Source organism: Eretmochelys imbricata, chromosome 3 (assembly GCF_965152235.1).
Source record: "Eretmochelys imbricata isolate rEreImb1 chromosome 3, rEreImb1.hap1, whole genome shotgun sequence".
In the NCBI taxonomy this organism is placed as follows: Eukaryota; Metazoa; Chordata; order Testudines; family Cheloniidae; genus Eretmochelys; species Eretmochelys imbricata.
The window spans coordinates 11924376-11981910 of NC_135574.1; the positions used below are offsets into that span (position 1 = coordinate 11924376).

Consider the following 57535-nt stretch of genomic DNA (forward strand, 5'->3'; position numbering starts at 1 on the left):
GGGGCTCAGGTGTGGCCATGTCAGAGCTGATCAGGGAGGGACCATCGTCTGCCTGCTCCAGGATGTGATGCTTGCCAGCGCATAACCGCAAATCCAGGGATCTTTTACTGTATGGCACATCTAGTTCACTGCTATCCAACTATGGTACCTATGTGGGCCTCACTACAATAGTATCTGAGCACCTCACAGTCTCTAATGTAGAACACCTCTGAGAAATAGGGAACTGCTATTTTCCCCATTTAACAGATGTGGAACTGAGGTTCACGGAGACTAAGTGACTTGCCCAGGATCACACAGGAAGTCTGTGGCAGAGAAGAGACTTGAATACAGGTCACCCAAATCCTAGGCTAGTTCCCAGGACCACACCTCCTCACAATCTCCCTTAGTTTGGTCTCCCTCAACATCTGTGCTTCCCTAGTTTCTCCTTCCCACTGAGTCAAGGCTTATCACCCTTTTTTCTCCTGTCTGACCAGTGTTCCCGGAGCTCAGTCCTTTGTTACTAAGTTATATATCAGGGGTTAGCCCTTGATCCATTGACTTCAGTGGGCTTTGGATCCGACTCTTAGGATCAGGCTCTGAGCATTGTTTTAGCTATACTGCTGTGATGTAGACATGTACAGTGACAGAAGGGGTTTTTTCATCACAATCCACCCTCTCGAGAGACAGTAGCTAGGCTGACAGAAGAATTCTTCCGTCGACCTAGCTGAGTCTACACTAGGGGCTAGGTCGACCTAACAATGTTGTGTAGGACGTGACATTTACACTGAGCAGTGTAGCTACATTGACCTAAATTTTAGGTGTAGAACCGGCCTTAGTGAAAGAAGCCTTGAGTTTCTCAGTTGCTTATTCTAAACAACATTGTGTGGGTTTTATGGAGAGAAAAGCACAGTCATTTGCACCAGTTAATCAGGACCTATCTAATAGGGATCTCTGCTTCCGTAGAGCATGTAAGGCCAGGAATCTATTCCCTATGCTGTATTTGGCTGGAGGGGACACTCGGTGCTCTAAGTGTCCGGTTTGAAACAGCGCAGCCCCTTCAAACCAGCTGGAGCAGTCAGTCCTTCATGCTTCTTCTAACTCTCCCAGGACAGAATGGACCAGATCCTTAGCTGGTGTCAATCAGCATTGTTCCACTGAAGCCAAGGGAGCTATGCTGGCTTACACCAGCTGAGGAGCTGACCCAGCATATTTACTGTGTAGGTCTTTGAGATGACATCTTAAAAACAAAGTGTCTGTTTCCAGTTTTTCTAAGCTACTTGCCGTCACCTCTGTCTTCTGTGGCCCTCTCCCATGCATGGCATGACCCCCAGCTCATCTGCAAAACCCTACCTGGTCCACACTTCAGTCCCTCTTAACAACCCACTTTTGCCTTGCCAGGCTATAGTGAACTGAGTTGACTTGTATGTAAATTGGCTATTGTTGATCCCTCTCCCCTTACCTTTGCTTGTCAGTCTGTCCTTAGGCTGTCAGCCCTTTAGACAGAGCCCACCCCTACTCCAGTGTTTGGAAAGTGCCTTGGACTTTGGGGTGCAGCCATCAATAAATAAGAATGGATATTAATGAGTCCAGGATACTCTGCAAAGTGTTCTGCTCTGGAGACCTTGGCCAACTTCTTCTTGTCCTCCAGAGTATCCTCTTCCCGCCTGGCTGCTGCTCTCTACCCCAGAAGCAGCTGCATTCCAGTGCTGCTCTGTGTGTGTAACTTGTGAAGCACCTTGAATCCTGGAGTCTGAAAGGTGTTCAAAATGTGCTGCATTATTATTCAAGAGGTGTTCCTGTGGATGTTAAAAGGGGAGAAGCCTGGGGTCAGATGATCGGGATGTGAACAGGAAGTCCGAGGCACCTGTGTGGGTTTAATGCCTCTGAAAATAAAGTCAGAGGGGCCCAGTCCTTACTCAGAGGCTTTAGGCAGGCTGCTCCCATGAATAATGCTCAGCGGGTAAAGGCTGTATGTTTCTAAGACCTCTGGAGTCCGAATAAAGTGGGTTTAGGAGGCAGCATCGCCTAGGGGCTAGCGCGCTGGGCGGCAACTCTGGCGACCTTGCGTCTGTTCCCAGCGCTGCCCCTGGCCTGCTGGGGCGAGCCTGGGGAAGTCACCGTCCCGCTCCGTGCCTCAGTTTCCCCCTCTGACAATCGTGACACTGACCTAGTAGGTCAGTGAAGGGTGGGGGGTTGGGCAGGGTGGAGGAAGGGGTGGGTTGAATGCCGGAGGGCAGGGAGCCGGGGGGAGGAGCTGGGGGGCGGTGAGGAGCCGAGCCCGGCCGGCCGAGAGCCAGCCCCGCGGGCAGGGACGGGTTAAGCGGGCGGGGGCGGTCGGCGCAGGCGCGGGCCCGGCGCTGCCGAAGTTGTCCGGGCTCCGGGCCGGGCGAAGTTTGCGGCGCTGGGCGGAGGCAGCGGCGGGCGGCCGGGCTGCTCGCTCCGCTCCGCTCCGGCCATGGCCTTCCGCCGGCGGGCCAAGAGCTACCCGCTCTTCAGCCAGGAGTTCCTGATCCACAACCACGCGGACATCGGCTTCTGCCTGGTGCTCTGCGTGCTCATCGCGCTCATGTTCGAGGTGAGAGCGGGGGGCCCCCTGCACCCCCCCGCGGGACCCCCCTGCACCCCTGATCGCTGACCCTGGGGACCCCCCTGTACCCCTGATCGCTGACCCCGGGGACCCCCCCGATCACTGACCCCGGGGACCCCCCTGTACCCCTGATCGCTGACCCCGGGGACCCCCCTGCACCTCCCCCACGGGACACCCTGCCCACTGACCCCGGGGACCCCCCCCTGCACCCCTGATTGCTGACCCCGGGGACCCCCTGCACCTCTCCTGGGGGACCCTCCTGCACCACTGACCCCGAGCACTCCCCTGCGCCTCGGCCGGACCCCCCCGCACCCCTCTCCACTGACCCTGGGGACCCCCCCCTGCACCCACCTTGAGAGACTCCTTGTGACCCTTCCCCAGGACTTTGCCCTGTGCACCCTGGGGGTGCTGCCCACTCCACTCTGGGACCCTGCTGTGCCCCTTCCTGCAGATCTGCCCCTTACCCTCTCAGGATACTGCCTGCTGCACCCCCAAGGAACCCTACTGCACTCCTTCCTTGGGGGACCCCTCTGCAGCCCCCTACCATGGGACACTGCAGCCCTTCCTGGGGGTATTCTCTGTGCCTCTCCAAGGGATCCTGATGCAGTCCCTCCACCCAGGGCATCCTTCCTTGGGACCCCAATGCACTGCACACCCTGGGGGTGGATCCGAATGTAACTCCTTCCCAGGGGATCCTACTCCAGCAGATCCTCTCCTTGTCAGTAGAAGCAAATTCCAACCTCCCACGGTGCACCCCTGGAGAGTGCACCTTTGCAATGCACCCCTTTGACGTGTGGGGGAGAAGACGACCCCCCTGCACCCTGCCTGGGGAGGGAGCCCCAGTGAATCTGCCTTTCGGCACTACCCACATTGCGCCCATCAGGAGGAGCGCAGTGCACTAAGCCCCCCAGTCCCACTAACCTCCTTTTCCCAGCCCCTTTGTGGGTTAGTTTCCCTCCCCTACACTGCACTTCCTTCCCCCTTTCGTTCGCCAGGGATCCTTCCCACTCTTCCTGTCCTTTCCCATCCCCATACGCCACCATCCACCCCCGGATAACTTCATTTCCCCTCTTCCATACCCCCAGCTGCTTCTCCACTCTGTCCACACCCACAACTTCGACCTCCCCAGCTTCCAGTCCCCCCAGTACATCCTTCCCCCTCCCCAGTGCCTCCTTCTCCTGCTCCAGTTTGCAGTCTCCCCTTCCCCCCCAGCCCCTCTTAGGCCTGGACCAGTGCCCACCAGGAACAAGATTCCCCCCTGGCCTCTAGCTGCTGCCCTCCTTGAGTCTGGATGAGTGTAGGTGGGGGTACTGGGGACACTGACTAGCTACTGCCAGGGATGGCCATGCTTGTGTGACCCCTGTCCATGGGGTCCATGAGATAGGCCGGGTAGCATCCTTCAGTCTCTGTGTTTGGGCATGGTACAGGCGGCGTGTTGACCGTCTTGGGCTCCAACATTGTGGGGTGGAGGAAAAGGCTTTTGGGGTGAGGCTCTCCCTGTGCTAGAGCTCCGGGGATGGGGGATAGCTGGCTCTAGCCGGTGCTTTCCCCAGGGTTTGGGGATGAGCTGCCAGATGGCGTTGGTCTGTGCCCCAGAAGTTGGGGGAGTTGATGAGTGAGGGGAAGTTGGGTGTGGCCTGAGTTGAAGTGGAGCAGCTTTAAGGCAGGGGATGTGTTGTGATGGGGTCACAACCTTTTGAGGTTTGGCGGGAACCCCTGCAGTGTGCTGTCATGCTGTGGTTAGCAGGAGAGGTGGCAGGGCCCACAGCCGGGCCACCAGATGCTGCCATCCTGACAGCTCTCTCCCTAAGCAGGGCAGGCTAGGTGAGGTCATTCCTTGGCTGGGAGACCTCTGAGCAGCCCGGAGGTGCTGCTGGGAGTGGGGATGGCAATTCAGTGGAAGGCTAATGCTCAGCCTGATGCAATGCCCCTGTGCTGCTGGATAGCCCCATCTTTCAGGTGCACTGTGGCCGTGGGTTTGGATTGTTGGGCTTTGTCAAAGGGGCACTATCAGATTTTAAATCTTTTTTTTTTTTAATCCCTTGTCTAGGTTACTTACCACTGATACCTTTGATTACCAAAATCCGAAAGAACTTTAAAAATCCAGCCCACTTTTCACCATTTGTGTAGCTTGCTCTGAGTTTCCCGCAGCTGTCGTTACTTCTGTGTTTGTTTATAACCCCTCTCTCGCGCTGGATTCTTGTGTGCCAGCACCTGGTTGCAATGGTTGGGGTGCAAACTCTGCAGGGGAATATGCAAACCCAGATCAAACGGAAGATTTTTTTTTTAAAGAAATGGAAACATTTCTATAAATAGGGTTCATTTAAAGAAGAAAAATAGCTTTACCTGCGGAGGGGGAGAGGCAGTGTTGGTGGAGGACGTCTGCCCCTTCCCTTTCCCCGGGAGCAGCTGCCCCTTTCCTTTGCCCATAAGCTAGGGTTGCCATCTCTGAGCTACAAAAATCTGGGACATTCGGGATGATCCTGAGCGCGTTGCACACGACCAGCTGGCCAGTTTTTGGAGCACACTGACCGACGCCCAGGACAGCGATCTCAAACAGGGACAATCCTGGGAGAATCTGGCCAGGTGGCAACCCTACTATTGAGGTACTGGGGGTTAGGTGTCGGTGGGGGCAACTGGCCTACCATTTTCCACCACTTCCTTTTGTTCCCGCCTTCCCCAGCGTTGCCCCTTCCCTGGAGGGAGTCGTGATCCTGACCTTAGAGAAATGTCCTTCTGGAGGAGTGCAGTGCAGTGCCCCCTCCCAGGCCACACTGTCCCCAGTGCCCCTTTCCCCATGCTTGGGGCATCTTCCCCTCCACCAACCCCTGAGCTCACCAGGAGCCTTGTTCTCCCTCTTTCCAGAGACATCCCACAAGCTAGAGGTGCTCTCCTGCCTCCCTTCAGCCAGCCCCCACCAGAGAGAACCCAATGAAACCTTTCCCCCTCCCTAGACAGGAGTGTCCGCTCCTCCTGTGGGAGGGGGAGTTATTTATCTGCCCCTCCCCAGTACATTTGATAGAAATGGAGCCCCTGGTAGGGGGAGAGGAGCAGACCCTTGGCCTCTCCCAAGCCTGGCATCAGGGCTCTTCCTCCCTGTCAGTCCCTAGCCGGGAGAGCAGGCTCCTTGCAGCCCCAGTGCTTTGCACAGAAATGTCAGGAATGTGGAGCTTCCCCCCCCCACCCCCCCACCCCGCCCCTTCCCAGCTTTCTCCTCTCTTTCCTCTCCTCTTTCAGGGGAGGAGACAGGATAGGGAGGGGGCTGAGGATTCCTGCTGAACAACTCAGCCCTTCAGGCTTGCTCCATACGCGGAGTCTGGCCAGCCTGGCACCTCAGGGGCGTGCGTGCTTACATGGTTCAGATGCTGACCGCAGATGTCTGCTAGGACCGTGTCTCTCCCAGCCCCCCAGCCGAGTGCCACGTTTCAGGGCAAATGGAGACGAGATGGAAGGGGGGTGGGGGAGAACGCATCAGAGAAGGGGGAAACCCATTTCCTTAATTAAAAAAACAAAACAAAAAAAAAAAAGACAGTTTTTCCCTCCCTTTCATTGCAATGCACTGAATGAACAAGTAGTTTTCAGTACCTAGAAATCTTAATGTCTTTAAAGGAAACATCTAAATTAGAGCCAGAAAGGCCAGCTGGCTGGGGTATAAATTCCCAAACCGCATGCAAATGCCGCAGAGTAGGACACACCGGCTGCAAGTTTCATAGTTGTACTTTGAAAACAAAACAAAACAAGCAGCGACTTTGAGCTGGAGGGGGTTTTGTCTCCCACTAACTCAGCAGGCCGAGGGTTTCCCCTTGGTTGTTGCTGGTGGTCACTTTACCAAACTTTCCTTCTCTAAGGCTGTGTCTACGCTGGCACTTTTGTCAGTATAACTTTGCCAGTGTGGACATTGCTATGTCTGCGGGAGACCGTCTCCTGATGACATGGCTACTGCTGCTCGTTGGGGGTGGTTTAATTATGTCCACAGGAGAACTCTCCCCCGTCAGCATAGAGAGGCTACACAGGAGATCTTACAGCTGCATCGGTACATCTGTGCCGCTGTAAGCTCTCTAGTGTAGACGTGGCCTTAGCCTCAGGGCTGCGTGCGGAATAAGCTCGTCTGGGCTCTCTTTAGAAAAAGCTGATTGTGTTTTTGCACAGTTGGAAGATGTCGGCTTGACAGTCCTGGAGACAGGACTTGTCTGCATTGGTATTTTCATTAATCTCCCACCGTTGCAGCTGCACTAGTCAGAATCCTGGTGTAAACAGGGCATTGTTACCATCCAGACTTCAGAGGAAAATTGTTAGAAGAACCTAAATGATGCTTTTGAGAGAGAAGGGGGATGAGGTAATATCGGTCGTTGGACCAACTTCTGTTGGTGAGAGAGACAAGCTTTTGCGCTACACACAGCTCTTCTCCAGGTCTGGGAAAGGTTCTCTGAGCATCGCAGCTAAATACAAGACGGAGCAGATTGTTTAGCATCAGTGGTTAGTGCACGTTCTGAGGAATCACTGTAGGTGAAGTAGCCCATTAATACAGCTTCAGTCATAGGACAAAAAGCGGGGCTAGTGGGCTACAGAGTGTTATAATAAGCCCTAAATCCAGTGTCTCTGTCAGATCCATGATTTTCAGTGGCTAGCAGCGTTATGAATTTAAGCTCCCAGGCTTGTCTTTGGAAAGTGTTGTGCAGGTTTTGTTCAAGGATGCGGCCTGATAGGGCAGCTGTAGCGTGATCGCGCTGTGAAAAGTATTCACCACAGCTGCTGGTGTGTTTGTCTTTTCTCGTTTTCCTGTGTGAGTTCATTCAACGTAGGTGCCTTTTGTAATGTTACTCCCTCATCTGGACCTGCACTGAGACAACACAGTAATAAAAACACCCGTGTCCTCTCTACGGTAGAACTTCAACGGAGGAGAATGTTAGTGTAGGGACAGCCAAGGCAGAGTCAGTATTAGCCTAAATACTGTCCCTGCGAAGGGACAAAAATGTTTTTTGCTTTATTTTTTTTTCTTTTTGATGTACAGAGAGAATTTGAAGTATGGTTTGTGCTGGAAATGCTGGTCTTGTGTCCCCTGCTTTCTCCCCCACCCCCTAGAAGGCTCTGTGGATGTCTGGCAAACTCGTAAGATTAGGACATGTGCCGTACCGTGCAAATGAAACCTGCTTAAGTGGGAAGGGAAGAGAGGGTCACGACGCGCCTACTCTCCACCTTCGCCTGTCCCAGCGGCCTCACACCCTCCTGATCTCCTTTCACTTCTTCTCTTCAGCTTCTCCCCTCTTACTGCTGCCTTTCATAGTACAAATATACGGTGGTCCCCACGCCCTTGGGCTATGTCTACACATGGCAGCGTGTAGGATACAGGCACTACTTGCGTATCTACGTGTCACAATGAAAGGCTCCAGCAACAGGGAGCTGCTGGGGCCTTTTCCCACAGCGGGAAAAGGCTCTGGCAGTGGGGCACGATCCTGAAAAGTAGCCGTGTAGACATGGGAGGCACTGCTTGGGCGTGTAGGTAGATACGCTGGAAGTTCAAACGTATAGGGCATGCTGCTTGCGTAAGCCGTGTCTCGCCCGCTACGCTGCTATTTATAGCCCTTCTGGCTGGGGGTGCAGCATCTGTACTCCACACGCCCCCGGAAGTGTAGACGTACTTTTAGAAAGTCATTTCTTGGCCCCAGCTGCCTCTTACTCTCACGTCCTCACCTTTGTAGCCTTTGCGCCTGAACCCACTGAGTGCGCCATGTACGGGCAGCACCTCGACTTCCTGTCTTTCATTCTGGATCCCCTGGCTCGCCATGTCCCCCTGCAGCTGCTGTCACAGAGGTTTCTAACGGCCTCTTCCTGGCCAGGGGGTCCTCAGACTTGGTCCATCCTCCTAAACTGCTGCTTTTGGCTGTGTCAGTCATACTCCCCCCTCTTGATGTCTTTTCCTCCCTTGGCTTTTGTTGTGGCTCTGTCCTCTCTTGGTTCTCCTCCGACCGCTCTGATCGGAGTCTCTTTTCATGGGTGCTTCTCCCCCCTTTCCACTCTGGTGAGATGCCTCAGGGCTCTGCCCTGGCCTCCCGCTCACTTTACAGCCTCTCCTTGTGAGATCTGATCCATGATCTTTGCTGGAATGACCTCTCTCTCCACTCCTGCCCTGCCTCCCTCACTCCTGCCCTGTGTCTCTGCCTATCTCTGACAATTCCAGCATGTCTTACCATCACTGTGCACTTAGCGTGGCTAAAGCTGAGCTGCTGATCTCTTTCCAAAACCTTCTTCATCCCTCCTCTCCTCCCCCTAGTCTTGATCATCATTGCTTGGACCCACATCCCGGGTATCCCCTTTGACTCCTTGTTTCCTTCCTCACCCCGCGCAGGCATGCTGTTTCCATGTCCTGCCGCATGCTGTTTCCATGTCCTGCCACTTGTTGTTCCACGACACTTCTAAGATCCGCCCTGCGTCTGCTAGAGTTGGAGACTTTGCATGGTGGAGTCTCTTCACCAGGGATGGGTGAATGCAGTCCACAGGGGCTTTGAGCCGCCCGTTAGGCCTTCCTCAGGCTGGTGTGGCCTGTGGTGGAGATCAGGGAGCATCATCTGCAGAGCCCTTCTAGAGTGTAGTGGCCAGAGCTCAGATCAAAGCGGAGAGTCTCAAGCTCTCTCCTAGGCTGCAGCTCCCTCCTAACGTGGATAGCCGCGAGACGCTGCCCTCAGCTGGTGAAAGGTTTGGCGCTCCTGCTGACTGGCCATACAGACGTGGAGAGACTGAAGGAAATGGCAGAACCTGTCTCACAATAGACCATTTCCTGTAGGGAAGGATTTCTCTGGGCTCCCAGGCACTCTCCCGCAGGCTGTGAATGTGTGACTGTGACTTAACCATTTCCTTCCAAATCTGCAGCTGGCACGCTTCTGACCTAGACAGTCGCCATCGTGTGTTTGCGAGGGCCTGTGGCGTTGTCTGCTCACAGGTGGTGAGCTACTATCCAGCCACAGTCCTTGCTGCCCTAAAGCTTGCTGTGTAGCTCTGTGCTGCTTAGGCCTTAGCTGGAGTATTGTGTCCAGTCGTGGGCACCACATTCCAGGAAAGATGTGGACAAATTGAAGAAATGCCAGAGAACAGCAGCAAAAATTATTAAAGGTCTAGAAACTATGACCTATGATGGAAGATTGAAAACATTTAGTATGTTTAGCATGGAGAAGAGAAGACTGGGGGTGGGGGGGTACATAACAGGTTTCAAGTATGTAAAATGTGGTTACAAGGAGGAGGGAGAAAAATTGTTCTCCTTAACCTCTGAGAATAGGACAAGAAGCAATGGGCTTAAATTGAAGCAAGGGAGGTTTAGGTTGGACATTAGGGAAAAACTGCCTAACCGTCCGGGTGACTAAGCACTGGAACAAATTGCCAACGGAGGTTGTGGAATCTCCATCATTGGCAGTTTTTAAGAGCAGGTTAGACCAGTGGTTCTCAACCCATTTACCATTGTGGGCCGCATATGCAGCTCTCTGTGTTACGTGGGCCACATCCACACAATATATATATACTACCTGTGTGGCCCTGAGGATATCACATGGGCCACTGCTGCGTACTGATTGGGCCACAAGCGGCCCACGCCTCAGCTTGAGAACCACTGGGTTAGACAAACATCTGTCAGGAATGGCCGAGTTAAAACGTCGTCCTGCCTTGAGTGCAGGGGACTGGACTAGATGGCCTCTAGTCTAGCCTTCCAGTCCTACACTACTATGATTCTGTGAACATGGTGGCTAGTACAAGTCTGAACAGCTGTACAGCATTTCACACCCAAAGTACTGTGAGTATCAACTTCTTAGGGCCTGACCCTGCAACCCCTCTTCATACACACAGCTTCTATTGACTTCAGTGGGAAATCCCTGTGCAGAGAGCGCTTTGTAACCAAGGCCTTGCCTTGGCCAGTCAGACTTGTGCCCTTTGTAGCCTGGTATCCTGTCATGGGCAGTGGGCAGTTGCCAAATGGCGAAGAAGGACAGTGCAGCAGTTAGAGCACTAGCCCTAGGAGTCGGGAGACCTGAGTTCAAGTCTCTGCTCCACAACGAGGTTTGTGTAACTCACTTAGCCTCTCTGTGCCTCTCATCCCCATTTTAGATGGGAAACATAGCACTTTCCCACCTCAAAGCGGTGTCGTGAGGATAAATACATTAAAGATTGAGGCACTCTGTGACAGGAGCCTTGTAAGTCCATCTACTAGGTACTAGGTAGATGCCTTTGAAAGTGGCCTGGACACAGTGCTATACAATGTACTATGGGTAGAGCCTTCCCAAATTCGCAGTCCACTTTGGTAAATTTCATGTCATAGCATTTTAAAAATCTTGAATTTCATGGTTTCAGATATTTAAATCTTAAATTTCAGTGTTGTCACAAAGCATGAATATGTATTTAAAAATATAACCGTGTCAAGCCCTTAAGTCAGCATTTCTAAAACTGGGGGTCCCGACCCAAAAGGGGGCTCCGAGGCCATTGTGGCAGGGCTGCGGTATGGCCACCTTTACTTCTGCGGTACCTTCCGAGCTGGGCGGGCAGAGAGCAGCGGCTGCTGGCCGGGTGCCCAGCTCGGAAGGCAGAGCTGACCCAGCGGCGGTATAGAAGTAAGAATGCCATGGTGTGGGATTGCCACCCTTACTTCTGCGCTGTAGCCTGCAGCGATGCGGCCTTCTGAGGTGGGCGCCTGGCTAGCAGCTGCCACTTTCTGGCCGCCCAGTTGTGAAGGCGGTGCAGAAGTATGGGTTGGCAAGTATGGGTTGCCATGTGGGCGGCGCAGAAGTATGGGTTGCCTGCCCCGCCCCCTCCCAAAATCCGGATTACGTGGGAGAGACCAGTTTCATGGTCTGTGTCATGTTTTTCATGGCTGTGAATTCAGTAGGACCCTAACTATAGGGAACAGTCTTGTGTTGGCAGTGAGATGGCGCGTGTGATCTACTATAGGCTTCTCCATCTGTAGCTTCTAGGATGAAGGCTGATGTGATGAAAATATTTTTTTTGGATTGAACCCAGTTTCAGTCCCCTCTTAATTCAAGTTGGATCTGGTTCCTCTCCAGATCGATTGTGTGAAAGGTGTAGTTGGTGTGAGAGGGAGAAAGCAGTGCTGGATTTTCTACAGCTCCTGGCCTCTTTGGCAAGCAGTCTAAATAAGTTTCTACTCCTGACCTGTCCAGGGTCAGTGCAGGAAGCTACAGGATGGACCACGCTTTGAAAAGACATGCTTGCTCATTCTAAAAGTAAATCTAAGTGATGGCAAAGAATCACTTCCACTATTTTACTGATTAAAATTACCCCATATTTAAATTAAAATAAGTTCTTTTCACCCAAGCCCCAAATTGCTTTTACTTCACTGGCATATTTTAAACCATGTTCTAGCAACAAATGAAACTTGAAAAGGATTTGTAATGCCAGCGCTATGACATGGATGATGGCACCACCAGTTGCCCTTACCTAGCTGGTCAAGCTTTGACTAGGTTAACCTTAATACAAAATGCTTACGCAGCGTTTTTCATCCCTCAATCAACAAAGCACTTTACTAAGGAGGTCAGTATCATTATCCACATTTTACAGAAGGGGAAACTGAGGCACCGGAGATGATGTGACTTGCCCAAGGTCACCCAGCAGGCCAGTGGCAGAGCTGGGAATCAAACCCCAATCTCCCAAGTCCCAGTCCAGGGCCCTCTCTTCTGGCTTGCAGAGCTGTAGACATTTATGGTAATAAAATCTTGCTGACTCGTATTAAATTCCTATTTGTCTCAAACAGTTCAGATAAGCTTGTTGCTAAAGCACACTTGTGACATGCAGCAATGCTCCTTTGTATAACGTGAACTCACTAAACTTGGAAACTTCCCCCCCTCCCCGTGCCTTGAAAGTAGGTGGTTTTAGTTAGTCAAAACCAAAAGCACATCTGGATTCTAGAGTCACCACACAGCTTGGTGGGAGGAGAAATTAATCTATTTTAGCCAGAGCCAATGAAGCTCAAGTTGCGATGCTTTCTCCTGTATTCTTGTTCCAAACAAGGATGGGAACATTCACTGCCATCATAGTCCTGAATCATGGTCTTCCAAATATGACCCTGCCAAAGGGAGGAGGCTCTCAAATGAGCTCCTGTTTCCAGACTAATACTAAATATACTCTGTCCTATTATAGCACCCTTCACGAAAAGCTCTTAAAACACAGTACAAGCAGTAACGAACGAAGCCTCACAATAGCCCTTTGTGGTAAGGTAATGTCATCTGTGTCTGATGGACAGGGAAACCGGAGAACCCAGAGGTGAAGTGACCTGGCCAAGATTGCAGAGTTTGTGGCGGAGCTGGGATTAGAACCTAGATCTCCTAGTGCGGTGGGAATAAATAAAAGGGAAATGCATGGTAGACGAACTGTTGTATGTTAAAATAGACAGGTATATTTGGACAGTGTGTTGTGAATCAGATGCTAAAAAAAACCCCTCCTTTTTATCCTTGAGCCTCAGAGTCAAATTTGGGAGTCCAATTTACGTGCAGGTCCTATTCTGACGCATCTGGAATGTACTTTGGATTAACAGGTTTTTATTTGTGTTTCAATGGACACTCGAGCCCTCAGAGCACAACATTAGGAAGCAACGTATCTTTTTTTAATTGTTTGACAAACCTGTAATATGAACAGAAATATTTTAAGGAGGCTGTGGAATCTCTGTCATTGGAGGTGTTTAAGAGCTGGTTAGACAAACACCGGTCACAGACGGTCTAGACCAGTGGTCTCCAAAGTGGGGTGCACGCACTGCAGGGGGTGCGCCAGAGGATCCCAGGGGGTGCTCTGCAGGAGGAGCACTCCGCCGGTTATTTTTATTCGGCGGCAGCTCGGCACGCCTGTGGCAGGTCTTCCCGTCTTCTTTCTTCTGCGGCACCGTGCAGGTTCGCGATCCAAAAACTTTGGAGACCACTGGTCTAGACAATACTTAGTCCTGTTTCAGTGCAGGGGACTGGACTAGATGACATCTGAAGGTTCCCTTACAGTCTTACATTTCCATGATTTATTTCTAATGACACTTCCCGGGCAGGGCGGGGCCAGGTTTATGCATTTAAAGGTGCTGTAAACCAAACCCAATAGCCTCCTTGTAGCTGCGGACAAGCCCTGGGCACACCTGAAAGTGAAACTAACCAGGATTTGACTAGAAACGTTTGTCAGTTTCACTTTTGATTTTGCTGCATGACCTGCAAAATGCCAACAGCTTGAACAATGAAGTAAATGGGGTCAGGATGTTAAGATGTCCATTTAAGACCTATTAGAGGGACCTGGTTTTCTGAGGGGGAGGGGATGCCCTTTAATAGGTCTGTTTGGGATGCCCAGAATCTCTAGTCACATCTAAAAATCTTGACATTTTAAAATTCCAGCTTCAATAATCCAAGGTACATCAGTAACGGGGCCATGAATTATTGGTACATGGTGATGCATGTGCTCTAGGTTCTCTTCTAAAGGGGGGAAAGGGCACCCCAGCATTTATATGGGATAAGCAGCTCCCACACTAAGAATTATTTTGACTTCATTCACTCTCCAGTTATAAGTAAATAGGTGGGCTGTGGAGTGTGATTATGCGTCTTCAAATACTTCTCATAATAATTGAGTTGTGTTCCTTTGATTTTTGGTCCCCGCTATCCCATTCACTTTCCTGTGGCATGCTGAGTGGCTCCCAATGTCATGCTACAGGGCTAAAAGTAGCAGTGTAGACGTTCCCACTCAGGCTCTTAGATCCACCCACTCGCCAGGTTTCCATGCCTCAGCTCCAGTCCGAGCGGGAACATTATACTGCTATTTTTAGCCCCGTAGCACAAGCCCCATGAGTCTGAGTGTGTAGACCTAGGTTCTGAGGCTTACTGCTGCAGGCCTTTTTTGCAGTGTAGACATACTGAGTGGCTGTTGGATGTCAGCCTAGTGCCAGGATTGGGGTTTTAATGTCACCAGTTTAGGCTGTTACTGGATCAGGTGTCAGTATCGTATTCAGTGGAGCAGATTCCCGTCTGAGTGATGGGGAGATTAAAACCCATCTGGCTGGTAGCTGGAGTAGGGCAGGAGGGCTGTAATTTGCACAGCATTCGGGAAGCTTAGTTTTGGCTAATGCCGTCCCTGACCCTTGCAAACAGTTCTGTGCAAACAGTAGCTCCTCTCCCACCCGCTTGCTCATTACTCATTCCCCTAATCTGACTGTTCTCCACGTCACCAGCTGGCATTGCACTCGATGGATTCCAAACTCCAGCTGGTGCCAGCGTGTTTACTTACGCAGGCAGCAGGAGAGCCTGGCAAACGGCCCGTGGCCAAGTTGCTGCACAGCTTTGCAAAGAGAGCGCAAGGTAAAGGGATCTTGGAGATGAGACACCGGTTTACGTTCTCGCCCATAGTGCCTGTGAGGGAGGTGGGGCTGAGCTGCTGTTCCTGTACTAAAGGGAAGGTGGCTTGGCGTCTCTTTCTCAAGAAGAACGGGAGTACTTGTGGCACCTCTAAGATGCCAGAAGTACTCCTGTTCTTTTTGCGGATACAGACTAACACGGCTGCTACTCTGAAACCTATTTCTCAAGATGGTCCCAGGCTGAGGGTGGTGGTAACGGTTTAAGATCTGTGTGATGGTAGCACCTGGAGGCCAGCCAGCTATGGTGGTCGGTGCTGCACGGACATACAGCACGTGACAGACGCTGTCCTAAAGAGCTGACCACCAACGGGGGAGGTTTCCAAAGGAGTGTAAGCGACTTGGGGTACGTCCACATGGCAGCCAGGAGTGTCCTTTCCAGCTCAGGTAGATATACTTCTGCTAGCTTTCGTCAGGCTAGTGCACTCCAAATAGTAGTGTGGCCAATGGCTCCATGGGCAGTGACACGGGGTAGCTGCCTGAGTACGCACCCTGTCGGGGAGGGGGGTGCAGCTCGCTTGTCCCATCACCCATGTAGCTGCAGCACCACTGCTATTTTTGGCTCATTTTATCTGGATCAAAGCTAGTGTGTGTACGTCTACCCAGGCCAGAAGGGACAGCCCCCCTGACTGCAGTGTCAGTGTACCCTTAGGAGCACAAGTTCCTGGGAGGGCTGTAACTTCCCCAAGTCCCTGGGGCTGAGGCTCCTAAATGACTTAGGGTGGTTTGATGAGCCCATTCCAAACCCCGTTGATATTCAGTGAGATGTACGTATCTCACTCCCTTAGTCTCTGAAAGTCTCAGTCTACAAGATGAGACATAACCGGTAAATGAGACAAGCAGGCTGAGGTGAGGGACTCTGGGTATAACACAAATCCTGGGATGTGCTTAGTTCTTGGCCAGCTGTGAGCTGTGGTTGCAACTTGCCACCTGCAGTCTGAACTTTCCCGCTCTGGTGCAGTCTTCCTCTTTGGATCCACCGGTACCTCCCAAGTGACTTACAAAGGGTTCTGGTTCTTTCTTTAATACTTCAAGAACTTAGAAAAAGTTGTCACCGGGGTCTCCAGGTTTTGCGTGCCCGTCTTTGGACCAAATAGTTTTACAGTTGCTGTTTCTATTTTATAGATAGATCTTTTATTGGACACTAAATGCAGTTCATCCTAATGCTTTGCAAACACCAGTGCTTGCCATGCCCCTGTGAGTTTGGGAAGTCTTATCGCCATTTTACTGATGGGGGAAACTGGGGCACGGAGCAGTTATGTGACTTGCCCAGAGGCACAAAGCCAGGGCTAGAGCTCCTGAGTTCTTGTTTCACTGTCCTGTGTGTGAGCCAATAGATCATGCCGCTCTGTCTGCACAATACCCTGGATTATGTTAAACAGCATATGGCCGTACGTTGGGTGTTGTAAATACTTGTTGCCAGTCCTGCTCCAAATGAAGTTATCCAGCCGCATCAGATCATACACAGTGGGTCTCCTGCTTTGAGCAGGGGGTTGGACTAGATGACCTCCTGAGGTCCCTTCCAACCCTGATATTCTGTGATTCTATAAAATACTGGGATGACCTCACTGTGATGGGTAAACACTGGTATGACTGAGCAGAATTTGACACTCTAATTTACATGTGGCCAGCAAGGACATTACAGGTGTCCTGTTAAATGCCCCTCTTACCTGCCAATGATGCATGTAGCCTGTCCACACAGCCATGTATTCATCTCGCTGGAGTCCTGATGGTCCCTTCTCTGTTCCCTCTGCTCGTTCGTTACGTGCATCTTGTTTCAGTTTAAATTGCAAGCACTTTGGGATCTGAGTGTGTTTGCACAACCCCCAAAATGATGGGGCTCTAATCTCAGGGCTTCTCTACGCTTAAGATGCTACAATGAGGCAGCTTCTCTAGTGTTTCAGTGTAGACACTAGCTATGCTGACAGGAGGGGTTCTTCCATCGACGCTGGTAATCCACCTCCCTGAGAGGTGGTAGCTAGGTCAATGGAGGAATCTTTCTGCCGACCTAGCGCTGTCTACCTAGGACATAGGTTGGCTTAACGCTGCTGCTCAGGGGTGTGGATTATTCACACCACTGACCAACATAGTTAAACCGAGCTAACTTTGTGGTGTAGACTAGATCTCAGTCTTTAGATCAAGACTGGATTCTAGAGAGAAATGCCCTAGTTCAGCCACACCATTTGGAGCTCTGGGCAGGAATCGGTGGGTGAAATTATGATGGCCTGTGTTCTGCAGGATGTCAGTCAAGATCAGGGATCGGCAACCTTTGGCATGTGGCTCACCAGGGAAAGCCGCTGGCAGGCAGGGACAGTTTGTTTACCTGCAGCGTCTTCAGGTTCGGCCAATCACAGCTCCCACTGGCCATGGTTCGTCGTCCCAGGCCAATGGGGGCTGCAGGAAGGGCGGCCAGCACATCCCTTGGCCCGTGCCGCTTCCCGCAGCCCCCACTGGCCTGGAACGGCGAACCGTGCCCAGTGGGAGCTGCGATTGGCCAAACCTGCAGATGCTGCAGATAAACAAACGGGCCCGGCCCACAAGCAGATTTCCCTGGCGGGCCATGTGCCAAAGGTTGCCAATCCCTTGTCTAGATGATCAGAGTGGGTTCTTCTGGCCTTAAAATTTTATCTGCCCTGAGAGGGCAAAGCTAATCTTGCCAATTAGGTTAAACGGTGGTTCCAATTGTCTTATTCCAGTGACTTCATTGTTATTAATCTGGGCGCTTCCGGGTGAGTGAGAGCAGAGTTTAGTTTTCATTTGTAACCACATCTGGAATGGTTTGAAGCCTTCGTGTGAAGTTAGTGCCAGTGGTGGTATTGGAATGAAAGCCCCAGAGGCTTCGGTCCTCTGTGCATAGAGCAAGTACAAAAGCAGCAGCAACGCAAGCTTCCTCCCCACTTGGGAGCAAGAAGCAGTACTCAGGGTAGGAACTTTGACCCTGCTAGTGTCCTCAAGGCAACACACTAAAGAAAACCTGAGTAACCCGGTGAATTGCTGTAGAAACACTGTGTGCCTCGACTTGGAATCTCCAGGCAGTCCGCTTTGCTGGACTTGCATAGCGGATACAGTCACCAGCGGGTGAAACACACTAGGCCTACGAATCTCTGATCACGTGGTGCTCCTGGGTTTTTCCTTAGAGGGACAAGGAAGACACAGGTGTTATCGGTTGTAGCTGACACGGTATGGAATAATTTCACACTTATAGAAATTCTGATTTAGTGTGAAGGAAAATTTCACAGTCCCCCTCATATCAGCCTCTTTAAAAGCTGCCCTTGTGCTTTGGTTCCACCTCACATGCAGACAGGAATGGGGGCAGGAGGCGGGATTGGGAAGAGAATCAGCTTCCAGATGCAGAGAATGAAAATAATTTGGTCCAAGTTCCATGACTAGACCTGCCGCAGTGTTAGAAGGACCAGCAACAACACTTCTGTCACAAATCTCATGAGCCCTCAGGCCTGCAAAGCTGTTGCTGTATAGCCCAGGGAGGCTGGGATTATCAGTTCCCCACTGGCCAACCACATCTGTTTCCAAACCTGGCTGGTCATGAGACTGCAGATATTTAAAACTGAATCATGCTAATGACTAATTTGCTTTTGATTCCTTTCTGCTTCAGTTCAGACATAGATTTGAGTAGTTGCTATCTTGATTTGCCAAAGCTAGTAGAAAACAGTGTTTTGTGCCATCTGAAAGCTTGGAACCCCGCTTTGAAATAGCAGATATCATTAACTTTAGCCATTCATGAGATTGTCTACTAAAATCACATTGGAATTGACCAGAGCTTTGGGAGTAGAATGCTAAGGATGTTGTGGTATTAAGGTATGAAATCTTGCAACCAGCATGCCTGGAAGTCCTTTGGTGGGCAGTACAAGTGCTTTAGGACCAGAAAACTTTACAAAGCCCTGGTCCAGCGAATGGAAAGAAATACTTTTGTTCTTTGCTGTGTGTCCCTATTATGTAGCACAAGGTCTCTGAGCTATTCACTAAGGATTTGGATCACAGGTGGGCTGGAATGCAGGAAACCTGAATTCTGTTCCCCACTCTGCCACTGACTCATTGTCTGACCATGGGCAAGTACCTCAGTTCCCCATCTGTAAAACGGAAACGGTACAGGGCTCCTCTTTATAAATCTGAGACATACAGATTATAGTTCTGTGTATGGCATAAGATCACTAGCTATCATTGCCTAGTTATCATGTAGGGCTTTTTAGAATACAACTAAAATGCAGCTACCTCTGGGGTGGAGGGTGGTTGCTGGGTAAACAATTGTCATGTTCAGTAGTTGTGTGGGAGAGAAGGGAATGTTTGGCCAAGACCGTGGGCACATCACTTTCTTGTGTTCAGTGCTATGAGACCTTTAATATCCCCACAGAGTCTTTGTTTTTTAAGGCCTTATCTGAAAGACACTGAGACAGATAGTTGCAGTGTTTCATAGATTGTGGTCTTCTAAATGGCAGTTGCTAACCTTTACTAAATGCAGCTTCTGTCTATTTGTGTTGAAGCTCACAGTGCACTAAGTCTGTCTTTTCTAAAGATCTGCACTTCCCTGCGTGGTATGGAATCTAGACGGCTCATGGGGGTGGGTGAAGAGAAATCCTGTGTTGCCACTTGCTTGGAAACATTAACGTGCCCAATGTTGCAGGTTTTAATTCTCTGATTTCAATACAGATGATTCAGCTTGTTATTACCAAGTCAAGTGTTGGCTGCTAACATTGCACTCTGTGATGAAGGGGGTCTTTGCAAACAGTGAATTCCACCTCCCCAGCAAGGTAGGGTAAATACTCCAATTTGGTAGCTGAGGAAACCGATACACAGATTAAGTGACTTGCCCAAATTTACTTTGTCAGTAGCAAAGTTTTGACAATAGAAACCAGGAGTCCTCATTCTTCATGTCCTACTTTTACTAGTCATAATAATAGCTAATAATACCTAGCTCTTATACGGTGCTCTTCATTAATAGATCACAACTCGACGTACAAAGCAGGTCAGTATGATTATCCCCATTTTACAGATGGGGAAACTGAGGCACGGGCATGTTACTAGGCCAAAGTCACCCAGCAAGCCAGTAGCAGAGCTCCTTGGTATCCTGAGTCCCAGTTCTTTGCTCCATCAACTAGACAATACTGCTTTTACATTAAATGGCATCAGTGCTAGCTGATATTTATCATCTGAATTCTCTAATCACCTTTGTGTGTGTGTCTGTAATAACAATATATTTTACATTGTAAAAATTACTCTAAATATTTAATTACCTTCGTTGAGAAGGTTCCTGGCCTAGTGGATAGAGGAGAAGCTGTAGATATGATATATCTTGATTATAGTAACCCCTTTGACACATGACATTCTCATAAGCAAACTAGGGAAATGTAGTCTAGATGAAATTACCATAAATTGAGTATAAGTTTGGTTGAAAAACTACTCAAAGAGTAGTTATCAATGGTTCCCTGTCAAACTGGGAGGGCATATCTAGTGGGGTCCTTCCAGGGTCTGTCGTGGGTCTGCTACTATTCAGTATTAATGGCTTGGCGAATAGAGTGGAGAATAAGCTCACAAAATTTATGGATGACACCAAACTCGGAGGGGTTGCAAACACTTTGGAGGACAGGGTTAGAATGCAAAACATTGGATTCTTGATTCAGTCTTGATACATTGGAGAATTGGTCTGAAATCAGCAAGATGACATTCGGTCAAGATGAGTGCAATGTACTTCCCTTACGAAGGAAAAATCAAATGCATAGCCACAAAACAGGAAATAACTGGCTAGGTGGTAGTACTACTGAAAACGACCTGGGGGTTGTAATTAGGCTTGGCAGAGAACAATTTTTATTTATTTTTAAAATAAATTTGGTGGATAGTATTGATGCTTATTTTTAAGCATTTTTTCTATTATTGATTTAAATTTTCACAGTTGCAGGGAATTATTGGGGGGTGTCAGATAATCATTTTAATGACAATAGACATTAAGATTCAAAAAAGTAAAAACCTTATAACCACTAAAACACAAACTGTCAGCATCATGTGTCAAAATACGGAAAGTAGATATCCTTAAATCAAGCTCTAATACAGTCTCAAGCAGCATTTTTCTTACTCTGCCTTTATGTAAATTTCTGTTTTCATTGAAAGAAGTATTTTCCCATCTGTTTATGTAGTAAAATCAACATTTACTGAAACTTACTGGTAAAAATCCAACCCTTCCAAGCACCCGTATAGTGGATCACGAATTGAATGAATCAACAATGTGATGCAGTTGAGAAAAAGACTGATATTAACAGGAGTTTCATATGTAAGACATGGGACGTAATTGTCCCTTTCCACTTGGTACTGTGTCAAGTTCTGGGCACCACACTTTAGGGAATATGTAGACAAATTAGAGAGAGTCTAGAGGAGATCAACAAAAATTATAAAAAGGTTTAGAAAACCTCACCTATGAGGAAAGGTTAAACAAACTGGGCATGTTTAGTCTTGAGAAAAAAAAGTCCTGGGTAGGACCTGATAACAATCTTCAAATCTGTTAAGGGCTGCTCTCAAGAGGACAGTGTTCAGTTGTTCTCCATGTCCCCCAAGGGTTGGACAAGAAGTAATGGGCTTAATCTGCAACAAGAGAGATTTAGGTTAGATATTAGGGAAAACTTTCTAACTCTAAGGATACTGAAGTATGGAATAGGCTTCCAAGAGAGGTTGTGGAATCGCCGTCTTTGGAGGTTTTTAAGGACAGGTTAAACTTGTCCGGGATGGTCTAGGTCAGTGGTTCTAAAACTTTTCTTTTTGTGGATCACTTGAAAATTGCTGAGGGTTTCGACACGATCTTTCCAAATGTTGTTTGTACCGTTAGCTAACAATTGTAAAGCTTTGGATAAAAGCGCTATAAAAAAAATTAACTCTTTTTTGTCCTACAATTAAAAGCACATAACTGCTATTTTAATATCAGTAGTCTTACCTTTCTATTGTGATGGATGTGCCCTCTCTCCCCTGCCGTGGCAACCCCCAAGCTGGGACTGGGAAGGAGGGGGTCTCTCTCCTGCCACAGCAGTCATGGAGCAGAGGCTGGGAAGAAGGGCCGTCTCTCCCTGGCAGCCGCAGCCCTGGAGCTGGGGAAAGTCGCCTCTTTCTCTGGCCGCCGCAGCTCTGCGTGTCCCAAATTCCCCCCACCCTCTCTTCTCACCCCACTGCCCCTCCCACCTACCCCCATTCCTCCCAAGGCCACCACCTCACCTTACATGTGCGTCTTCTCCAGAGTCCAGGCACTTAATTAGTGGAGCCGTGCCTGGGCGGACTCCACTAATTAGGTGGGTGGCCCTTCATTCTCTCTCATGTGGCTGCCCAGGCGCGCACCTTAGAGCAGGGGCAGGCAAACTTTTTGGCTTGAGGGCCACATCGGGTTTCTGAAATTGTACAGAGGGCCAGTTAGGGGAGGCTGGGCCTCCCCAAACAGCCAGGCTGCTGGGCAGGGGGAACAGCAGGGGAGGGGCCAGGGGCTAGCCTCCCAGTCCAGGAGCTCAGGGGCTGGGCAGGAGGGTCCTGCGGGCCGGATGTGGCCCGTAGACTGTAGTTTGCCCACCTCTGCCTTAGAGGGAACTATCCGCAGACCACAATTTGAGAACCTCTGGTCTAGGTATACTTTGTCCTGCCTCAGTGCAAGGGACAGGTACAGTCCAGTATGGCCTCTTGAGGTCCTTTCCAGCCCTACATTTCTATGATTCTATATATAAAGTAGCCTCCCCAGAGACCACACAATGCTCCCACACACTTGTATTTCCCTTCTTCTAAGCAACTTTGCGCTGTCGTTTTCTCTTGTTTGTTCTTAATTTAGGAATGCCTATATTGGATCAGACCCAGTCTGTCTAGGTCTGTATTCTGTCTCAGACAGTGTCCAGTACTAGGTGATTCAAAGAAAGGTAAAATAAACTGTGATTATGAGCTAGCCTGCCTCCCAAGGAAAATTTCTTCCTGACCTCTGTTAGTCATAGCTCAAAGTGTGAGGTTTTATATCCCTTTATATCCTCTTGGAAGAAAATGTAAAATCATCACTAGTAAAGTTTGCAGATGCTGCAGAAATTGAGGCTGTGGTATAGGATGAGGCTAGATCACTTGGTAACCTCGGTGCAAGCAAATAATGTCCATTGTAATACAGCAAAATATACCCCTACGAGCAAAGAATGTAGGCCATGCTTACGGGATGGGGACTCTGTCCTGGGAGGCAGTGACTCTGAGAAAGACTTGAGAGTCATGGTGGATAATCGGCTGAACATGAGCTCCCAGTGCAACACAGTGGCCCAAAGGGCTAATGTGATCAGGAGATGCGTAAACAGGTGAATCTTCAATAGGAGAGGAGAAGTTATTTTACTCTGTATTTGGCACTGGTGGAACAGCTGCTGGAATATTGTGTCCAGTTCTGGTAGCCACAAGTCAAGAAGACCACAGAATAAGGATGTTGATAAAATGGAGAGGGTTCAGAGAAGAGCCATGAGAATGATTAAAGGTTTAGAAAACATGTCTTATAATGACAGACTCAAGGATCTCAATCTATTTAGTTTAACAAAGAGAAGGTTTAGGCGTGACTTGATCACAGTCTATAAATACCTACATGGAGAACAAATATTTGACAATGGGCTCTTCAGCCTAGCAGAGAAAGGTACAACTCAGTCCAGTGGCTGGGTGTTGAAGCTAGATAAATTGAGACTGGAAAGATGTAAATTTTTGACAGTGAAAGGAATTAACCATTGGAACATCTTACCGAGGGTCATGGTGGATTCTCCATCACTGGCGATTTTTAAAAGGTTGTAAGCTCTTTGGAGTATGGTATTTATTTATCTGTATGGTATTTATGGTCATGCAGGGACTGGACTAGATGACCTCTCAAGGTCCCTTCCAGTTCCATGATTCTATGCCTATCTATGGTATTATAATCGTGTGTGGTTTGCAGTAACACTTTGTTACTCTTACCCTTTTATGTGCAGTGCATCCGATGAAGTGAGCTGTAGCTCATGAAAGCTTATGCTCAAATAAATTTGTTGGGCTCTAAGGTGCCACAAGTCCTCCTTTTCTTTTTGCTGATACAGACTAACACGGCTGCTACTCTGAAACCTGTCATTCTTCTCATTAGTAGCTCAGTCACCCAAGACTGAAATTCCTGCCTTAACCGCTCAGTGCCTCAGTTTCCCTACCTCCACAGAGGTGATGTGCAGCTTGAGTCTCTGAAGTAGTTAGAGGCTCGCAGATGGAACCTGGTAAATCAAGTGTATACTTCTAATCAAATCCACCTTCGAATGAGGCCTGTTGAATTGCCATGATCGCTGCCCAGGCAGCCTGCTTCCACCCCATTGCGGGCTTTACTGTCATCCATGCAATGCATGGAAGGCACAAAGCTCTTGAAGTGCTCAGTGTTACTGTTAATTGGCTGGCCCTGGAGTCACGATAGAGCCTGGGGTGTCGGCTCTGTCTCTGTCTTAGGTGCTGTTATTCTAGAGCTCGGGAATCGTTTGATTTAATGCTGCCTGCTCCCAGGCATGCCCACCTTTGGGGCTCAGTTGAGCGTTGGTGGCCCATGCTTGGCTGTGGGAGCGTGCACTTCAGGACCTGCTCCCTTCCAACTCACTCAGCATCAGGTTTCTGGTATTGTTTCTGGCTCTGTTTCCTGGGGCACGACACAGGGAGTCCTGTCTCGCTCCGCGTCGCAGCTGCACCTCCCGCTTGGTCTGTCGTCCACTTGGACCCTGCTAGCCAGGGGGCAGATGTATCCATTTTGTGACCAAACGCCAATGAAAACGCAGCCTTGGCTTTTGGTTCCAGATGGCTTGGTTGCCTTGTTCCCGACCTTTCCCCAGCCCAGCAGCTGTCCTTCTGCATCTGCCTCAGCAGTGTGGGCTGGAGTCCCAGAGAGCATGTCAGTGATCAGATCTCCTGCTCCTGCAATGAGGAACTGGAAACTAATACTTACCTACTTCTCCTTCCTTCCCCCCCCCCCCCCCCCAATGGACTTCACACTCACCTCTACTGCCATGCTAACCCCTCCCCACCTGAGCTCCCAGTGCAAACCTCCTCTCTTCTGGTTCTGGGCCCAAGGATCAGATTGAGACCCAGCAGCAGCGTGAAGTTCAGACCCAGGGATGTGGCTTCCCAATCCCAGCCTTCCAAAGTTCTGGCCTTTCTCCCCGTACGGGGCAGCCTTTGCTCATCCCCAGCCTCAGCAGCCTCCTGAACCCCAGAAGGCTCTTAGAGTAGCCAGCTCGCCAAGGACTGAACACACACTGGATTTCGAGGAGTAAAGAGACCATGCACAGATGCTGGATGGACACTTGGGCTTACCATGCACAATACAGACACGTGATTTTTGAAATTTTGAAAAATCGTAGCCCTGGTATCCTTGAGGTTTTGCGAGCAGGATAGAATTAACCCTGAGATGCTTTCCAGGCCCTCAGCCCAAACCACGGATTTTACAGGATGTATCTATAGATGTGTGCCATCTGCAACGGCTTCAATTTGATTCCCAAAGCTGCTTTTCCTCCCCACCCAAGGAGTCTTAACAAGCATCTGCCACTCTCCTCCATGGTTCTGACATGGCTAATCCCTGTGTCTGTCACCAGTGGGAGGGATTACTGTAAAGAACTGCTGGCTAAATGTGTTTACAATCTACAGCGCTTTGCACCCATCACAGGGCTGAGGTTATTCTGGGGAGCCGGGGCATTCGTTTGTGAGCCAAAGCCAGTTAATGTACTATGCTGATGTCCCTGCCTGGGATGCTAGGAGCTGCTTAGAACCAAATAGTTTTCAAAGTCAAACACTATAATGCTTTAGCTCTCTGTGGTTCCTCTCCTTTTTAAGAGCAAGAGGCTGGGTGAGTGAGGGCCTGTCCCTCAGCCTAATGTATTGCTCAGTCCTTTGGGGGATTTGTCACACTATGACTAGAAATCCTGGCTCTGCCTTACAAGGCTGTATGTAAAGCATCCTTAGATTGAACTGATCTTGCGTGATCACAACGTGCAAGGATGGATGGAGCATGCCTCATCCTGAGGGACTTGGGAGCACTTCACAAACAGACAGACTGGGCACATCCGGGCTCAGGGCGTCATTCCGTCCTGATCACTAGTCATCACAACCTGTCTGTAAGTCTGTCCCCTCCCTGCGCTTTCCTATGGAGTGCTTTGTTTCTTGGTCAGGCTGTTGGCATGGCTGCTCCGTGGTTAAGTTTAAATCCAGTCTAACTTCCCTCCATGATATGACATCATGACTAGAACGTGGTCCTCTCTACCCCTTTGCTGTTTCCCTTTTAAGCTTCGTCTTTTGCAGCAAGGTGAAGGCCCCAAAGAAACAGCTGATGCTGCCTGTTTACCCCCAGAAGTGGTGCAGCGGGGCAGTGTAATCTCCTCTCCCCAGGCTGCCCTGCTGGTCTGCTTCAACCCTGATTTTAAGGGATCTGCTCTAGGCGGTGAGCTGCGATGATTAACAGGGGAGCTAATAGTGGTAACGGACTTCACCTGCAAACTGGATTGGACTGAAAGTATCAGCCTTACCCAAGACACCAGCAAATTGTAGTCTCGACCCACCTAGTCTCATAAATCAGTTTAGACTGTTGGCTGAACAGTGAGCAGAGGATCTGGACTTAACCAGCATGCACTGCAGTGCGATTGGGGATGGGACATGTGACCCAGGGGGAAAGAGGTTGCGGACAAGACTGGACTTTGTGTCCTGCACAGAGTTCCTTGTGATTGGTTGCTGAGCAGTCGGCTTTGTGGAGCAAAGGCAGCTGGCTTGGAAGAGGCAGAGGGATACAAACAGACGTAGCTGGCTCTAAACAGGGAACCCTTTGCCATGAGCCATGCAGAGCTGGGATTTCAGTGGGGGACGGTTCCTGCAGGGTGGATTGTTCTGGCTGGGATATGGGTGGTGGTGGGAATCTGTAGCTGGTTCATTGAAAATACTATGATTCACTTTAACCAGGTGTGTGGGTTTTTTTTTGTCTTTAACAGGCGACAGCCAAGACTGCCTTCCTGTTCATCTTACCTCAGTATAACATTAGCGTGCCTACAGCAGGTAAGAGCATCCACACCAAAGCAGCAGCCCTGCATACAAATCCTCCACAGGATCTCAGCAGACTGTGCCACTCACCCTCATTGCTAAGCATCCCCAGCTGAATGGGTCTCACATTCCACAGCGTACATGACACGGGGGATTTTCTCATAGTAGAAAGCTGCTTTAAAAAAACTATGCTAGCAGTCAGGGAATAGCTCAGTTACTGTTTATCTGGGCTGTTAATCCTCATGCGTCAGGGCATAAACTTCCCACTAGCTGGGGTCAGGAAGAAAATTTCCTTAATGACACATAGTTATTGTAATGCTTCTTCCATCCCTCTCCCACAAAACCACTTGGCCAAACCAATCGGGGCACTTCACAGCGTAATCCTCCCAAACTGTCTTAACGTTCAGACAAAAAATAATATGCACAGGGTGTGTTTTTTTTTTGTCTGCTAAGGAGCATTTGGTTGAGACACCGTGTTGGACTGCATGGGCTATTGGCAATTCCTCCAGCTTTAAATTCTTGATGTAGTTAGTTGGTGGGAGGAAAGAAAAAGAAAGGGAACAAGATCACTGAAAACCAGGATTGTGTAAATGAAGTCAGATGTGGGTGCCCCACTAAAATCAATGCAGCACACTCGACCATGCTCTGTTCAGACATACAGTAAATGCCAGTCCTTTTCGCCAAAGAGCTTGCAGTTTGTATTCATCCTAGCCGCTGGAGATGGAAAAGATCTGTTAGGCTGTCTTGCTTGTCTCTTACACAGAGCTGTCCTACAGTATCTCTTCCAGTGTTCTGTCCAGTCTCGCTTTCATTGTCCTAAGTAATGACCCATCTGCTATGTTCTCTGGGAGACTAGGTTTAAGCGTTCGCTATATGTAGCTTGGTTAAGTGATGCCTGAGGGGATGATTGTGTGGTGCGTGGCAATCTGCAGATATTTAAAGTGTGTAATGCCAAGGAAGGAAAGGAGTCATTGGACTTAAGGGCTGGTCTGCACTGGAATGTTACATCTGCATAGCTATCACTCTGGGGGCGGGGAGAATTTGAAAAACTCACACCTCTAAGAGATGAAGTTAATTTAATCTAACACCCATGTAGACAGCACTAGATCAGAGGAAGAATTCTTCTACCAGTCTAGCTACCACCTCTCCAGGAGGTGGATTAACTAGAGCGATGGGCAAATCCCTCCCTGTCACTGTAGTTGGTGTCTACACTGAAGTGTTACAGCTGTGTTGCTGTAGCATTTGGAGTGAAGACATAGCCTAATAGTGTGGGGTACAGCTAGGGCTAATGAGATGAAAGGGGAACGTTTCTGATCATAACATTAATGTTTAGGCTAGAAGGGACCACTCTGATCATCCAGTTTGACCCGTATAGCACAGGCCAGAGAATTCCACCCAGTGAATACTGCAGTGGAGTGAATTCTATGAACCTATGAAATAATCTCCCAAGGGAAGTGGTGGAAGCCCCGACATTTGGAACATGTTAAAACAGGACAAACCATTGGGTATAATAGGGAACAGCCCAGCACTGGCAACAGGAAGATGGAGTAGCTAGCCTAACAGGGACCCTTCCATTTCTGACCCAATTGTTCTGTAGTGCAGTAGAATGCACTTGTAGGAAACTTCTGTTGCTAGCTTCAATTTTTCTTGGCTCAGCTTCACCTCCATCTCGAGGTGAAGACACTGTCACACTAGCTGCTCATAAATCCAACATACCCTAATTAATTTACTCAGAGGTACCTTCTCCTGCAGTTAGCAAAAGAACAATTACAGGTAGAAAGGTCTGTGAAATACTTTAAAGAAAGGAGTGGGATGGTCCAACTATAGTGTCAAGTAATGAAACTGCTAAAAACCTCACGAACCCTGCAACATTTATTATAGGGACATAGGAATTGCCAGACTGGTTCAGACCCAAGCTCCATGGAGCCCAGTATCCTGTCTCTGGCAGTGGCCAGCACCAGATTCCTCAGAGGAAGGTGTAAGAACCATGCAATGGGTAGATGTGGATTATTCCAGTTCACACACAGGTTTTGTCCCTATCTCTGTGGGCTAATATCCTTTACAAAATGTTCGTTGTCTTTAATTAGAACTCTGGATATTCTTGTTATAAAGATAAATGTCAAGCACTTTGAATCTTGCGAAGTTCTTGGCCTCAACGGTTTCCTGTGGCAATGAGTTCCCCAGCTTAAGTTTTACATGAACTAGTATTTCCTGTTGTTTTTGAAATTGTCACCTTTCAGTTTCATTGCATGTCCCCTGATTCTTGTGTTATGAGGCAGGGAGAGTAGATGCTCCCAATCTACCTTCTTTAGACCAGTAATTATTTTATCTTTTTTATCACCTTACAGATGAATAAGTGATCAATCCCTTCCTAGGAGAGTTTTTCAAGGCTCTTGATCATTCTCATAACTCTTCTCTCAGCCCCCTTCAGTTCTTTGGTACTTATTTTAATAACTTTAAATGAGATCAGATACCATAAGTAGCTGGGATTATACATACTCCATATTTCAAATGTGACTCACACTGTCTGGAGTTTGAGTAACAGCCATGTTAGTCTCTATTCGCAAAAAGAAAAGGAGTACTTGTGGCACCTTAGAGACTAACCAATTTATTTGAGCATAAGCTTTCGTGAGCTACAGCTCACTTCATCGGATGCATACTGTGGAAAGTGTAGAAGATCTTTTTATATACACACAAAGCATGAAAAAATACCTTCTCCCACCCCACTCTCCTGCTGGTAATAGCTTATCTAAAGTAATCACTCTCCTTACAATGTGTATGATAATCAAGGTGGGCCATTTCCAGCACAAATCCAGGGTTTAACAAGAACGTCTCGGGGGGGAGGGGGCGGAGGTAGGAAAAAACAAGGGGAAATAGGTTACCTTGCATAATGACTTAGCCACTCCCAGTCTCTATTCAAGCCTAAGTTAATTGTATCCAGTTTGCAAATGAATTCCAATTCAACAGTTTCTCGCTGGAGTCTGGATTTGAAGTTTTTTTTGTTGTAATATAGCAACTTTCATGTCTGTAATCGCGTGACCAGAGAGATTGAAGTGTTCTCCGATTGGTTTATGAATGTTATAATTCTTGACATCTGATTTGTGTCCATTTATTCTTTTACATAGAGACTGTCCAGTTTGACCAATGTACATGGCAGAGGGGCATTGCTGGCACATAATGGCATATATCACACTGGTGAATGTGCAGGTGAACGAGCCTCTGATAGTGTGGCTGATGTTATTAGGCCCTGTGATGGTGTTCCCTGAATAGATATGTGGGCACAGTTGGCAACGGGCTTTGTTGCAAGGATAGGTTCCTGGGTTAGTGGTTCTGTTGTGTGGTATGTGGTTGCTGGTGAGTATTTGCTTCAGGTTGGGGGGCTGTCTGTAGGCAAGGACTGGCCTGTCTCCCAAGATTTGTGAGAGTGTTGGATCATCCTTCAGGATAGGTTGTAGATCCTTAATAATGCGTTGGAGGGGTTTTAGTTGGGGGCTGAAGGTGACGGCTAGGGGCGTTCTGTTATTTTCTTTGTTAGGCCTGTCTTGTAGTAGGTGACTTCTGGGAACTCTTCTGGCTCTATCAATCCATTTCTTCACTTCCGCAGGTGGGTATTGTAGTTGTAAGAATGCTTGATAGAGATCTTGTAGGTGTTTGTCTCTGTCTGAGGGGTTGGAGCAAATGCGGTTGTATCGCAGAGCTTGGCTGTAGACTGTAGAGTCTGGAGTAGCTCACAACTGTGAGTGCCAATCTGTGAGTGCCAGACAGGTCAGACTGTCAGAAAACAGGGTAGACACCCCAAACTGGTGGTATATTCTATAATTAGATTTTTACCAAGCCAGTAACAATTGTGAACTTCTGGATCACTATATTAGCCTTACCATGGCATCTCAAGCAGTTCCCTTAGGGTCTCCAGCCAATTTTGCCACTCAGACAAACTGGACTTTGTGATAATGGTCCCTTATACCAAATATCACTTGACATTATGTTACTCCCAACCTCAAAGGGTCAGTCACTTACCCCAGTCTGTATCTCACACCAAAGATCACTCTGGTAGCCAATTTTTCTAGTAAAGTAACTAAAGGTTTTTTTTAGCTAAGAAAGGCAATGAGAGTTACTTAGAGGTTAAAACAGGTAAAATACATTAACAGGTGAGTCAAAGTTTGTAAGTCCAAATGATAGCGGAGATGTAGTGATCTGCGCGTTTTCCATACCTCTCTCAGGATTACCCAAAATAACTTTGGGGATCTCTGTCTTGCTTCTGGAGTGCTCCCCTGTGAGTGTCCAAACAACCCAGAGCTACAGGCTCGATCCCTAGATCCATCTTTACAGCTGCTTTCTGTGGAAAGCAATCTGGCAAGTGTTTTCATCACAGCATGGGCTCTCTCTTTGTGGACTAAATACAAACTGAGCTTGTGACTTTCCATCATCAAACACAACGAACCAGTGCTTTGACATTAGCAGTCTTTTACATTTCCAAGGCTTCAATCTTGTGTGATGGTTAAACCTAACGTAAACACAATGTGATAGCCAGAAACAATCCTTCATTAGTTTTCATGAAGTTTACACATCCAGTACATTCATATTTTAACTAGCGCACACTTTTATCTAGGATTACCTAATTACCAGGTATACATAGTGTAAAGTGATAGTAGACGACAGGTTATAGGTAAGTGAAGACAATAATATTAACAGTTCTTTGATATTCACCCACAAGTGAACTGGTCCATGGCTTTGATCTGAGCTGGCCTGTCAGTGTCAAAGTGACCTTGTCCACTTTTATTAGGCCTCAAACACCAAATATGGCTTATTTAAAATGAGTCCTGCCTGTTTAAAAGATTAGGCCCCACTGTTTAAAAGTACTTAAGCGTTGCAGTTCTCAGCATCACAATGCCTATCTGGTTTAGGAGCCTAAATCTTATTTTCAGAAGGGATTTAGGCACTTGAGTCTAATCACATCAACTGCTTTCAAAATACCCATAGTTGCATATCTGCATCTTTAGGCACCTAAATCCCTTTGGAAAATTTCCCCTAAATGTTCATTAAAGATACACAGATTAAAGCTGACAGTTCAAACTATTTTAGAACATAAAAACCTAAGAATGCCCATAATGGGTCAGACCAATGGTCCATCTAGCCCAGTATCCTGTCTTCCGACAGTGGCCAGTGCCAGGTGCTTCAAAAGGAAAGAAAAAAACAGGACAATTATCAACTGATCCAGTCCCTGTCATCCAGTCCCAGTATCTGGCAGTCAGAGGCTTAGGGACGCCCAGAGCCATGGGGTTCCATCCAGTGATGGGCTGCCAAAATCTTAACAACCGGTTCACTATAAAAAGTTCTGATTTAAGGGATGTGCCCCAGTATGTATTTTTTGTACCAACAGGGTTGCCGTACGTCCGTATTTTCCCAGGAGGAATTTTTAAAATTTAAAAATTCCTCCCGGACGGTGATTTAAGAACCAAAAAGTCTGACCTGTCCGGGAAAATACGGATGTGTGTTAACCCTGCCTAAAGTTCTTTTTTACAAAGATGATCCTGAACTAGAAATGAGCTCTGTTTCACATGTGTGGGTCCTCGCCACTCCCTGGGGGTGTGCTAGGGTGACCAGATGTCCCGATTTTATAGGGACAGTCCCGGTTTTGGGGTCTTTTTCTTATATAGGCTCCTATTACCCCCCCACCCCCATCCTGATTTTTCACACTTGCTGTCTGGTCACCCTAGGGTGTGCACATGTGTGGGTCCCAGCTGCTCCCTGCCCCCCTCATTGAAGCAGGCGTGCCCTGGGAACTGCAGGGTACCAGTGGCCGTGGGGCCAGCTGCAGACAGGGCTAGCTGGAGGCAGGGGGTGCAGGGCTGGCTGCGGGTAGGGTAGGGGGTGCGGAGCTGTCTGGAGACAGGAGGGTGTGGGGTTGGCTGGAAGCAAGGGGGTGTGCGGCTGACTGGAGATGGGGCTGGCTGCAAGCAGGGCAGGGGGTGCGTGCGGCAGGGGCTGGCTGCAGGCAGGGGGTGCAGGGGTGGCTGGAGACAGGGTAGGGGCTGACTGGAGGTAGGGGCTGGCTGCAGGCAGGGCAGAGGGGTGCAGGGCTGGCTGGAGACGGGCTGGCTGCGGGCAGGGCAGGGGTATGGCAGGGGCTGGCTGCGGGCAGGGCAGGGGGTATGGCAGGGGCTGGCTGCGGGCAAGGGGGGCAGGGGGTATGGCAGGGGCTGGCTGCGGGCAAGGGGGGCAGGGGGTATGGCAGGGGCTGGCTGCGGGCAAGGGGGGCAGGGGGTATGGCAGGGGCTGGCTGCGGGCAAGGTGGTGGGTGCTCCCGAGGAGAGCAGCAGGACGCAGCCCAGGCCCAGCAGAGCAGCCGGGGACTCACCAGGCAGCAGCAGGAGCCCCAGGGAGCAGCAGCAGCCCAGAGCCAGACGGCAGCCCACATGGCTTCCGCAGTGCAGTGCCCCCGGCGGCCGGAGCCCATCAAAGCCCCAGCGCCCCCTGCAGGGAAGCGGGTTAACAACCGGTTCTAAAACTGCTTCAAAATTGAACAACTGGTTCACGCGAACCGGTGCGAACCAGCTTCAGCTCACCACTGGTTCCATCCCTGATCAATTTGGGTAGTAACCTTTGATTGACCTATCTTCCATAAACTTCTCTAATTCTTTTGGCCTTCACAACATCCCCCAGCAATGAGTTCCACAGGTGGATCGTGCATTGCCTGAAGAAGTACTTCCTTTTGTTTGTTTTAAACCTTCCGGCTATTAATTTCATTGGGTGACCCCTCCGTCTTGTATTATGTGAAGGGATAAATAACACTGCTTTACTCACATTCTCCACGCAATTCATGATTTCATAGAGCTCAATCATATCGCTTCTTAGTCGTCTCTTTTCCAAGCTGAATGATCTAAGTCTTTTTAGTCTCTCCTCAAACGGAAGCTGTTCCACATTCTTTATCATTTTTGTTGCCCTTCTCTGTATCTTTTCAATTTCTAATATATCTTTTTTGAGATGAGACCAGAACTGCACACAGTATTCAAGGTGTGGGTGTACCATGGATTTATGTAGTGGCATGATATTTACTGTCTTCTTATCTATCCCTTGCCTAATAGTGCGTAACATTGTTAGCTTTTTTGACTGCCGCTGCACATTAAGTGGATTTTTGCAGAGAACTAGTCACAATGACTACCATGGAGGTCCTGGACTTTAATCTCTTACCTAGCAGCTTAAATTTGGGCACCAGGACTTCTCTCCTATCCCTCCCTATGTCATTGGTACCTACATGTACCATGACCACCGGCTTTTCCTGAGCACTGCACATAAGCCTGTCTAGATGGCTTGAGAAATCTGCAGCCTTTGAACCCAGCAGGCATGTCACCATGCAGTTCTCCCAGTCATCACAAACCCAACTATCTATATTTCTCATGATTGAATTACCCATTATTATTACATGTCTCTTCCTCAGAACTGGGGTCCCTTCCTCAGGAGGGGTATCCTCAGCGGGAGAGGACACCATTACATCATTTGGAGGGTGGGTTACCACTATGGGATCATTTTCTTCCACTCCAGCTTGATGTTCTCCTTCCCCGTGACTTTCATCCTCCTCAACAGCACAGAGGCTGTCATACTGGATGCGTGACCACTCTGACTGTGTCCCAGAAAGTGTCCCCTGTGTACCTCTCTGTCTCGCTTAGCTCCTCTAGTACATCCACTCTGGTCTCCAGAGCCCGTACTTGGTCTCTGAATGCCAGGAGCTCCTTGTCCTGAATGCACAAATACGCCACCTGCCCTCAAGTCAGGTAATCATGCATTCAGTGCAATCAACTGGATAGTCTCCGCTTTGCTGCTGGACTTCTGCCTGCTTTCTTTTTACTCCTGCAGCTTTTTTGGGGTGGGGGGTTGTTTATTAGCCTCAGGTTAGAGAATGTTAGGTGTGTCTCTGGCTCTCATGCTGCCTTTCTCAACTCCCTCGCAAAAATTCCATTAGCTGCTTCTGTTTGCTAGCTCCTCTGCTCACTTAGGAGCTGGCTTTTTAAACCTCCTGCTCTTCCTGAGTAGCCCTGCCTCCTGGTTAAAGGATCCTTGCACAGATATTAAGAGGGGGTGGAAACACTCAACACAAGCTACTACCGTAGAGTTAAGGCAGTTTAGCGTAGGGCTCATCTACCTGGAGGAGCTATTGTGGGAGAAGCTGGGGTGTGAATTTAAAGTGCAATGGCTATTGTGCACTAACCCACATGTGGACATTTTTATTCCACATCAAGGGTGTGTGTCTGCCGTGAAGCTGGAGGCATAATTTCCAGCTCGGGTAGACATACACACACTAATTTTGACCAAGCTAGTGCACGCTCAGAAGAGTGGGCAGAAAGGTGGGGGAAGACGCCAAAAGGGAGTGGGGCTTTGGGGGAAGGGGTGGAGTGGGGGCAGGAAGAGGTGGGGTGGGGGCTTGGGGAAAGGGGTGGGGTGGAGCGGGGCTGGGGCCTGGGGCTGAACGGTTGAGCACCCCCGGGGAAAATTAGAAGCCAGCGCCTGTGCCAAAGGTTGCATCCAATAGGGACCTGTCTCTCCCTAACTCTAACACTTTGGCTCTCCAGCATGTCAGATCCCCCAGAAAGCTCCCTGCTGAGGAGTTCTGGTTTGGCCGTGGGTCGCATCTCTCTGGGTCGCATCTCTCCAGCTGCGCTGCTAGGCCCATCTGGCTCTAAATGATGTGTTTGCAGTGTTGGTCCAAGGACGTTAGAGAGACCAGGCTTGGAAGGTAGTATCTTTTACTGGACCAACTCCTGTTGGTGGAAGGGACAAGCTTTCGAAAGGTGGGGGGTTACCCTCCCCCCACCTTGTCTCTCTAAAATATGGGGCCTGCGCTCCCTGGAGTGTTGAAATTCGCACTCTGATTATCCTGGTTGCAACACCCAGCCCCCTTGACTGTGCTGTCCCTGTCTCTGGGGTCTGTTGGGATCCTGATGCTTTTGCCATATATATTTTTATTGTAAAGGCTTGACTCGTTCAGCAGCTGGACTCTTGTTCCCCAAGTGACTTTAGTGCTGCTGAAGGGTTGGATTACAGCCAGAGGGACTGGAGTCTTGTTGTGACGTTGCACTCCATATGCGATATAAAAATATGTTTATAAGTGTGAATATAATGGAACTGGAATATGCTTTATGCAAACGGTCTCTTGTAAGGTATCATTACAAAGCTTATAATCTACTGAGTGTGTTCATCCTATTTGTATGAATGTAGCATTATTGTATCTGAAACTAGAATATGAAGTGTAACTCTGAGGTCCTATTGTAATTATGCAAAGTGTGGGCCATTAATGGTGGTTTAGAATCTTGATGGCTCCCATTGACTAGGACAGTTGACTGTAAATGGTTCTGTTTACCTGCAAGCCCTGCCTGTGTACATGTAGGCCAGCCCCTGGGTAAGGAAAAATGAGGTCTTACAGTGACATATGACTATGTCACCTGATACTGGAATCCATCTTAAACCTGGTGCTTTTCCATTTAGAACGAGGGGTTGGGATCCAGAGAGACAAAGGATTCCCGCCTTGTGCCAAAGCTATAAAAGGGGGTGGAGCAGGACAAAGGGGGTCCCAGTCATGGGAGAGTCTCTGCTTTTCACCTAAGATGTTAGTTCCAGCAGGCAAGGACTGTACCGGGGAAAGGATTGGGCCCAGACTAAGAAGGAGGATAGTCTGTGAAAGAAGCTTATTGGAATATCTCTGAGGGTAAGATATTATCTGTAATCAGTTTCTTAATGTATTAGGCTTAGACTTGCGTGTTTTGTTTTATTTTGCTTGGTAACTTACTTTGTTCTGTCTGTTATTACTTCGAACCACTTAAATCCTACTTTTTATACTTAATAAAATCACTTTTGATTATTAATAAACCCAGAGTAAGAGATTAATGCCTGTTGGAGCAAACCGCTGTGTATATCTCTCTATCAGTGTTATAGAGGGCGGACAATTTATGAGTTTACCCTGTATAAGCTTTATACAGAGTAACCTGGCTGCTACTCTGAAACCAAATAAATCCATTTTAGTCTGTATTCGCAAAAAGAAAAGGAGTACTAGTGGCACCTTAGAGACTAACCAATTTATTTGAGCATAAGCTTTCGTGAGCTACAGCTCACTTCATCGGCTCAAAATCGATGAAGTGAGCTGTAGCTCACAAAGCTTATGCTCAAATAAATTGGTTAGTCTCTAAGGTGCCACTAGTACTCCTTTTCTTTTTGGATTTATTTGGGGTTTGGATCCCATTGGGAGCTGGGTGTCTGGGTGCTGAAGACAGGTAACCTGCTGAGCAGCTTTTAGTTAAAGTCTGCAGCTTTGTGGGCATGAACCAGACCTGGGTCTGTGTTGCAGCAGGCTAGCGTGCCTGGCTCAACAAGGCAGGATTCTGGAGTTCCAAGCTGACAGTGAAAACGGGCTCAGAGGTAAATTAAGCACATCAGGTGGCAGTCCCAAGGGGGTCTCTGTGACCAAACCCATCACAGTGACATAGTCGAGCAGGGTCTGTGCCCAGCTGATTGCTTTGATACACTGGTAGTGATTTTAAGTGAGTTTTAAGTGTGGTGGCTGGAGAACATACAAAGTGGTTACGGGTTTGTTATTTTCTGTTTGCTTATTTCGGGGAAAGGGAAGTAGGAACAGGAAAACAGGAAAATGAGTGAAAGCAGTGAAGCGATGGCGAAGTTGGAGCTTTTTAGGCTGCAAGTTGTAGAAAAGGAGAGGGAGCACCAGAGATTATTGCAACTGAAAGAACGGGAGATAAAAGAAAAAGAAGAGTCAGCCAGAGAGGAGGCTGCACACAGAAGGGCTATGGAGGCAGAGGCAGCCAGGGAGAAAGCTGCACACCAGCAAGTCCTGGAACTCAGGCAGCTGGAGGCTGACAAAAAAAGGCAGGATAAGAAGTGAGAGAGGCAGCAAGCCCTGGAGTTAAGACAAAGAAATTGAGGCCCAGATTGCAACTCAGAAGCATGAACTGGCTGTAATGGAGTGGAAGAGACAAAATCCTTCAGAAACTGGCTCCATTTCCCCAAAAATCCACAAATGGGAACAGTTATACCCACAGTATAATGAATCCAATGATATTGCTGAATATTTCATCACCTTTGAGAAACTGTGCACTCTCCTTGTGATTCCTGAAGATCAAAAAATGACCACTTTGGCTGCAAAATTGACTTGGGAGGGCTCTGGACATATTCAGTAAGATGCCTATTGATGATGCTTCAAACTGTGATAAATTTAAGGAATTGGTTTTGAAACAGTTCCAGACTACACCTGAAACCTCTGCCAAGATCCTGGCTCCTCAGCTGCACAACAGGCCAACCATGGTCCCCATGCGGTGCTAACTAGGTTAGGCTTTTTGGATGCTCATGAGAAATGGCTTTGGGCCTGTCCGTCTGCTCCCCCCTCCATCTTGGCTATCATGACTAAGTGACTCTCTTGTGGGGTGGGTGTAGCTTTAGTGGGGGAAGCCTGTGGCTCCCGGTCAGCAGTGAACTCTACCCTTTAGCCCTGGATCTGGGCTGCGTCACCAGCAGGGGTTGGGCAAGGGACACCTTCACTTGGAATCTGAATAGTGAGAAGTCACTGGTCTCTCTCTCTTTGACTGCTGTGAGCTGTGGAATTAAACCCCTCTCTTATCAGAGTCCCTTGTCGGGTAGTTCTGTCTGTTGTGTGGGTGGTATTCCAGAAAACCCGCCGCAGGACCCGGGCTTCTGGGAGGGCCGTCCTGCGAGTGGTGGTTGGGTCACTCAGCGGCGCTCTTTTGTGACTGTGTTGCACGCTGTTTTATAAGACTGGGTGTGGTTCCCCCTCTTTGGGTGTTGCTTAAAATGTCTGAGGGACGACTCTGAAGCTGGCTGTTTTATGGCCCTCGATACCATAGTATCTGAGCACTGTGCATTTATCCACCAACTCCTGTGAGGCAGGGCACTTCCCCCCAGGCCACCCAACAGCCCAGGAAGGCCGCAGCCATCTAGTGCTGCCGTGTGTTTCTAGTCCCATGGGAACGAGGGTGCCACTGACAGGGCCTCAGTTTGACTTCTGTCAAAAGGAAGGATGGCCCAATGGTTAGGCTGCTAGTCTGGGACTCGGGAGACCTGGGCTCACGTGCTGGCTCTGCAACAGACTTTCTGTGTGTCCTTAGTCACTTGGTCTCTCTGTGCCTCAGTTCCCCATGTGTACAATGGGGTAATAGCACTCCCAGGGGTTTATAAATCCATTGAAGACCTCAAGGCACTAGGGAGCTGTAAACTAGCTCAGCTACGTGTCAGTGTGAAAGGAGCATTCCCTGCCGCTGCCCATGCTGGGCCAAGATGAACAGAGTCCTCCAGGCTTGGCATCCACCTTATTTAAAAAAAAAAAACACTTCATCTCTGGGTGCCTTTAAAACCCAACCCCGGCCCCCCGCTTCGGTGTCGGAAAACAATGCCCTTTTGGCCTAGCCCCAACAGCTGCAGTGATGATATTCGTCTCTCTCTCCCCAGACGGCGAGCTAGTTCACTACCGTTACGGGCTAAAGGACTTGATCACCATCCTCTTCTATGTCTTCATAGCAATCATCCTGCATATGGTGTTGCAGGACTACGTCCTGGATGTAAGTTCTGCTTCTGTTCTGAGGTAAAATTCCTGGAGGGCCTCTTGTTAAAGAGCCCACAGGCCTCTATGTTGACTCTTAGTGGCCACAGCTGGCCTCTGCATGCTGGCTGGCCTTTCTGAGCTGGTTGGTTTGATCGGGCCGGGGGGTCTCTCTAGCCTGACATGGTGGCAGGTGAGCTCTCACTTCAGGGGCAGGCGGGAGTGACTGGTGTTTGGGAGTGAGGAAGGTGAATTGCCGGCATTGTGGCTTATGCCCTCTTATTATTTTTCCTCTAGAAAATCAACAGGCGGCTCCATCTCTCCAAGGTCAAACACAGCAAGTTCAACGAATCGGGGCAGCTGGTGGCTTTCCATCTCACCTCCATGATCTGGTGCTTGTATGTAGTGGTCACGGTAAGCTATGGCAGAGGGCCCAGCCGAGACTCGGCATGGTCCATTTCAGGTTTCCCTTTACAGAGATTGGGCCTAGACTGAGGGAGTCTGCAGCAGATACCTGCTCACATGGGTCCTTTAGCATTCCCTCTGCTGGGTGTTTTCTGTGCGTGTTGGTTTGAGGCAGTTCTTGCCCATGCTCTCATCGGTAGGAATCCCTCCAAAGTTACTTACTGTGAGGGGTGAGGGAGTCTCGAGAGAGCAGACGACTGGACTCCAGAGCAGCATGTACAGTGGGGCTCCGTGTAATGCTTGGCGAGCTGGACTGAGTCTCTGTCAGAGTTAGGGGATTGCACGGCAGACAGAAAATTCGGTGTCCCTTTCACTGAGCTAAAAACGGGTTTGAATGAGCTCCGTTTGAGAGTGAACCATGCAGTCAGCATGGCAGCCACTGTGCTGTTCGTTTTAATATTACATTTAATTGATTTGAAGCTATCTCCAGACTTCAAGTTGTCAGTGTGACACCGACTCTGTATTGACAAGGCGTAATAATGATAATAAATACCTGTCTTTTATAGAGCACTTTTTATGACTAGCTCACAAAGCGCACAATGAAGCCGCATTGTAGAAGTTGTCATAGGGAGCACGGGAGGATCTTGGCACCTCGGGGAGGGGTAGAAGACAGTTTGGAACCAGCCCATGGAATGAGCACATTAGCTGGGTGTTTCTGCAAAAACTGTCAGCAGTGAGACAGCAGTGCAGCAATTTAAACGGTCATTTCAGGATTCAGACTCTCCACACACACAGACAGACACACACACACACAACAATTAACCCCTCTAAGCTGTTGTTTCAGGCTGCTGGCAGACTCAGGCAGACGTCACCATGTCAGTTTACACTTGGTTCGTGTTTTCAGGGTTTTCTTTGCAAGCGTGAAGGATACAAACAGAGGGTAAAATTCTGGTCCCACTAAATCTGGGGGAAGTTTTGCCGCTGACTAGAATGGCACCAGGGTTTCATCTGTCCTATGTTGTGGGGAAAGATTCTGGAGCACATTTCTCTGACAAGGGGAGGATTCTCAGGCAAAACTCCTGACCATGGAATTGCATTGTATCCTGGGCTTTGCTTTACAATCCCTTGGCAGCCTGCTCTCTCCCTCTCTCTGGGAAGCCTGTTGTTCTGGCTTTCTGCTATGTGAGGCCCCTTTATTCAAGACGAGAAAGCTGGAAATGTTCAACCAATGGTGCCATCTGATCGACTGGAGTCAACACACAGTACTATATAGTCCACAAAGCTGCTGCAAGGAGGAGCTGCGGGTGGGGCTGGCTGTGTGCATTTTAGCAAGAGCAGATCTCTTAACCCAGGTTACCAAAGCCCTTGGAATGAGCAGAGAGAAGGGGATAAACTCTGCTAAACACAGTTAAGGTCTCTGAACTCCAAGTGTCTTACTGCCAATTGCTCTTCTGCTCACATTCTGATTCCAAGCTGGGGGAGCAGCGTAGCATAAAAGCCTAGAGATGCCAGAAGACTTTAATATGCATGAAAATGTAAACTGACTTTCCATTGGATTTGGGGGCAGGGGGGCTAGATAGGGCAGAGGCATTATGCAAACATTCTGTAAAATGTGGGTTTAAAGCATGAGCCAGTGTCCCCCATTCCCCCCAAAATCCCAACCGAAACCTACGTAATTTCAGCTTTAATGTCACAGAACATAAATGCAGTAGACAAAAGTCAGGCAATGCAAAAGTTAAGGATCCTCCTGGCAAGGCTAACTCAGCCATTTGTGTGTGGAGGGGAGGTGTTTTTGGATTGCTCTTAAATACGTGGATTAATACATGTTCCATACAAAAGGCTTCATCCAAAGAACAGAAAGGGTGCTAGCAGTTACTAAAGAGTTACCACTTAACCAGCTGTATTAAGCCTCTCATATGCCCCAGTGTCAGGAATGCCCCAGTATGTGGTATCCAGCCAGTGCTGGATAGTAACTGACTATCACTGTCGCAAATTACATGTGATTCCAGTAAATAACCCTAAACTCCATCTACAGCATCTGCCCTAGCACCCATGTCCTTCCCAGCAGGCTGGCAGCTGCATGCTGCCTCAGGCCCCAACTCCTCCTCCAGCACAGCTGGCTACACCCTAGTTTTACCCCTCCAGATGTACCTCACCTCCACAGTGGTGGGCGCCAGCCTGAGGGAGGTGGGTATCAGAAGCCTGCAGGCAGGGAGTCGGGGGGAGGGAGAGAGATTTATTTAAAAAAAAAAAATGGATCAAGACTGCTTGTAAGACTGGCCTCCTGCCAGTACTCAGTTCTCCTTAGCTGTGACCAAGGAACTGGCTGGTCTCCACTGTGTTAAGAATTAGCCAGGGTGTTAAGGGTTAATGTTCTTGTTGCTCACTATCTCTGGGGAGGGACGGGGACACGTTAAATAAAAAAAAACAAAACGGGTTCACTCTCATTTTGTTTCTGGCCCAGCCTGGTGTAATGGGCTCCTGGCCAGGCCCAGGGCTCCCTGTGACTCTTTAGTTTCCAGTTAATTAAAACCACCGAGTAAATGTTCCTTTGGAAGCTTCACCTGGCCCTGCCAACCCCTCCCGACCTGCACTGCCTCGCAAGCCAGTCACGGAGCATCCCTCTTTTTCAGCCTGTATTACTTTAAAGTACATTCATTCCTGAGACGCCCGTGACTGGTGGATGCTCCTGTGAACGATATGGGGCGTGGTCCATTGAAACAGGTGGCAAAGCTACCGTTGGCTTCAATTGGCTTTGCACCCGCCCTGTGGTGCCTGTTCTCTCATTGCTGGCGGTGGGCACCCTGTCTCTCGTTAGTGCAGCGTTAACCCTTTGGAGGCTGCCCATCTAGGTACCTATTTCTGCTCCCCCTCCCTCCCACCAGGAAAGCCTGGTGTCCGGAGGGTTAAAAAGACTTGTCCATCCTTCAACATCTCTTATGCCCTTAGTGTGGGCTGCTCGTGCCCCTTGAGAGCAAATTAGCAGCATCACTCTTGTTTGAGTACTTCACGGCTACAGTCTCCTCCCCCACCACCACCATCCTGCTTCAGATATTTCCACTAGCCAGGGGTTGCAGAACTGGTAGGCAGGGGGGCTAGAGCCCCTGCAATGGAAATATTGTGGGGGCGCTGTCCCTGCATCAGCTTGCACATGCCCAGGTGCAGGGGGCGGGGAGGTTGCAGCGGCGAGAGCTGAACCCGGAGGGGCTAGAGTGGCTGCATCAGGGCCTGGGACCAGGCCAGGGAGCAGGACCTAGCAGAGCTGAAATGGAAGCCCCTGGACTGTCCTTCCAAGCCTGGAGCTGGCTGCCCACTCCCACCCCTGGCCAAGTCTCAGTACCTCCCCTTACTCCTCCTTCTATTCCTCTGTCCCCCTCCCCCAATTGCAGGGAGCTTCCGCCCTCCTGCCTCTAACTGGGGGCCGCAGCCTCCTCTGTAAACATCCCAAGTTGCTGCTGTGCCAGGGAGCCCCGAGGGCGTGCCAGCTGACTGAAAGAGGCTTCTGAGCTTTCTAACTCTGTGTGCTCTGTCCCCCAGCCTGGCTGCAGCTCGGTATCCATGGTGGTTTTTCAGAAAAGACGCTGTAAATGAGGGTGAATCGTCTGAGCTGGCCCTGGCTGTGGGTTTTGCCTCCAGATCCCAACTTCCCCCCAACTTCAATTTGACACCATGTGAAATTACGTCTGACAAAGCCAAGATCTGTTGGCCTTCAGGGTGCCTCTGTTCTCCCGCGCTTTCCTTAAGGGAGGGGGAGTTGATGGGAGGAGACTTCCCTTTGGTTTGGGAGCGTGGGCTTGTCTACACGGTGAGAAAGCCCAGAATAGTTAGTGTGCACCCCAGCCACTCCGCACTAACTCCCTGTGTGGACACTCTTACTCTGCACTAACAGAGCCTTGGTGCACATCAGCTTAATACACTTCCAGAGTGCCCAGTCAGTGTGTCCACATGAGGATCTAGCACAAGGTAGCTATTGTGCTGTAAAATCACACCGTGGCTTAGCGCGCGCTAGCTGCTCCGTGCAGACAAGCCCTGCATGTGGGCTTGCATGTGTTGAATATTGATCCGCTTGTATCTCACAATTCCAAAGCAGCCTGCAGTGTTGAAGACACAAGTCCAGTAAACCGAAGTAAATATGGATTCCATGCAAAGACGCTGCATTAAAAGAGCACTTACGTTTGCAGAGCAAAGCACTAAAAATAAATCTGGGAATGTCCAAGTTCAGGTTTCCTGCACAACCATTATTATTTATTTGTATCATCCTAGCACCTCGGAGCCCCAGTCCAGGACCAGGAGTCAGGACCCCATTGTGCTAGGCACCGTGCAAACACAGAATGAAAAGAGGGTCCCTGCCCCAAAGAGCTTACAGTCTAAGACAAGTGACTGCAGGTTGATACAGGCCGGCAGGGGAGCATAAGGGAACACTGAGACATAACTTGAACTTCACCCCTTTGGGCTTATGATGGGTTTTAATTACAGGATCGCATCCTGTTACCTCTGCTGGACCCAGGGCTTGTTCAGCGTGCTGGCTGGCTGGTACACACTGTTGTAAGCCTTTTATAGCTTGGTGGAATCAAAATGCATTTTCACTGGACCCCTAAAAGGCAAATGGGACCGTCTCCATCCTTGAACTATTAGGTTTCTGCCCTTTCCCACTGAGAGATTAGCTGGGGGAAGGCTGCAGCAGCTTTATAACAAAAAACATTCCCTGCGTTCAAAAATGGCTGAAGAAGTTTTGCCCAATTTTTATTTCAGTTCCCCTTCAGATACAGAGGAGACCTGGAGAGGTGCAGCCCTGTTACGTGAAAGTTGGACAAAATTATCATCAGCCGTAAGAGGCCTATTAGAATGTCAGTGTTTTGGCAACCTTAATGCTGGCCTTATCTAACGTGCTTCAGCTTGTAATAATTGCAGCTGCTCTGAAAGGATCCAGCCTCCAGGCCCCTTTTCTCGGTTTCTCATTACTGACATGGCATTTAGTTTGCGCAGTTGGAATTGGCGCTGATGTGGGTAACCCCAGAACCGACACGTGCTGATGATTTCCTTTGCTTAGAACTTGCCTCTCCTCTTCTCTTTCAGGAAGGATACTTGTCAAATCCGAGGAGCTGGTGGGAAAACTACCCTCATGTTTTTCTCCCGTAAGCGCTCTGTTCTTCAGCTGACCGCTTCCTTCCTCTTTTTAGGTTAATGTCAGGACGTGGCATGGGAGTCAGTGCCATGTGACTAGGCAGCATTTACCTTGCTCTGTATTTTCAAAGCACTGTACAAAGGATCCCACAGCCCCTTCCCATGCTGGGTTTTCCAGTAAACCCTGATTTCTACAAAGGTCTTAAGGGACATTTGAAATCTTAATACAAATTCAGGAGGTGGCGGGGTGGCGGGAGGCATTGTGTGATCGGGCACTTCAGAGCATGTCTCCCCTTGTGGCCTGGGACTCGAGAGTCCTGAATTCGGTTCCGAGCTCCCAGTGACTTTGGGCAAGTCACTTAACCTCTCTGTGCCTCAGTTTCCCATCTGTAAAATGAGGGATGATAATTCTCCCCTCCTTGCAGGGATGCTGTAATGGTGAACTTGGGAAGGTTTGTGAGGCTGGGGGATATATAAGTACCCAGACAGAAAGAGGGAGCTCCAGTCAGTGTATAGCCAATGTTTGGGAACCATGGGTTCAGAAATTCAGGAGTGATCTGTCCCCTTATTAGGATGCTAATGGGGGCAGAGAAGTTGGGACTTGCCCAACCAATCAGCGGCAGAGCTGGGGTTAGAAGTTAGGAGGTTCCTGGCTTCCACTCCCATGCTAAATCCCCAGGAGGAGCTCAGTGGGGTTAGGAGCTGGATGCAGGAATCCCTGGGTGGAATTTGCTGGCCTGTGTTATGCAGGAGGTCAGCCTAGGAGGTGACCACAGTTCTCCTCCTGGCCTTGAAATCTGTGACTCTAGATCATTCTGGCCCAGGAATCCTGGATCCCATGAATGATTAAACTTATATTTGGCCCCTCCTTCCCATGTGCGCACTCCCCTGAATGCTAGTGGGTAACTGGATCCTAGTGTAGGTGCAAAACAGTAGGGAGAGGAGTGCTCTGTGGTGCCCCATGCAGCACAAATGGAATTCTAGCACCCGCATGCCAAATCCAGAATGAGTCTGAGTCTGCCAGGCCTCCCAGCAAACACACAATGTTGCATTTTGGTTGCTGTCAAATTCTCCTTCTCTCTTTTCCCTCCCGTTCCTTGGGTGCCATATCTATTAGCTCTTGAAAAGCAGTAACCCCTTGACGACTTTGTCTAAGGCCCTAGGCCAGTACCTCTTTCCCAGTCCTCAAATAAGAGATTAAAAAACTAGCCCAAACCTGACCTTCATCCCCCAGACTGTTTGGGAATGGCTGCTCCCTGCAGGCTCTCTGGCTTTCCCGAGGCTTCCTCTTTCCAGGAAAAGTCCACAGGGGACAGACCTCCTGCTGAGTTAATGGGTGTAGTAGATCAGGCAGTCTTCCCCCCCTTGGCTGGGACTGGGGTAGCTGGTTTGATTTCCAGGGGTCAGATCAGGGCATGTGCTTTCTGCTCAGAGGAATTCTCCCCGCAACTCTCAAAGGGTTGATGCCCCATCCCAGTCCATAGTATGGGGAATATTTACACACATGGAACTTCCAGTCTGGAGCTGTGTTTGCCCGCCAAGCTTTCACCTGTCCTGTCCTTGCATTTCAGGTTCCAGGTGAAGTTTTTCTACCTTTGCCAGCTGGCCTACTGGCTGCATGCCCTGCCTGAGCTATACTTCCAGAAGGTGCGCAAGGTGAGTGCTGGACAGGCCGCGCTGCAGGCTTTGCAAAGGCTGCCTCATCTGGTGGAACCACTGGCCAGCGGATTTGCAGTAGCTTTAAGAAGCAAAATGCCAGACTGCATACATGGAACCTGGGGAGAAGTGCAAGGCTGGGGAAGGCACAGCTGCTGCATGTTCCCCTTACACTGAGAGCGAGCTTGGAAGCTGCTTTCTCTCAGCGTGCATAGGTGCCCTGGCCACCATGTTGCCTTTACACTTGGCCAATTAGGTGGAATATTCATGGCCACAGGATGACGTTGCATGTACCACCGGGAGCGCTCCACAAATCTTGGCGGAGCAGGGAAAGCCCTAGACTTACCTCCGTGCTTCGCTGCTCCATTGCGTGTGCTCATTCAGATTTCCAAGTGAGGAAGGTTGAACTTACTGTTAAATCTTTGTTCCTTTGCCAGGAGGAGATTCCTCGTCACCTGCGGTACATCAGCCTGTACCTGATGCATATAGCTGGAGCATACCTCTTAAAGTGAGTGCAGTGGAGTTCGCTTTATGGGGCCTGCGAATAATGATGGGAAAATCCTGGTTTCCGGAGGGCGGGTGCTCAGTACTTGCTGAGGGGTGGGCAGCCAAAATCGCTAGTCCCTGTGAAAATCTTGGCCGACGCATTGAGACTTGAGTAAAGGGGGGAGGGGGGGTGATTTAAAAACCAACAATAAATGCAACAAATGATTAGCCTGTGGAACTCCCAGCTACAGTATGTTACTGAAGCCAACAGTTTCCAAATAGGAGAATAGCTACTTTTAGGAAAGAAGATACGGTCTAGTCACATCAGCTAGGATGGATGACATGCCGGCACCTAATACTTTCAGAGCATCTTACAACGCAAACCTCTGCGAGTGCTTCTCAGTCTCAGGCTGGAAGATGTGATCCCCTTTTTGGTGTCAGGAAAATTTTCTCCCGGGGTTGTTATTGCAGTTAGAACAAATACGTTCTACAGACTTTCATACGCCATCCGGTGAAGCACGCAGCCTATGTGAGAGGCAGCAGGGTCCAGTGACTAGCGCGCTGGACTACAATACAAGAGACCTTGGCTTCTGTTCCCGGCTCTGCTCGGTGATAGTGGGCTCTGTGCCTTGGTTGCCCCTTAAACCATGTCAAGTCTATTTCGATTGTAACCTGTCTGGGGCAGGCATGTGAATGTCCAAGGCCCAGCACAACGGGGTTTTGATTTTGATTTGAAGCACATAGTCCGCAGAACAAACATGAAGTAGGAGTAATAAGGTAGGTGGCTGACTGGAGCTCAGGTCTGTTCCAATATGGCAATGCCTGTGTCTTCTCTCTCTAGCCTAACCCGCCTGGGGCTTGTCCTCTTGCTGCTGCAGTACTTCGCTGAATTCCTCTTCCACATGGCCCGTCTATTCTACTTCACAGATGAGAACAACGAGAAGCTGTAAGTACACCGAGCTGAGAGGAGCGATTCGCCCCTTGCCGGCCAGAACTGTCATGCAATGTTTCAGAGTAACAGCCGTGTTAGTCTGTATTCGCAAAAAGAAAAGGAGGACTTGTGGCACCTTAGAGACTAACCAATTTATTTGAGCATGAGCTTTCGTGAGCTACAGCTCACTTCATCAGATGCATACTGTGGAAACTGCAGCAGACTTTGGAGTCTAGGGGGAAGTCTGTCTTCCTTCTCCAGAACGGATCTGCAAGGGAGCTCTCACCTTGGGGGTGGGGAGAGGGGTCACGGGTGCTGCAGTTCCTGACTAGCCTGTTGGCAGTGGGCAGGAAGATCTCCACAGCACAAGTACAAAGAGGGCACTCGAGGCCGGATTAACTCCCAGGCTTGATTCAGTAAGCATAAGAACCCCTGATCAGTGCAGCCTGTGAAGGGCCTGAGACCTTGTGTAGTCATGTACGGCAGTGCAAAGTTGGAGAGGTGGTGTGGTCTAGTGGATAGAGCACTGGCCTGGGAATCAGGAGACCTGGGTTCTATTCCTAGCTCTGCTGCTGGCCTTCAGTGAGATATTGGGCCAGTCTCATCTTCTCTCTGTGCTTCTGTTTACCCTCCCACCCTTTGTCTTGTTTGTTTAAACTCGTCAAAACTATCCCTCGCTAGGTGTAAGTGCAGAGCCTAGCGCAATGGGGCCCTGATCTCAGCGCAGCAGGCTGCTTTCCTAACACAAAGACTAATGAATATAAAAAGATACTGGAATGGTGGTGACGTTATATGCTCCTGTTGCAGTGGGCTGCATGACCACACACAACAAAGGGCATAAGAGAATTGGACCTGAAATCCCCCCGGGCCTGAAATTCACTAGTGCCAACTGTGCACAAATGTGCCAGGAGACTCTCTGCACATGCACAAAGTGGTGTGCTCTGGAGTGGAAGGTTGACAGCCCTGGAGACTTAAACCCTGTTCAGCACAGGCACCAGCCAACCTGCCTCCCACGTGACTCGGCAGGGCCATCTCACGCGTGGCCTGTTCCGGCAACGGCACCCTTGCTGAGGCTGCAGGAAGGGGACCAGCTGTGACAGTTGCCTAGCACTCCTAGGCTGAAATAACCCCTCCTCCCCCAAAGTTCAACCCTGTTAAAAGTGGGTCCCCATGAACAACATGCTGCTCCTGGGCATGTTGAGGCAGTTTCCTGGCCTGAATGTCTGCGTCTCGCGACTCCTGCTGCCCTTCCGGGTAGGCTGGCTGTGCGCCCCCACTGCGGATGGAGGCTCATCCCAGTGACGCTCCTGTTGGAATTCACGCAGGTTTAATGCCTGGGCAGTGGTGTTCGTGGTCACCCGGCTCTTCACCCTCACCCTTTCCGTGCTGGTTGTTGGCTTTGGGCTGGCTCGGGTGGAAAACCAGGCGTTCGACCCAGAGAAAGGAAACTTCAACACTCTGCTTTCCAGGTAAGACGTGGCCATGTGCTGCTCCATCGGCTTCCTGCCCGTAGGCTGAAATGGTCTGCCGGATTGCTTAACGCATGCTCATGTAGTCAGGAAGGGGACTGATGAAAGCAGTAGTGATGCCCGTGTTCAGGTTCTCTACCCATCCACTCCCACTCGGCTCCCAAGGGTCAGACCTGCAAAGTCAGAGGGGTCTGAAAATCCAACTGTCTTCTGCTTAGAACTTCTCCCGTACCGAGGGCTCTGTAGATGCAGCATAGTACTAGGCGCGCAAGCTGGATGCTAGGCTGTCTTGAGGCTCAGCAAAATTGTCTGTGAACTGTAGCGTGAAGGAAAGAAAAATCCTTGTTTGCTCAGTAAAGAGACCAGATACGAAGAGAGCCTCCAAGCAGATCTGTCATGTAAGGAGGTGCACTTAGTACAATCCCTTTTCTAGCCATAACTGCAATTTAAGGGACCTGGTCAACATAAATCATACTTCTGTCTGGCTGTGTCCTCCCTCCTGTTGTCAGAGGAGCCTAGGGACGTGGCAGGCGTGAGCAAAAACTGGCAGCGGGACTCAGGGCAGGGCTGGTACCTGGAACAACTATTCCCTCCCCTCAGGTGTCCTCACAGAACTGGTCTGTGGGCTCTGGAGAGCACCAGTCTCTGTAGATCGCTGTGGTCTTTGGGTATGAAGGCCATTTACTAGCTGGCTTGGTTGGGTTTGGAAGTGGCTCCATGGCCCCTGGCTTCGGCCTCTCTGCTCCATTCTCAGCCTGCCTCTTCTCTGCCCCCTCCCACCCCCCAGGATGGGCGTGCTGTCCCTGGTGTGCCTCTCCCAGGCCTGGATGATGTGGCACTTCATCCACTTCCAGCTGCGGCGCTGGCGGGAGTACTGGAATGAGCAGAGCGCCAGGCAGAGAGCTGCCACCCTCACCAAACAGCAGTCCAAGCCCGTCAAGAGGGAGTCGGGTAAGTGCCAAGGCCGGGTGCTGAGAGCAGGGCCGTGTGTGGCTGAGCTGGGGGCAAGATGTAAGGGCCCAGGATGCTGTCGGGTCCCTTCCTCTGCTGTAGAGGGATCAGCAATGGCCAGGAGCCATCAGGGCCCCAGCTCTGTCCTAGGGTTGCCAACTTTCTGTTAGCAGAAAACCGAACACCTTTGCCCTGCTCCGTGAGGCTCCGCCCCTGCCCCGCCCCTTCTCCAAAGCCCCACCCCCATTTACTCCATCCCCCCTTCCTCCGTCACTCGCTCTCCCCCACCCTCCCTCACTCATTTTCACTGGGCTGAGGCAGAGGGTTGGGCTGCGGTGGAGCTCAGGGCTCCGGCTGGGGCTATGGACTCCGGGGTGCGGCCAGAAATGAGGGGTTTGACGTGCAGGAGGGGGCTCAGGGCTGGGGCAGAGGTTGGGGCTCAGGAGAGGGTTTGGCGTGCAGGCTCTGAGCGGCGCTTACCTCAGGTGGCTTCCGGGAAGCGGCCAGCATGCCCCTCCAGCTCCTCGGCCCAGGGCAGGGTTGGCCACGGGGGCTCAGTGTGCCGCCCCCACCTGCAGGTGCCATTGGCCATGGTTCCCAGCCAATGGGAGCTGCGGAGCTGGTGCTTGGGGAGGGGGTAGCGCGTTTAGCCCCCGGGGCTGCAGGAACCTGGCCGCCACTTCTGGGAGCTGTGCGGAACCAGGACAGGCACGGAATCATAGACTTTAAGGTCAGAAGGGACCATTATGATCGTCTAGTCTGACCTCCTGCACAACGCAGGCCACAGAATCTCACTCACCCACTCCTGTAACAAATCCCTAACCTATCTCTGAGCTAATAAAGTCCTCAAATCATGGTTTAAAGACTTCAAGGTACAGAGAATCCTCCAGTAAGTGACCTGTGTCCCACGCTGCAGAGGAAGGTGAAAAACCCCCAGGGCCTCTTCCAATCTGCCCTGAAGGAAAATTCTTTCCCGACCCCAAATCTAGCAATCAGCTAAACCCTGAGCATGTGGCCAAGACTCACTAGCCAGACACCCAAGAATGAATTCTCTGTAGTAACTCAGATTCCACCCCATCTAACATCCCATCACAGGCCATAGGGCATATTTATCGCTAATAGTCAAAGATCAATTAATTGCCAGAATTAGGCTATCCCATCATACCATCCCCTCCATAAACTTATCAAGCTTAGTCTTGAAGTCAGATATGTCTTTTGCCCCCACTGCTCCCCTTGGAAGGCTGTTCCAGAACTTCACTCCTTTGATGGTTAGAAACCTTCATCTAATTTCAAGTCTAAACTTCCTGATGGCCAGTTTATATCCATTTGTTCTTGCGTCCAAGAGCCTGTCTTAGTCCCGCTGCGCTACCAACTGGACTTTTAACAGCCCGCTCAGCAGCCACCAGGGTCCCTTTTTGACCAGGCGTTCCAGTTGAAAACCGGATGCCTGGCGACCCTACTCTGTCCCCTCCAGCAGCGTAGTGCCCCGAAGGCGGTGCTGGGGCTTTGCTCAGGAGCGACAGTGTTCCATGAAGCAACCCGAGCCCGTGGATCTGGTGGGACCAGGACACAAGGGGGAAGGGCTGCAGGGTGCTGACGTCCCTCTGCAATTCTGCATGAGCCCAAGCGGAGGAAGCTGAGATGACAGTTCTTACCCTTTGCGCTGAATTGGCACTAAGCCCACTCACCCCCTTGAAGCCAATGAGGCCCCAGTCGAGTGTCCCTAACTCGCTGCGCTCCCGTCCCCAGGTTACCATGAAAACGGAGTGGTGAAAGCCGAGAACGGAACCTCCCCACGCACCAAGAAGCTCAAGTCTCCATAGAGCTGAAGGCTCGTCTGCTGGGGAGGAGGGCGAGAGACCAGGACTAAGCACCAGCCCCTCCCTCGGCCTCCCAGGTGCTGAATGGCTTGGAAACCTCTCAATCTTCCCAAGGTCTCTCCCCCTCCCCCCCTCCCCAAACCATTTGCAATAAAACCAAAAAACCTTGCTCCGTCACACGGCCTGCAGGAGCCAGAACCAAACCTCCCGTCCTCTCCTTCCGCTCAGTTCTGTCGTCAATCAGCGTGCAATTTTCTCCCCTCCCCGCCCCCTTCTTGAGTGTTTTTTCTTCCTGTTGTGTTTTTGTTACAAATGCACCATGGGATGGTTCCAAGCAAACCACCCCTTTTCTAAAGCAGGTTCTTCCCATGCCCTTTTGGCATTCCCCTACATCCTGGGCTCGGAGGGGCAGGCGGGTGCTTGAAGGTGCCCTGTGACCATGCGGATAGAGGTTTGGGGAGCTGGGGAAGCCATGCCCTGTGTGCAGAGCACCTCTCGGCATCGGGGTGGCGTCCTTGGGGGGGGGGGGTGCCACTGCTCGAGTTCTTGGGTGAACTGCAGAGCAGCCTTGCATCCAGCACGCCCAGCGGAATTGCAGAGGCGGGCCAGGTCTGGCTTGGGCCTGTTGCATTAGGGCACAGGGTGGTGACCTCAGACGTGCTTTGCATCGTGCTGGAGCTCCAGCATGTGGAATCCCTAGCAGTCTGTGGCAGGACATGAGCTCTTAGGCCGGTTCTGCCCACCTCCCTCCCTCTCCTGGGTGCGGTGATTCGGCTCTGCCTCTGCCCTGCAATTCCTAGTGCCTTACTTGGGATGATGTCACCCAAGGAGTCGCTCAGGCCAAACTCAGTTGAAGATGTGTAAGCCCTGGAGGTGAGTCCTCCACCAGCCCTGGTCCCACACCTCGCTTCTCCTTACCTCACCCAAGTGCTGGCTTAATCCTGTGGCGTTGTGGTCACGTAGCACTCGCTGCATGCCAGAGAGCAGACTCCCTGCCACTCAGAGTTTATCTGTAACAGGGCCTTTCACCTCATGCCTCACCACTGCCCTTGCCATCCCAGACCAGCTATGGCCTCTCCCTTCCGGCTGCAGCTGCCAGCTTCTGTCTTTCTGCTTCACAGGCCTCGCATCCCCTGAGGGGTTTGGTTAATCTGGGATCCAGCCCATGCATCCCTTCCTGGGCTGGGTGGGAATAGCAGAGAGCAGCCTGTGGGAGTGCCTCTCGCCCGATCAATGCCACCCTCCTCCCCGGCTGGTGGATGGAATTGTCTCAAATCTACCTCAGAGGCCACCTCTTTCATACAACCACTCTCCCTCGACCCCTCGTTGGCTGCGTATGTTGGGAGGAGATGTGGGGGAATTGTTCGAGCACTCATTGATTCTGTCCACTGCCCAGGAACAGCATCCCCTGCCCTCTTCCGGGTGTCCCACTTGCAGGGCTCTTCCAGTGCCATGTGCTGGTCAAGACTGGCCAGGCTGCCAGGCAGCAGAGGGTATTTCTCTCTGTGGAAGGTCCCCGTAAGCCAGACTTTGCAGTGGGCATGTTGCAATGCATTGAGGTGACGTGGCGCTTCACTGGGGTGGGAGCTTCCCTCTCGGCAAAGCTGGCTCAGCTGCACTTGCTGCGGCTGCCTGGAGGGGTAGCATTTCCCTTTGGCTGAGCAGGGAGAGGGTGTCGCTGCTCCCAAAGGGGCAGCGGGAGAGGCAGGCAGGGAGTAGCAGGGATGAAGTGTCATGGAATCACTTCTCATGCAGATCGGGATCAGGGTTCTTCCTTCCTAGCTGGGGTGAGTGACACGGGCCAGAATAAACCATACCGGATGTTCCTGGCTTGTTTCATGCTCCTCCCTGTGGCCTTCCTTACTGGAGGCGATTGTAATTCATGCTCTCCGGCCTTTTGTTTTTTGGGGTGGTGAGAGGAACTGGCTGCCCATGCTGCTTTCACAGATGTTGAGTCCTCTCCACGCCTGTTCTGGCTCCTGCACTGGAAGCCCCTGCCTGTGCTGGGGAGAGAATACCTGGGAGCCTGAATGTAGCTGGTCAGATTCCATTCCTTCCCCCCATCCCCCTAGGAGCTTTGAATGTCAAAGGAGGGCCACTAGCTGGCATCTCCCAGGGATCTTCCTCCTGCTCCCCCAATATCTTGGAGCAGAGCACCAGGGAATACCTTGTGACTGTCCCTCCTTAGCCCTGGCTGGACAGATACATAGCAAAGCCAGCACTTGGGTGAAGGAGCAGCGGGACCAGGCGGGAAAGGACTGTTACGCCAGTGAGAGAGCGAGAGCTGGGACACAAGCTCTTGGCCCCTGGGCCTAGCACAGTTCACCCTTCCATCCCTCTCCCCTTTCCCGTCCGCTCCCAGCCAGGAGGGGATCGCTGAGCCCCGGAGGGAGTGACTGCTCCCCAAATCTCTCTAGAGCCGGAGCTGGCCTTGCTCCTCTGAGATCAGCGACTTAACTGCAGATGAGGAGCTGAGACTCCCGGTTAAAAGGTGGCTAGTTGTCAGATCCAAATAAACCAGGCTGCTGAATGATTTCCCCCACCCCGCCCTGCTCCAGGCAGCCTTTCCTCTGGCACAAGCCTGCAAGGCCGTGAAGTAGCTCATTGTTCTCTATATACCAAGTGCCTTACATTGCGGTATAGTCTGTACTCTCTTGCCTATGCGCTGCCTCAATAACTCCGTGCCCTCAGGCTCTGTGTATCTGAATGATGCATGTTCCATATTTAGAGTCACTGGGGAAAGGGACCGTTCCCGCTGGAAGTCGCCCCTCGTTTTCTGTGCCTTTTCGGTTTGTAGGATGGTTCCTTCCTCCATGGCTAAAATCCCCTCCCCTTTTTCTGCCTAGATCGGTCGGCCTCTGCAGTGACGCCCACGGGCTGCCATTTCGCAGGCATCGCTGGGGTCATTTGTGGCTGGAGGGGCTCCCATCCCATCCCTCCCAATGCAGACGCTCTTGCTCCTCTCTGCTCCAGTGCACGTACTGTCCCTGGCTCTGCAGTCGCTGGTGCAGCTCTCCTTGCATTTCCTAGCAAACCAAAACTTCCTCTCTATCCTGGAGAACCATCTCCTCGTAGAGATGGATTATTTTCTTTTCCAGTCTCTAGGGTTAACTCTTTCATCGACCCATCCACATACAAAGGTGCAGAGAGCATGGGGAAGGGGAGACCCACTTCTCAAATGGGTCCCCTTCTTGGGCCCCATCCCACAAAGTGCTGCGTATCTTCTGCAACAGTTGAGTGTCCCCATCTGCTAGCAGGCTGAGGGCACTCGGGATCATGCAGAATTGGGCCCTGGGTCCCAGATTCAGTGTTATAGCACCGCTGGTTGTGCAATAACCCACCTGGATCATGGTCACTCCAGTAGTGCCTGCATCCGTCACCAAACCCTGGGAGGGGAGGGCCCCTGAGATGAGGTCAAGTTGTGATAATTGCGTGGAGCACAGAACGCCTCCTAACCTGGGCTGTGGCAAAGTCTCTTAAGAACCAGCAGTTCTTCTCCCTCTCTCCTTGTCCCAGATGGATCTTAGAGGGGTGGATGTCGGGGAGAATGTAGCATTTTGCAGATCAATATCTTTTTAAAAGTTTGTTGAATGAATCTTCCTTGCTCAACAGGGCATTAAAGTTTGTATTTTTGTAGGATGATTTTTTCCTACCTATCATGCACAGGTGTAGCAAATAAGGGAAGGGTTTCTCCCTGGTTTTTATATTAAGTGGAGGATGGTCTCTCTTCAGAACTAGACATGAAATCTGTAGAGGGGTGGTCTTCATTCCAGTGGACTGGAGTTACAGCTACATCTGACTATGGAGTCCAGTCAATGGAAGCTGACTTCTGTCTACAGTAGATAGCGTCTACAGCTGTCTGATTGTGCAGTATAGCAGTTCCTTTTTGTGACCTTTGAGTGCATAACATGCGGCTCGAGTTGGCAGTCTTTATATTGACGCTGTCATCTGGGTCACTCATCTCCCTATGTCATGTGTACTTCTTGCCAGAGGGAGGGATGGACACAAGACACAAAGTTTGGGTGGGTGCTTGTATCTGTCTTTTTAACCTGTTTAATTCTCTGGACCAAACTTCAACAAAGAAACTCAAGGAAAATTCTGTTCTTCCATATTTATGCTTTAGTGCAAACATTCTCTTCCTTTGTTATGTATTTTAATTTGTTTTGGTTTGGGGGGGTTGGTTTTTTGGATAACCTCTTCAACTCCCCATCACCACCATATGTTTTTATTCTTCCCCTGACATTTAAAAAATAACCAATTTTGTACGGAATTTTTTTCATTAAATGGCTTTTGTGAACAAACTCTCAACAAAGATATTTTCTGAAATAATAAAAGGCATAGAATCATCAAGTGGTGCTTAACACTGGTGTGTGTGTTTCCTCAATTTGCGAATACCTCGTCGCTATGACTAGCTATTCTAGTGTTCCCAAAGCATGACAGGACGGACCCACCAGGTATGGCAGAGAGAGGTGCAATCTGCTCCATTTGGTGTTTGATCTATCTTTGTCATAGGCAACACATCTGAAGGTGGCTGGCTCTTTCCATGGCTTGGACCTGTTCCGTGGTTTGGGTGCAGGCAGCGTATAGGGGAAGTGATTCCTACGCAATGTGCTGAGAACGCAAGTGGATTCTGAAGGGCGATTCTGTGGCTCGATGCAGTGGCCTGTGCTAAAGGCTACTGACGTCCATGGAAAGACTCTGTGATTACGACAGGCTGGGGATCGGGCTGCAGCTCTGAACCTACTGGTGAGGAGGCCTGGAACCAGGTTCTTGAAGCTGAGGAGCAGCAGAGTGGTGGCCTTATCGATGCTCTGAATAAGGAACGGCACAGATAGCCCCAGAAGGCGAGAGCCTAATCTAGAGGATGGGAGCTGGTGTGTGGCTGTGTGTTGAGATTCTCGAGTATCTGTGAGGAAACGGGAACCACCCCACACACACACACCCCAAAAAGGGACGGATAAAATAAGCATTTTGCTCAGAAAGTGTGCCTAATGGTGGAGACCTGCATGGTCTCTGTCCTAGTTGCTCCTGAGGTGCACCTGGGCATCCCACTGGCACAGTTGGCTGGCTGACCTAGAGCACAATGGGGGTGGGTGGATCTGTGGCAGCTTTCTTCATGTAAGGGCGAGCGACCAGACTTTTTAAACAAGGTGAGAGTGCTATAGACTCACCCTGACCATCTGTCTCTCTTCACTGTA

General features: G+C 50.0%; 1 protein-coding gene across 1 annotated transcript; it reads left to right on the forward strand.

Moving 5' to 3' along the window:
- Positions 1 to 2400: 2400 nt before the first annotated feature.
- TRAM2 (translocation associated membrane protein 2) lies at positions 2401 to 56698 on the forward strand. Its single transcript, XM_077812380.1, has 11 exons — positions 2401 to 2554; positions 26891 to 26954; positions 39405 to 39514; positions 39793 to 39909; positions 44977 to 45035; positions 46596 to 46680; positions 47118 to 47188; positions 48008 to 48112; positions 49423 to 49566; positions 50354 to 50517; positions 52267 to 56698. The coding sequence occupies exons 1-11, from the start codon at positions 2435 to 2437 to the stop codon at positions 52338 to 52340; spliced, it is 1113 nt and encodes a 370-aa protein (XP_077668506.1). The 5' UTR covers positions 2401 to 2434; the 3' UTR covers positions 52341 to 56698.
- Positions 56699 to 57535: the final 837 nt, after the last annotated feature.

Excerpts from the sequence above, each read along its gene's own strand:
- TRAM2 (XM_077812380.1), top strand. The coding sequence starts at position 2,435 with ATGGCCTTCCGCCGGCGGGCCAAGAGCTACCCGCTCTTCAGCCAGGAG. Across the intron at positions 26,955-39,404 it reads CATTAGCGTGCCTACAGCAG|ACGGCGAGCTAGTTCACTAC; the intron begins GTAAGAGCATCC and ends CTCTCTCCCCAG. Across the intron at positions 39,515-39,792 it reads TGCAGGACTACGTCCTGGAT|AAAATCAACAGGCGGCTCCA; the intron begins GTAAGTTCTGCT and ends TTTTTCCTCTAG.